Here is a 64291-nt window from a genome sequence, read left to right on the forward strand (position 1 = left end):
ATTCTACCCCATGAAATCAGCTAACACCAGCCAGCTGGTTCAGGGCTCCCAGCCTGCCTGCATCATGCTCTGACCCCAGGTAAGAGCGCAGGCAGTACAGGGCAGCACCATACCAGGGGCTCAGTCAGCTGCAGCTTTTCAGCCACAGTCCCAGCTGTGCTGAGATATTCATTTATTCCAGGGAAAGACTGATACTGGGAAAGTGCTTTTTACCTCTCAGTGAGGTATACGTATTGCAGCCTGTTGCTAAATGCTGAGTTTCTCAGCAGTAATAACCAGAATGTGCTTTTGGGGTGTCAAGCTGCTGGCCCAGCCCGTGCCTCCCCCCTGCCCTCCTCTCTCCCTGGCACTTGCCTGATTCTCAAGAGCTGCTTCGGGTAGCTAAATTGGCAGAGGTTTGTTTGCCCTAGCTTTTAGCTGAGAGGCATGAGAGGGAATGTGGGACAGAACTTCCTCTTAAGTGGGTTTCTCTGTATACAGGTTGTAGTTTCAGGCACTTGTTTTTCTGTGCAACTCTGACATAAAGAGTCTGCTTTTCCTTCTGAAGGCAGTGCCTCAGGTTAGACTCCTTGTGATGATCTTACAAGTATTCCTGTGACTCATTCACTGCATCTCAGCTGCTGCTTTCTACCCCACTGATCTTCCATTGTATTTTTTTTATACCTGTATCTTGTTGGTAATACTTTTCCAATTCAAAAACTTCCTTTTCAAAACCTTCCCTACTTCCAAAGACCAGCTTTGCTCCTCTGGCCTTAGTGTCCTAACTGTTCTCTATCAACCCCTTTATTTTTCTTTTTCCTTTCTCTGCCTGGTTAAACTGCTTGAGGTTTTGAGTTGGTCTGTGAAGCTATGGGAGAAGTAATTGCTTTTTTAGAAACATTTCAGAGGTGTGGGTGACTAGCAGTGGTGCTTTCCTGCTCCTACGTATGCTACAGAAGCTCACTCCAGGCATGATTTATAACTTGTGAGAGGATATATTGCCTAGGAAGGAGGCAGAGTCGGTAACTATAACATGGTGTTCAAGTGCTTGGTTTTGTGCGTGCATCCGTTGTACTGGGATACAATGAATTACTTGTCTCTGATATGATAAACTGTTATTGCAGATTTAAAAGTGCTTCATAATGTGCTAGGCATAGTAGAGACAGAACAAGTCTCCCTGAAGGCTATATTAATATTCATCACAGAGCTAATAGCATTACAACACTCCAAAACAGACATAATATAGAGAGAAGGAGCTTTGTGGGGGTTGAATCTGAGGACTATGAGCTAAAAGTAGCTGCTGCACTTTTGGAGCTGGAGTGTGTTGGCAGCAGGAGCAGCAGCATTTCTTTCCTTGTAGCCATTAAAAGGCAGGTGAAATATAGCATTGCAAAGCTTTATATTTTGAGCTCCATAAATCCAGTTGGAAGAGGTACCCGATGTCTTGGCACCAGCTCTAGGCAACCTGTAGTGGAGGCCACAGGAACTGCAGCACTGTGCCCAACCTGGCAGTGATCGGGAGCACTGTGCAGGGCATCTCTGTGAAATGCTTCCCGGGGTCCACATCTCCCACGTTAAATGAAATCTTGTGTAATGAAACCATTGCTCTGTTAAAAAGAAAGCTGTTTGCTCTGTTGGTGCAACTTTGACTTGGTGCAGCATTCTTGATATTAACAAGTGGTTTATTCTTAGCAGCGCTCTCGCAAAGGAGGCAGTCGTATTTTACAGGCAGAAGGCAGCTAAAATGGAGCAATGTGTTCCTCGAAAAACTGTGTCATTAGAATAAAAAAAGGGAGTGACTCCACACCAGCGACTGGAGTAGGAGCTCCTGGCTGATTTCCAACCCATTTGGTACTTTGGCTGTTGTGCTGGTTAGTACTTTCAGGCTTTTTTTTCTTTTGGCAGTGTACCCAGATGCCGTATGTTTCTTCTTTTCATTCAAGTCCCCCCAGTTAGTCCTCACTGGATCTTATGCAGAGCTTCTGTGGGGGGTATGAACGAGCTCTGCGCAGCAGAAGATGAGGGCACTCTGTTTCTTTAGGGCTGGACCCCACTGCCTGTCTGATTCAGCTCCAAGGCAATTTCTGAGGGCAAGTTGAAGTAGGCTGATAGTGAGAAACTCCCAATTAATCACTAAATGAATTCAGTGCCTTACTCTTCAAGCATTTTCTCACTGTCTAGTTGCAAAATACCTTCTATCCTGCACTGTTTATAGGTATTGCTCATATGTATATATTTTTTTCCCAAATGTGATACTACAATGAATTTAGTTAAGCCCCAACTTCAACTCCTAAGAGTACATTTCAGTCTTAATGAAATGGCACCTGATTACATTGGCTTAGTAAGGTAGCTTTTGTTGTCTTGGACTCTTTGCATTTCACACATTCTCAGTATTGTGATTTATCACCATTTTGTAATTGAAAATGTGGGGTTCCAAATTGGCTTTTGTGTGCCTTGACCTGTTTAGCACCATCTCTGCTGTATTTATTAATTTTAAATTGGTTTAATGTAAAAAGTAGGTGTTCCATTTCATGTTTGTTTTGTGTACTCTCTTCAGTGTAGTGAAATTTAGAGAGAGGAGTCAGAGATCACCTAATAATAGCTGTAAGTTTTATGAACAGGGCCATAAACACTGTGCTTTCTTACACCACTGCAGGTGGGTTAATTAGTTCTGCTCCTCTGTGCCAAAGGAATGGAGTGCTAGGTGGCAATCAGTGCTGTTCTGATGTGCTCCTGACTCGAGGGAATAAAGCTTTTGAATGATTGGTTTGGGGGTTGTTTATTTTTTAAAGCAAAAAATTGTCAAGGCTGAGTCTTTTGTGAGGTGTATGTCTACTCAGGTGTGGCTATTAAGATCTGTCTCTTGAGTGGAATGGGTCTGAGTGTAATGTGAACGAGCAACTGTACTTTGAATCAAAAATCTTCACAATCAATTACCAGAACTAAATAAAAGGAAAATGATTAAAATGTCTGGAATATCAATAAGAAGATGATGTGGTTATGGATTATTCCATTTGTAGATTCTATGGTGCTCGGATGAAGGAAATACAATCTTCTTAATTTGTGCTTTAATAATGTTTTTAAAGGGAAGACTTAGAAACGGAATGGGGACAATGTGTGCGAATTACATTTGAATACTCTTTGCTGTAGTGTCTGCTGGTGATGAGGAGGCCTTGGACCATAGAAATCACTGCAGCAGAAGTTCCCTCCCATGTTGCCGGCCTCCGTCTGTGGCCAGTGTCAGTTGTGGCATAGCAGAGCAGCTGTGTTTAGTTTGGGGCTCAAGTTTGTGTCTCTGTGAAAGCGAGTGCCAGTGTTGGTGTGGAAATTCCACCAGAAAAACAAATGTTCATATATCTAACGAGTTCCCTTGGAAATCGCAGTCACTTACGTAAGTAGTGTTTGTTTAGGTTTTCCCCTCATGTAACCCAAGAGAAGCACGGCCCTAATCCTGCCAGATATGGTAACAGCACATGGTGGAAAGCTTGCAGAGGATTCTGTTGATGGATCCCTTAATATGCTACTTTATTGCCCCTTCAGAGCGCACAGTATTTGCTGGATTTAATTATCTTGCCTCATCTATGCTCCAAGGAATCTCTTTAGACCAGTGTGGGTGCTGTGTTTTAAACCAGTGGTGACTTTGATGCATCCAGTTTTGGAGACTGATGGGTTGGTGTCATTTTGTTGCTTTTTTCCTCTTTTTTTTCAATATAGACATTGTCTACCTGCATGATAAATGCAGCCACAAAAGAGGTGTCTTTGTGTTAAATCTGTGTTGTATGACATAAAACATTAAAGCTATTAGAAACAGATAAGCAACTTGATACGAAGCTCTTGCATGCACAGAGAACAGCTTTGGCTGATGAATTTGAGGGGTGAGAATTATAAAGATGCAACAATTACAAAGGCTCAAAGGGATTTTAAATTAGGGTTGCTATCTTCTTAAAATTCATTCAATCTGATGTAAAGGGAAGATTTTGGAGGGTGAAGATAACAAATAGCAAGCCTCTAATTTTAAAATTGATTATTTGCAAAATGAATTATACTTCAAAGTACACTATTCTACAAATAACAGCATGGTTGTGGTATTGTTGTCTCGTGTGTTTTCTTTGCAGAGCCAGAAGAAACTTGTGTGCGCATACTCCTTCTCAAACCCTAATCTTAATTTGAATGGGTTGCTTGTCAGTAAGGATTATAATATGTTGTAGGCATATCACTTTATGAAGAATTCAGGTAGTGAGGAATAAAACTGCATTGCTGGGGAAACAGTGGAGAAATAGACAAGAGGTGTAGGGACTGAATCACTTTTGTGAAAACTGTTGTAATGGAGTTTAAAAGAAAAAAAACTAAGTGCTGTGTGAGAAGCAGCTGAAAATTTCAGTGGAGGAGAAACTGTTTCTAGTGCTGTTGTTACACATGTGTGTTTGCCATCTATTTGCTTTGTCATCTACTAGCACGGGCTAATGTTTCTAATTGAAATACCCATTTTCTATGAAGGCTGATTTCCTTTTTTGGGTTTCCTTAGAGCTGTAGCATTACTGTGCTGGGGAACAGCTGGAAACAAAGCCCTGACCTGATAAATGTGAGTTCTTTCTTCTGGTATAGCTCAAACAACCAAACCTGAGTGTTCCTGGCTGCAAGTTTATCTCATCCCATCTCAGCGTTGCCTGAAATGGTTTGTGATGTGCCTACCTCACGTGAGCAGAACTGTGAGTGCCAGGAAGGTATAACCAGTACTTCTGATGCTCCAAGGTCCTTATAAATCCTGAAATCCATTTGAATCCATTTGTTACTTGTGTTTTGATACTATTGAGTTGCACTGCCATTCTCTGATACTCTGTGTTCCTTAACAGCTGTGTCTTCAATAGACACTGGGTGCTATTCCTGAGGTTTCAAAGAATGCTTTCTATTTCCTGCCTAGTAGTCTTCCCAAATGATATGTGTAGCTGAGCTGCCTGTATTCGGTGCATGGAGCTGTCCCCACAAAAAATCTCTGCACCTTAAATGGAGAAATACTAAAAATAGTTGCACTCCTCAAAAGGAGAGGAAAAACAAATCAGACTTTTCTTCACTGCTGTGGTCTGTTCTGTAGCCTGGTTTTGATGAAGTAGTTTTTATGGCAAAATCTTACATTCCACTTCAGTATTCTTCTTCATGCTTTTATCCATGATTTGCAGTTTATCACATCCTTGCCAGACTCTTACTCCCTAAAACTTCCTGCTCTGTGGTGTTGTTTGTAGCTTTCTCTCATCTTGTGTTCCTGGGTTGACTTAGAGTTTAGACTTCCTGGTCATTTTATGTTTCATCTCCTGGGCACTAGTTTATTTTTCTTCCTCTCTTTCCTAATTCCATTTCAGCACTTCTTACCTGATCTTCCTCTCCTTCCCATGTTCTGGCAGAGTCCTTGAAAGCTGTATTTTCAGCCCTGGTTTTTTTTTTTTTACTTCTTTGAAGTCTCAGGGTGAAATGTACAATTTTCACTCTCTGTTCTCTCTGAGCTGAGATGTCAGTGTGCATGGCCAAGACTCCATCTATCACTTTTACTGTTATAATTTCCTTGACTGACAGTCTATATGCCTGAGGGCTAAATTTTGCAACACCATGTCACACACATCCATTTCCTTGCACTAGGCATGTCTTGTCCTTTCAGTAGTGGTGTTTCCAAGCCAGTTAATGAATATTCCTGCTTTTAAAAATAATTTCTCCATTCTAATACTTTCTCCATTCCGTTCCCAGCCATTTTTGCACTGTTTTCCAGGTGTGTTTTTAATACTGAGTTAATCTTTCTCATGAAGCTGCTTCTGAGACTGTCAGCCTTGGGCCTTCACTCAAATCTAGCTCATGTCTTCTCTGTGGCACTGTCCTGCTTTCCCTGCTGGGGAGGGAGTCCTAGATTTACACTGCCTAGTTCTCATGTCTCCCCTCTTGAAGGAGAGGCACTACTTGAACAAAAGTCACGTTGGTTTGGTCAATTTTCTAGTTTTATTCAAGTGAGTTGTGGTCTGTGATGATGTGGGATGAGCATGCTGCCCTTCAGAGGAGCTGAACATGATTTACAGATCAAGGCCTGATACAGCAATAGGTGCAAACAGCAATGAAATAGAATAAAAAGCCTCTGGAAAACATCTTCAGACATTTTGCTGTTGTCTGTCAGCTTTGTGCAGTAGCCCTTCACTGTTGTAAGAACATCTGTTTATTGAGCTCTGATTTATTCCTTTGCTGCAAGAATTGTTACTCACTGCCTGGCTAGATTCACTCAACCAGTTTATCACTTAGTAATACAAACTGTGAAACACAGTCAGGGTCTGGGGAACTTGAGCTAAATTTGGTATTTGTAATGCCAAGCGAATAAATACTTTGTTTTGAAGCTATTTGAAAAGTTCTCTGCATAAAAGGCAATGTGTCTGTATGGTGGATCCAGCTGCTTTGCGTCCAGCAGTTCTCACATGGGAACCTAGTGAGGAACTGTCTCACAGTGCTGTGACACTTTGTGGGTTTCTGTTCATGTCCTGCATAGGCTCATCCACTCTGAGCAGCGTTCTACTCACTTGGTGAAGTTGTGGGCCCACAGTTAGCTGAACAAATATTTCCCTGCAGAATCCATGGGTGCTTCCCCAGCACGCAGCGGTTGTGCTCAAGTGCAGTATGGAAAAGGAAAGAAAGCAAAGAAGAACAATGCATGACGTGTGTGAAACAGAAACAAGCATAGCCTAAAATCTGCCTGTTTTGCATGGTGTCTTAATAGAAGGCAATTGTTCCTTGCAAAGCCTCTGCTCTCTTAGCCTCCTTATTCTTTTGCAGGAATGTCAGCCCACTCTGAAGCAGGCTTGGCTGCTTGCACAGAAGAGCTTTTGATTAAATCATCTGCGTTCAGAAATGAGCATGAGTTGTTAGATAAAACCTTGTTTTAAAACTCTGTCCAATGCTATCTTTTAGTTGTATCTCCAAATAGCTTGGTAGCATTTGACGAGCTTTGAGGAGAGGTAAGCATGCAGTGATGTATTTGCGGTGTTTCAGAAAAACTGTGTTTACCCAGCCAGGCCTAGGTAGCTTCAGTGAACTTCTCACATCTGGACAAGCTGCAGTTCTTCTGGCCAGATGTGTGCCTCCCTCTTGCAGATCCCTGTTACAGGGGTCAGTATCCCTCCCTGTTGCCTCCAGCATCTTCCAGTAGCTTTGCTGAGGTTTTGTCATTGTGATTCATACAATCTAATGCAAGCCAAGTGAATTCACTAGATTGGGCCCCAGTCATTTCAGAACAGATGGGCACAAATGAGGTATTACATGGTTGAAGACGATGGAAGTATCCAGCTAAATGTTTAATGATACAAAATATTGAAAACTCACTCCCCCTTAGACAGTAAAATAGGAGGATGAGAAAGCTTCCTAGTGACATTTAATTGTAATGTGAGCAGCTTTGGGATGTGAAGAGCAAATGCTTTGTGGTTTATGTAGTATGATAAAAGCTCCATAACAAGTGCAGGACTTCATTCCCAATCTGGGAATGAATCCTGCCATATCTTTCCACAAGGGTGGAGATCTTTTGTACATAGAGAAGATAAAATCCTCTGCCTGCAATGCAGACATGCAAGCAGTTCCCTGGGAGCTGCTAGGGATTTGAAATCAATGATCACAGGACCGTGTCTTTCTCTTTCATATCATTCCCCAGTTGTACCAGTTTAGGCTTTCCCTTCTTAACAAGTACTACACTGTGAGAAGAAAGCACTTCATGTTTAACTTATTGGCTCTTAAAGCAAAAAAACATGTAATTGTAATTGGATAGCTTTGGAAAGACATCAGCATGGATTAATAAGGTGGCCTCTGTCCTCTTGATAGCAAATATGAACATTTCCTCTTGAAATGCTTCTTGCTGAAATGGTACCTCGTTTCTATATTTACATACCAACTGATTTCCTTTGCAGCTTTCAAAGTAAGGAATTAACTGTCCAGAAGTAAAACTTTCCCTTCAAATTCCAAATCCTTTCTTACTTGGTCCAGTTGCCTGGTGGCCTGTCCCTGATTTGGGTGTAGGACCTGGCCTCTAGAATGAGGTTTAGTGGGTGCAGCTGTTACATATGACTGCTAAGCTGCAGCTGGGTTGGAGTTTTTAAATGAGAGCAGTGGTGTCTTGGCAGAAATGGAGTAATGGTTCCCAAGTAGGATTTGGAAAATGTAGATCAGATGGGGTATTTTGATTTATTTCTATCTTGTGTGCTAGTGTTATTGTCAGTAATAACAAACAACTGTATTATCAAGTGTTTCTTTCTGTTTGTAATCTTATGAATGAATAATATGAACACTTCTGCTCTCTGTCTTTTTGTTGAGCCATCTCTCTGGCTGATGAAGATATGGCAATACTTGGCAAATAAAGAGCAGTCTGGAGAAATCCTTTCTGAAAAGGCAAGCCCTCAGCTCCACAGAGTCAGGAGTGTAACTGTGAGTTGGTAACAAGTTTAAAAATAAATCTCATTACATAAATGTTTAAAACACTGTATTGGGTTAACAGTTTTGAGTATGGGTAGTAAATGTAATAGGCCTGCTCATGGTCTCGCTTAAGTAGGTACTTCTTATAACTACTTCTCTTCCCACTTAATGCAAAAGGTTAAGTATTTCAACCTCTTCAGTATCTTAAAAGTTTCAAAATGCTGCTGTGATTGCAAGCTATCCTAGGAGGAATTTGAAACCATCTAGTGTTTTCTAACCTGCTTTTGTGGAGGCAAGGCTGCTTTTCATGTATTCCTTCAAAGCTGACGAGTGGTCCTGAAGTGCAGTGGAAGGCAGGCTTCAAACAGGAGAGCAAATTGAGCCTCCAAGTTGTGCCTGCCCTCAAGTTGTAATGGTGTTCTGTGAAGCCCTCTGACCTCTGCGCCTTCCTTCTCATAGCAGCACAGCGAGCACTGGGAGCCTGGTTGTGGCCTGGTGGTATGGGAGACTTCAGAGGTGTTTTTTGGATCTCCTTAGGTGAACTAAAAGTTCACAGAAGTAACAGGGTAGCTATTCCTTAGCAGTTTTTAGAAAGGGTTACGTAGTCAATCAAGAAGCAAACATTCTTTCCCAGTGAGCCATTAGAGACCAACTTTTTATCCCATTTAGTAACTTGTGTGTCTCAGCTCATGCTGAGATATTGCTCCAGGTCTTAATTCGACAGTGGTGTTCTTTTCTTTGTGAAAAGTGTCGAGGTGAAATTAGAAAATGAAAGATCATGAGGGAGTCTTACTACAGGCTTGCGCACTGGATTGTAATTGTCATCAGTGGACAAGAAGCAGTGTTGAAATAGAAATGTTATGTGAGCAAGTGCTCGCACCCCTCCTGCTTGGGTGAAACTAAATGTGGGCTCCCTCCACTTGGCTGAAATTGTCTTTTAAAAATAGTTTTCAAAGTTGGAGAAGTGCAAATATGTGTGGGGCTCCCTGCCTTGGGATGGGGGAATGGCTGTTCCTCACAGTTGCCTCAATACTCCTGGGCAGCTTATGGCAATCCTAATGGATTTGCCTCAGCACTTTCATATGACCCAGAAGGTTGCATTACTTAATCTTTGTGGGTTTAATTTTTTCTACAGGGGAAATATGTTTAATTTTTTTTCGTGATTTGGATTGCATGGAATTCTTGGCACGAACCAGGGAACAGGCTGAGCCATACTGTAACATGGGAGCTTTTATGAGGATCACATGCAGATCTCCTTTGCAAGGGGAGTTCCAGATCCCAGCGCCTGTTAGTTCCCTCTGTGTGCTCTCGATTTGTGCTGCAGGATAGCAGTGGGGATGCTGAGCACCCAGCTCCTCTTACATCTCCTGAGGAAAGCAATTTGTGCTGCTGTGGCTTGGCTGGTTCTCTAATTTAACAAGAGGAAAGTAGGGTGAGCTCACAGCAAGGTCCTACAGCGCCTACAGCATCTCGTGTGCCATTTTCTTTTGTGGTCAGGTAGGTTAGGAGAGCTGGCCAGGATTTGGTCAGGCAGCTTGATTTGGAACATTTAAGTTGTTTGTTAGTGCTTTACTGTATGCTGTGATTGGTCTTTGTGTACAACAGTAAGAGGAACAGGTGATGAAACACTCTTGTGTCAAAGAAATACTGCACATTTTCCCCCGTTGTGAGGTTCACCATATGAATTTGTATGCAACAAATCTTTTTATCCTTATCTTTCAAACTCTTAGCTTTCTTTATAGGTTTCTAGCATGTGATGGTCAATGGTTACTACTTTTCTTCCAGAGAATTTGTCTGAACTGAGAAATTAATAGCCAGTTTCAGATTGCAAAGAGGCAATTCGCAGTTAAATGTACTGTATCCCTTAAAGAATTCAAAATATTCTCAGTTTAACTTCTTCCACAGATTTGTATAGGAGGGGACAAGCCCTGTTACTGCTTTCAATGTCAATTACAGAGTTCTGGAGTCATGGGTATATCTAGGTCAGTAGAAACAAGCAGACATTGGGTGCTGCTGGTGTCCAGCGTGGGAGATGGAAGGATTTTAATCCTGTCTGAAAATGTGCAGTGTGCTTTGTGCAGCAGGGGCAGGGGACTGAGGAGAATTAATTTGGCACAGTAGCTGGACAGCACTGTGCAATCTATTGACACTTTTGCAAATAGGAAGGCCAATAATGAGACTGTTAACACAGGCCCCATAAATCACTGCTCCATTGCCATGGTCTTGGGCCTTCAGCTTGAGAGTAGCCACCCTGAGCCTGTCCCACCTGCTATGGCAAAAATAAATGCTGCAGTGAGGCCGGCTGCTCCTGCTGGGAGTTGTGTGATGCACCCATAGTGTGGAAATGCATGGAGGATCTCCACTGCCCAGCAGCTTAAAGGCAGTCTGACTGTTCACTACACCAAGGCACCTCGGTGCTGCTGTGCAGCTGTGTTAATTGTGCCCATTGGGATAGGTTTTTATCTATTTGTTTTAACCAATGAGTGGCTAATTATTTACAACAGAAGAGGCTCTTCTACTAAAGTCCTGTAAGTCTTACTATTTTGGAAGAAAATTTAAATCTTTTTTTTATTTATTTAATGTTTTTGACAGGAACCTCTATGTGGAACTTTTAGAAAAGTTGGGCCTGCTTTAATTACACGTGTTGAGGTAAACATGCAGTTTTCCTTTACTTTGTACAAGCAGCATGATAAATATAGTCCGTTTTAATTTGCCTGTCCTGATTAATGACATTTCAGCTTTTCATTTACAAATCACTAGGGCATAGCATGTTGAGTTGTTGGAATAATTGTGCCTTTCAGGAGAAAGGAATAAATGGAAAGAGAATAGCTCTCTAAGACTGTTATTATGCAAAGACTGTGGGAAGCAACATTGCTATTATAGTCTTTTTTGGCGCTTCTATTATATAAATGCTCGGTTTTCTTGAATTTGTTGCATGTGGAATAATCTGACACATTAATGCTGAGTGAGAGCTGGACCGCCCCGAGATACCTCAGCCAGGAGAGGGGTCGTCTCCTGGGGTATGGATATTCCTCTCTGAAATACAAAGGGTCACCGAGTTTGGGGTGTGTCCCATGCAGGGCACACGTCTGCCACAGTGGGTGTTCCAGCCACAGGCAGGCCCCACTGTCCGTGCTGCTGCAACCCTGCACAGTGTTTTCTCCACTGCTCACAGCCTTCTGAGGCCAGCGTGCTCCAAGACAGAAAGTTCTGCTCTAAGTCACATACTCTATTTTTTTCCTGTCCGACATCACGTGTAAGGAAGCAATTAAGACTTTGGGCAATTAACTGTCAATTAAAGCGTGGATCTTTCTAAATTACTTCCGAGTAACTGGGAGTTCAGTTCATTGAGATGAGAAATTCAGCGAGTAAGATCAGGGTTTCATCTGGAGGGGGTTTTGTTTCTGGAGTGACCAGCTTCTGCAGGATCAAATCAGTGCTGTGGATGCTGCCAGGCATACGTTTAAACCATCACTCCAACCTCATCATCGGTAATTGCTGTGATCAATATGCAATTATTGCTAGTAAAACAAGTTCCTAATTAACTTGGTGAATCAAATACATGTCCAGGTTTATTTCCTTCTCTATTAAATGAGATGAGGGTTTTAAAAGATATTTACTTTTTCTATAATGTACTGAAACAAATTGTTTATCCTAATATGAAATGATGCGCTCTGCATCTTGTCTATGTATATAGCTAGCTCTTTTTATTGAGAAGACATGTAATGTGTTGTTGGTTTTGTTGGTTTTTTTCCCCCATATTGCTTTGTGGGCAGACTGAAGTACAAAAAGTTGTGGACGTTCTCCCTGAGACATCTTGGGTCCAATAGCTTGTTGCCCATGGATTTCCAAGGCTTGTGTTGTTATTATTTCAGTGAACTTGCTGCAGGGGGAGGACAGCAGCGACAGTGCTGGGGATGGAAGCAGCTGCTGCTGTGTGCTCCTCCTCCTCTATTGTGCTGCTCTCAGCTGGCCTTGGCAGCTCAGTCCTGGCCCTGAAGGACGAGGCTGACAATAGGGGATTAGCCTGGCCTCTGTTGATTTAGGGTTCGGTAATTGGCAGGTGTAAAGATATCTGTGAGTTATGAATGGAAAACACTCCCTTGGTAGCCTTTATGAATATGGATGTGTAAAGTATTGTACCAACGAAAGTAAATTGTGCTGAAAAATGGAGCAGTGGCAACAATGCTATTAAGAGAAAATGATATGGGCTTTACCCTTTCTGAGAAGTGCCCCCTAGCAGTATCATCTGTCCAGATTTGCAGACTGCGCAGCCTAACATTTAAAAGGCACTTCAATATTCCTAAACTGAGGAATTATTCATAGCATAATGTACACATGAACTATTTTTAGAAAGTGCGAGCTAGAGACCCTATTCATTTTACATTTACTTGGGGATTTAGGCTGTGTTTTATTATGTATTGTGGAGTGATTTCTCTTAAAATGTCTTCTCTGCTTGGAGAAGGAGGAATGTAGGAAGTTCTGTGCCTGCCTGCTGTTTTCTAACCGTACATTATTGCCTGTTGTAAGCATAAACATCATCCCTGCAAACAGATACTTAGCAGAACTCTGCCTTGAACCAATTCCCTGTACTTTCCCCTGTATAATGAGCACATCGAACACAAAATGCTGCAAATGCCTGAGCATCCTTCACTCCTGGTGAAACATACACTTAATTCATGTTTATTTTATCAGTAAAGACTCGTTAAACTTTCATTCAGAAATACAGCAGGTAGAAGGATGCAATCTGCTCTGCAGGCAGTGATCTGCCTGAGGGTGCAGCAGTGCTGGGCAGCTGTGCCAGCAGCCACCAGTGCTCAGAGATGCAACCTGCCTTGCAGCAGTGCTTCTCCAAGGGAGCTTTTCTTTTTATTGTTATTGTTTATTTTTATTTAACCTAAGAGGGAGGTTTGAGGCAAATTGCCCTCTGCTTCTCCAGAGTGTCCTTGCTGCTGAGGATGCAGAGCTCATCTCCTCTGCCTGTCAGCTTTTCTCAGCCTGCCTTTAAACGTGACTGAGGAGAAACCCAAGCAAAACTCAGAAAAGATTTGGTGGAAAAAAAAATATATTATTTCAGGTACTTTGTAAGTAGCTTCAGAGGAATCACCCTGAGTGTTTGCCACGTGCCTTTTGCATTAATATTTATCTTGGAGCAGCTGAGAAGGCAGAGAGGGAGAGGCTTTTGGTATCGGTCTGTTAGTCTGGAGGTGAGACAGCAGCACACATGAAAGCAGTTGCTGACAATGCAGAATAGTAAGAGATAGGGAACTGTATTTTCATGCTCTCTGGGGAAGCACTTCTGTTCACGACTTTTGCCACAGCAGAGGTGATGAGGAGGAGGCTTTGGCTCAGTCTTGTGACCATTCATATTTGGGTGGGGTGAGAAAAAGCGTTTTGCAACTTTCGAGCACTGAATGTGTGTCTGAAGCCTAACCCTGCATGGAATTTGGAGAAGAATTTGTCTCTGGAAATAGCTCGTAACTCATTGCTAGGGTAGCAGCTGCCAGAGATGGATGTCATGGTTAATTCTGCAGCTAGGGCTGCTTCATTGGTGGCTCTTCCTGTGTGTATACAGAGAGCAAACTTTTCTGATATGCACTGAGCAGAACTGACTCCCAGAATAAAGCAGAAATTCTTCTCCTCTTCAGCTCCCGCATCCTGGTAACAAATCTGGGCAGTGTCCAAGGATTATCTGTTCTAAGTGGGTGCCCTCCTTATGCTCTGAGAGGAGAACTACTTCCAATTCTTGTTTCCAGTGGAGATCTGTCACAAAGTTTCCTGCCAGTCGGAAATACATCTCACATTCCCAAGTGAGCTGTAAAGTATGGGTGAAGATACAGCTACAAAACAGTATTAAAGGTGCTTTTGGGAGGTGCTCCCATAAAGCAGGGCTTTCATGCATGTTTGACTGGGAGCTGTGTGTTGTCAAATTGATGGTGAGGGATGAGGTACTCTGCTGAGTGTACTGATATATGAGAATCTGTACCAGCGTGTTTCTAAGGTGGAGCTGCTGGAGAACCGGGGCAGCAGAGCGTCACTGAAACTTAAAATTCAAGGGAGTGCCTTGACAATCCCATGTATCACTGAACCCATTGTATCCTCTTGGTTTTGGTTTTTAATTACTGCTTTGCTTTCCCCATTCATTCTTTGTGGGTGTCTCGGGAGGGACTGCGGTGCTGCACAAGTACTACAGATGAGCAGAGTAAGCTGATCTTTGACCTCCTGTGGCAGTACGATTAAGATTCGTGCAATGTGCTGCCTGACCAGGCAGAACCTGGTCAAAATGTATGAATTTTATGTTAGCATAAGTTTACCTTTGCCTTGAGCCATCCTGTCCCCTAACTGGTAGTAATGGTGAGCCAGGCACACACCTCCTTTTACCACTTGCTCACATCTTCCTCTCTGCCCTTCCCAAGCAGAGAGGCTTTCTGGCTTTTCAACCTCCCTATGCTCCCTGGCTGAAGGCTTATTTGCCTCCACACCCTTTCAGATTTACTCTCCTAGAAGAGAGACCAAAGCTTAGTCCATCCATTTCTCCCAGTGCTTGGCAAGCAACAGAGCTACTCTGAGCCCTTCGTTTATTCTCTTCATGAGTGCTGTCCTGTCCTGTGTCCCCTGCCTGGCTCCTGGGAGCAGAAGGGGAACAAAAATTCCTGCATGGATGCAATCTGTGGCAGCTGACAGTTTAAAACTCAGCTGAGTACATATTCAGCACAAATCTGCCCTTGGGTAGTATTAATAGCATGATTTTATATTCGTATTAATCAGCCTGACAATTTCCTCTTAAGGACAGCTTCCCCCCGGGATGGGAGCTGCACATCAGCGCACTTCACGTGCAGAGGTAGGAGGAAATTATATAGAGTTTCTGAAGTTTGTAAAATGCAGCTTAAAGAAGTGATGCTTTTCTTTGCTCTTGGCAATTTGTCAGCTCAGCGCTGTCAGCAATTACACTGGTACTTGTCACTAAAAACGCCAGTGGCTTGTCTCTGTAGTCATGACTGGAACCCATCTGAAACAGGTCTGTGCTGCTGAAGTGCTTTTTGTGACAAAAGCAGCTCCAAGTCTGCAAATAGTGAGGTTGGGCAGGGTGCTGGGAGACCAGCTGAGCCTGGAGTTCTGCATGAGCGCATCTTCAGATCTGGAGCAACTTTCATCTCAGAACTATTTCTCTGAAACCCAGCACGATGTTGACACTTGGTGTTTAGACTCCTTGAAGTGTGCCTTTCAAGTTGGTCAGCCCACGTGTAAGGCATGAAGCGTGTACAAGTTCCTGTACCACTTGTCCTCATTGAACTAGCTGGATTGTGTTAAGGTACAAAACATACCTCACTTTTCTTTGCATCACTTTTTCCAGGTAGAAATCCATTTGCTAAGGCTGGTGCTTAAAAAGTGTCCCTTTGTCTAATAAAGTTGTAAGAGGATGTAGCTCCAAGCAGCACACCTTGGGATAATGTAAGCTTCTGCTTGCAGCCTCATTTAGAAGTCTGGTTTGTAAAAGCTGATCAGGGTAATAGGAAACATGTCTGCACGCTGCCTATATCACTGTGGGGAGAGGGCTGCACTTTGCTTAAGTAACCAGTAATGTTTTCTGACCTACAGCTTGGGATGGTGAACTCAGTGTACTCTTAAGTGTAAGAACTGAGATGAAACTGATTTCATTTATATGCGTGTCTTGAATACTGAGATTATAAAACCCGAGGCCAGGCTTGCACTGATAAGGAACCCATTAAAGTGCATCATATTAATGTGGATTTATTATACACAAGCTTTGCAATGTTTATATTCTGTGTACTGAGTTCAGTAACTGCTTAAGCCTGTTTTTGCATTAGTGGTGTTGGTTGTCTATTTGCACAGCACAACTGGTGTAGATTAAAGCCTATCAGCACACCGTGGCCACTTCAGAGACATGTACAGAGCAACATAAGCACTGATAGTACATACATCATCAAAAAGCTGGACTAATACAGCACAGAAGATTGTCCCTCTCCAGGTGATACTACGGGCAGCATTTAAGAATGAATATTATTCTTGGGATAACAAATCATGTCTCTGTGCTATTTCCAGGCTTCAGATTTGCATCAGCCTGCACTGACGCAGAACATCGTGTCTCCTGAAAGCACAGCAGCTCCCACCCACTGCTTACCCAAACAAATCATCTCCTTCTTAGTACTCCTGTTGTGTCAGAAACAACAAAGAGAACTGTTCAGGTTTCTTATAAGAAAAAAAGGGAAGTCATGTTCCTATATTTCCCTTTCTGGAACTGGCTTTGCTTCATTTATCTTCAAACAATTTTTTCTCTGATTTGACTTTTTAAAGAGATAACAGCTTTTGGAAGGTAAATTTTGTTGTAAAGTGTATAAAACAAGAGCCTGTGTAGCTTACCTAGTGTCATATTTATGGTGTATACTATTTAGTTACATGGTACTCTAAGTATAGAAAGTGTGCTTATATTTTACAGTATTTTTTCTATACTGCTGTCATTTAAAGTGCTTCCAGTACTACCAAGTGTTGGGGGAGGTTTCTCACAGAGAGGGCGGTGGATGCCCCATCCCTGAAGGTGTTCAGGGCTGAGCTGGATGAAGCCCTGGGCAGCCTGATCTAGTACTTGATTTAGCAGCCCTGCCCGTGGCAGTGGGGTTGGAACTGGATGACCTTTGAGGTCCCTTCCAATTCAAGCCACTCTATGATTGCCTTAGATTGACAGCTCTGAACAAATTCTGTCATTGAAGGTTGGTGGGCAACATGATTTCTGGTTCTGTTCCATGGTCATTCTAACACAAGTGCCAGATCCTCCTTAGCACAGGAGGCCAATAGCTGATGCTTATGCAGCACCTGTTATGCTAAGTTAAAACAAAGAAACTTTGCTGTCCTATAATTATTTTTTATGAATATTAAATAGAGATAATATATTAAGTTAGCATCTACAGAAGGATTAAGGACTAGGCTGGAATAATGAGCCAGACACAGCAAACCCATTTTTAGTACAGTAGGACTGTTTCAGTAGGCTGATTTCATAGTCAGCATCAATCCTGCTGCCCTGCTATTTTCAGGTTTCACATTTGGAATTTCCCAGTTAATAGCAGCATGGAATTATTGTCTGATTTGTAGAGTTACAGAATCTTTTGAGTTGGAAAGGACCCTTGAATGCCATTCAGACCAACTCCATTGCAGTGAACAGGAACACCCACAGCTCCAGCAGGTGCTGAGAGCTCCATCCAATCTAACTTTGAGTATCTCTAGGGATGGGGCATCCACTGTCTCTCTGGGCAACTTGTGCCAGTGCTTCGCTTTGCACTGTGCTCTATATACTGGGTTAGGGGCCCTTTGGTCAATGTAACTTACCTCTCCTTGCTTGGGGAAGTTCTGCACTTTGGTATATATCAGATGTCTTTCATTCTGGAGCTGGAATTTCAACTTGTGACATTTTAAAGAGAAACAAGATTTCCTGAACTCTTTGGGTGTAATAGGTTTCGGCATGGTGACCGTGCCATAGCTGCTTTAGCCTTTCTGCCCTTCTCAGGCTGTGTTCCTATGTCATGACCTGGGAGTTTCAGCCCCAGAGGTGGGAGCTTTCACAGATGTCTAACTTTAAGTCCCTGCTGCCTGGAGGTGTAAGCTGCCCACTGGGCAATGCCTTCTTGGTGCCTGTGGGTAGAGTTCCCTCCCACCACCTGCCATGTGGCCTTGTTGTCATGCTTTACAAGCAATCCAGGAGCTCCATCCTCACATTGCTTTGGAAATTTCGGAGCAGAACCATCCTTGCTTGTACAGCAACATTTCCAAATAGGGTTTCAGAAGGGCAGACCACAGTCTCACCCATTCCTGTGACGTGCAGATTGCTTTCACATGAGTAATGGGGGGTGATGGTGTGGCTGGGAGGCAATTGGAGTTTCTGTAGCATGAAGGATTTCTAAAGTAGAAATGAATCTTCCTGGCTTTCTTAAAAACCATGCAGCTGCTGTTCCATCACAGAGCTGCAGGTAGCCATGAAATCTCTGTGCCATCAGAACGTGGCAGAGATTCAGGCAGCCAGCAGGTTGTGAATGCAGTGGGCTTCTGATAAAGCTGTTTTTCTAAACTGTGTCATGAACTCCAGTTTTTAAACCTTTGCTTTGAAGTACTCCAGAGAGGCAGCACCGTATTTTAGAGCTTCGTGTTCAACCACCTTGTGCGGTGACTACCGACAACAACACCTGATTCTGTATTCATGAGTGGTTTTTCCTTCCCATCAGAAGCAAGAATTACATCTGAAATTCAAATCTTAAGTCTATTATGGCATCTTTTAGTTCTGTGCTGAGATATTTTTTTTTTCCTTCTGAAATGTATTCATTCAATGTTTATACTGGGGTAAAATTAGGGAGAGAAATCTGACATGTGAGCCGTATGCCAGCAGCAATTTGGCCACTTCAACTTCTGGAAAGTAAAATAAAATAACCTTGTGATAACGATTCTATGCATTGTACAGCATATGTTCTGTGAGCTGTACAACTGTGAGGAGGTGTGTGCACTCACAAACACAGCAAGCATAGGAAAAACCTCATTCATCCACTCTTTGCTTTCACAGATTGACAGAGCATATTGGGTAGGAAAGGACCCCCAGGGCACACTGCATGCTAAGGGTTAGGAACTGTGGGCTGCTGCAGCCTTGAAAGAACATTCTGTAGGTTATAATGTCAAAAGTTCAGAATGCTGAAGTTTTTAATCCATGTAGTTTGTAGTACACTTCCCCTAACGTCCATTTTCTGTGCTGTTCCTGAAGTTAGCACTAGCTTTAGATTTCATTTGCATCTTTCCTTTTTTTGTGCTGGTGGTTTAAGGAACAATGTAATGCTAATTCAGCATTAACAGCAGGAAAATTTTCATCTAATTAAATTAAAATACATAGCTGTGATTTCGTCTTTAATTCTGTGCTCCTGAAGGAAGCCTGTAGGGTTTCTGATCTGTTCAAGCAAGAGGAAAACCTCCTCCCTTGGCTGCTTAGACCAAGCTCCTCTGCTCTTCACTTCTGTCCTGTGTCACCAGGCTCTCCTGCTCTGTGGTCCCCTCCATGGATTAAAAACTGCACCCTGAATACAAACCTCTCATGCAGGTGTCAAACTTTCTGCCATGGCACAAGTCACTGTCTATTTCCTTATGCTGATTGTGGTTCACCCTTGAAAGTGGTCAAACCATTAGTGCCAACCTTTGCCTGTAGTATGTCATGTCTTGTGCTAAGCAGCTTGTATTTTAATTTCCCTAATTTTAGTGATTTAGCTTCTGTACCCACTGGTACAGAAAGCTACTTGTTGGTTAGATGTAAACAACAGTTATGCTGCCATTGTTTCCCTTTTAGAGTAACTCATATTTAATGGAGTGGAGAAGAAATAATAAAACTGTTTGGCGGTCTGTCTCCTGGAAACAGAAGAAGGTGTAATTGCTTTTTAGTACATTAGTGCTATCATTCCTGTCATTAGCCAGGAGCCCAAGCTGAGCTGTGTATGACATGACCAAAATCTGTGCTTGGGGAACCAAAGATGCAGCTGTGCTGCACTCTGAAATCTCTGTGGGTACCACCCTGATGTTCTCTCTCAAGATCTCAATCTTCTGACTCAGAGCATGACTTCCAAGAACTCACCATTAAATAACTATTTCATTTAGGCAAGTCTGGATTTCTAATAAATTGGAAATCCTTTTTATGCAGTCAGGTCATTAAATTTTAACTTCTCCAGGCCCTTTCTAGAAGGACTTTAAGCAGAATTTTTCCTTTGCTTGGATAAATTACATTTCTGTAGCTGCTGTGGGTTGTGGTGTATTTAAGAATGATGTTACATGGATTAACCTCTAAACTTTCTAGTCTTAAAAATACCTCAAAACCCCAAACACAAAGCAGACAGAAGGGTTTTTTTTTTGGTGTTTTATAGCTACACTTTGGGTATAATGTACTTCATTTGTCATCTTCTGTAATTATTTTTCCAATGCTGCATCTTCTACAGGGACAATATGTGAATTTCAATAAGCTGTGAAAGCTGTTCATGAAGGGAATAACAATTTAGGCATGTGGAGGTAGTTACTTGCACTCATTTATTTTTAAATAGAAGTTTCCTTTTCTTTCTTATTTTTCTCCTTTATTATTAATAGTGCTGTAACTTTCCCCAAAACATTGCTGTGTTGAATGTGAGCTCTGCAGGCAGCAATTTCTTTCAATTAGGCTGAATTAGCTAAAATGGGTTAAAGCAACAAGGAAGCAACTGGGGCTGCTAACCTGAGCTAAAAGCCAGAGTCCTTCTGCTCACACGCACTGTGACTGAAAGAAAACCAAATGCTTTTCCAGTGCAGGGAACTGTAAGTAAGTGAAGAGCCTGCATGCTCACAAATGCTGGTGGGGCTTCATTCTCTGAGTACTGCCTCTTGGGGGTAATTTTCTTCTGTGTCTCCTGTTTGATCATTTCCCATTCAGTGTGCCATCACTGCGCAGGTTACATTTGTGCGTTCCCTGAAGCTTTTTGCTGTAAGACTTTGGAAACAGCCTCTACCCGAGATCTTCTCATAATTACTTTTAGTTTTGCTCTGTTCTGCCTGCAACTGAAAGGACTTGATGGCTTTTACACAGCAAGAAAGGCTGTTGCAGAAGGCCAAGGTTCTGTGCTAGCCAACAAGATCTTTCCTTTCCAGCTTCACCTCCTCCTTGTGCTGCCAACTGAAAGGCCGTGCTGTGCAGAGCTCTGCTCCTGGCATTGTGGATCTGGCTGTGCCTTAATGTCCCTGTGCTGCTGCTGAGCTGTGGCTCATGCATCGCCTTCCAATTATCTTTGATGGTTATTGCAGCCAGGCAAGGAAACCAGCAGTGCCTTCGCCTGTTTTGTTGATTTGGTGACCTTTGGAACTGCACCCAGTGGCTTTTTCTTCACTTAGAACTCCTATCCTTTTATCAGATCTTTTTTTCCTTTCTCCTTTTCTTTCCTAGTGCGGTGCCTTATTTTTCAGCTGCCAGCAGCTGTTTGAAGTGTCCCTACCCCTTGAATCCTTCCTGTTAGTGAGACAACTGTATCTTAACATCTGCTGATCTTCTGGTATATCTACATTCACGTATGCATACTCCTCTTCAGATCTCAGCTCTCTGGCTCTTTATTTAGGAGAAATGCAACAATTCTTGGATTAGCACAGCCTGCTGAACATCACATTTCTGATGGGCTCTGCTGTTCGTGTCCTGCCTGACAGACGAGCCCTGCTCAGCAGCCATAAGCCTGGTGACTGCCCTGCATGACCACACATGTTCCATGCAGGTGTGTGCCCTATGCAGCGCATGGCTGGGGCACTCCCTCCCCCACCTAGTCATTTCCCACTGAGATTCTGTGAAAGAAAACTCTGATTTCTTCTTACACTGCCCACTGCGTAAGGAACATTTTGCCAATCTCACGTGGCTAAGCTGCATTCCTTGCTTTCAGGGCTGTTGGGCATTTTTGCTTTTCTGCTTCTTCGCGTTACCTTCTAAGTATTTAAAGCTGTGTTGAGAAGAAAATAAGGACAACTTGTACTGCTTTTCATTTGATGACCTGATTTTCTTTTACACTGTTTTCATCTCATGCTGTGGACTGGACATTCTCAGGGTGTGACAGAGAAATGCAGTTAAGAAATATGCTAAATACATGCTAACTGTATTCTGCACGTATTCAATAGAATAGCATCTTGAAATCGTACCAGGCTGCACTCCAGTGTCTCAAGTCCAGGCCTTCTTGGCCAAAATGAGCACTGGCAGCAATGATGAAGTTTGCAGTGTTATAAATGTGCTGCTGTTTAAATACAGGAATATGAAGACTTCCTGAGAACTGCCAGGACCCTTCCCAGGGCATGTTATTGTTATTAGAGAGAAGTCTTCATTATGGGAAATATGAGTTCAGCATCAGGGGAAATGAAGCTGAGAAGAATGCTTCCTAGGGCTTACAGAGATGATGTAATGTGAGGGGCAATAGTGATAACGTGGGCTTTATTGACATGGAGCTTTCAGCAGTTGCATCATAAGAAAAGATAATGAAGAACTTATTACTGCAGAATGAAATTAGCACAAAATTGATATTCACAACTGCTCTCTTAAAGAAAACGTGAAATGCTTAAAGTGCTTTCAGAGAGGAACAAATGTAATGGGGGATTCTGTCAGTTCAGCTCAGGTGTGGCTCTGTAGATTTCTGCTGTGATGTTGTGTTTCTGGTGGGAAGCTGGTAACAGGTGGACAGCATCATGGCTTCCATCAGCAAGCCACGTTTTGTCTTATTCATCTGATTTCTCACTTCTTACACAGCTTCAGCCATCCCATCCACTGAAGGTGCTCCTGATAAATTCACTTAGCTCAGGTTAAGCTTGTCTGAGCAGGAGGAGCTCATCCCTGCCAACCCTGCCTGTGTCTGCTGCCCTCGCCCACACCCGGCTCTGTGATCCTGCAGCTCTGCAGGATTTGGATTAGTTGCGTATCAGGTTGCCTGCAGACTAAAAGTCTCATGTTGGTTTTTCATCCTTTTCCTGTCTTGTGTCAACACCACGTGTTTTTTGGAGTAAGTAGTGCATATTCCATTAACTGTCTCCCAAGACAGGAAGACCACAGATGTTGGGGAGACTGAATAGCTACCGAGGGTGTGTTTGGGACCAGGAAGGTTTTCCTTGGTCAGCTGTTGAATGCTCCTCCAGCTTCTACTCTGGCAGCTGCCTGAGAAGCGTGTGTTTTGAACATCACACACTGCTGGTTGTTCCAGGACATGGTAAATCCATTTTCAGACACAAAATGTACAAACATCCTGTTCATTTCTGCTTTGAGCTCCATTCCCAAGGCAAGACTCTTAAGATAATGCTAAAAGGGGTACATCAAAGGGAAACACTGTAAAATGTTTCCACTCATCTAAGGTAAACCTATGAACAAAGCCCTGGACAGAATGTTGGTACTGAGAGTGTTTTGTGTTCCTTCCTTGCTGACAATAAATCTGTAGCTTTAGGGACTTTCAAAATCTATTTATAAAGTATTTTCTCTTCAACAATTTAAATGGGGTGGGTTTTTTCCTGATTTATGAATGATCCTTAAGGAAGAATGATGAGCTGCTTTCTCTTCCTGCACTTTACTACAGTGAGGTTGGTTTCCCTTTACTGAGAGTGAGGAATAAGTCAAACATCTTTTTCTGTTTCAACCGTTTCTTCGTAAATGGCCATGATCATCATCCCTTCAACACGCGAGGTTTTCTGATTACACCCACACTTTTAGCAGGAAGTTTTGGTGCCAGTGGTCCTGCCTGCAGCCAGGAGAGGTGGGCCAGCCATCCAGCTCTGAGCCAGCTTCATGTGATGCCACAGAGCATTTAGGTGCACCATGATATTCCATTTCTAAATCCAGGCTGATTCTTTGAAGTTTCCGTGGGAAACACTTTAGGGGAAGATTTTGTTTGCTTTCCTTATGGCTCTTCAAGGTGCTGTATTTTATTAAAAATTAAAGATGCCAAATCTGACATATATTTTTTTTATGTTAAACGCCTTTAATGAAGAGGAGAACAGTCACAGAACTGCTGGAGAGCCAACTGCTAACGATGAAATTTACCCTGAATTCTGTCGTATTTCTACCTCAAGTCGTTTCTAGATGAATATTTCATCACTTAGGTAGAGCTGCATGGAAATTATTTTATTAGGTCCCTTTCAAAGTTGAAGTAAGTGTTAGTCCTTCTAAGAAGAAATGATCTGCCTGTTATTTTGGCAGCACTTGGTAAATGAAGAACAGAACATGGGTTTCTCTTGTAATTGATTTTGTTACAGAAAGTACGTGATGTTAAAGCAAGGAGACTCATTATTTGAATGAATGAGTTTCTAACTTAAAAACCAAGTGAAAGCAGGAGTATTTCTTGATCACCTAATTATGGAAGTATTCTAGCAGCTTTCTTGCTTGACAATGCATTTTATTTTATGGAATGCTTGAGGTCTATCACAGTGCCTAGGCAATGCTGGAAGGTAAAGGCTATAATTCTTGAAGAATCAAGGAATTTAAGGGGAATAAAGCTAGATGCTGTAGAAAAGTCTGCCAAACAACAGAGTTGGGGAGGAAAAAAGGTGGGAAAGCTGCACAAAGAGGCCAAGAGCAATGGCATGGCAATGAGAAATAAAAATAGCAGGATAAAGATCACAGCATTACAAAGAATGGGCCTGTAGTTCAAAGAATGGGCCTGTAGAAAAGCTTGAACGTGACCAAAATAACCTTCATGGAAGAGAAATTCAAGATATTCACATAGAGGCTCTCCGGACACCTAGCTGTGGTTATTGGTGATGAAGGATTTCCTTGTGAAACAGTTTTTTATCCAGTGGAATAAGAGCAAGACAATTCCCTTTAGTTCCTTTATTATTTTAGTTGTTAGGATTAAAGATTTCCTGTTATTTTATGGCAACATCACTCATCAGTGATGTCACTTTCAGGCAGTTTAATCCATAGTTCCTTAAAAATATAATCTATCTTAATTACACCTAATGACAGCATTCACTATAAAATGCTGTATTTGAATTCATTTATGCCTTTTAATTTTTATGCTTTTTAATTTTTCTTATTTCCCAGATGGAGTTTATTACAAAGTTTTGGAAAATGGTTAAAAAAAAAAAAAGCAACAATTTAAGTGTCAGGAAATGTCTGACATTTCTTGTGATTACTTAAGCTTTGCTCTCATGAATTTGATTTACCAGTTCATTAAAATGCTCATTTTGATATGGTTGCATCCAGTTGTAAGGGGCAGGGCTTTATGGATGTCAGAAATTGGGAAGGTTGGCAGCAGCTCTGTTTTTTCTTGGGCTCTTTGTTGACATGCCTTGTTCTGTCATTTTGGAGAGCCTCGTTTAGTTCGTCAGATTGATTTGCTCTCAAATTCATGCATTTTCATTCCAGAATATCTCGTTTTTTGCATGTAATATTTGCAGCTCTTTCAGGCGAGTATCGGTATTTATTTTGCAGATTAAAAATAGCCAAGATTTAATCAGAAGACCAAGCAAGGCAAACTCAGCTGGTCTGAACTCCTGAGCTGGCACACACTGAGGATGTGTTGGCTCTGTGCTTGGGAGCTTGCTGCCCTGCCTTCATCTGCAGGTTTCTTCCCAAGTGAAGCCCAGCTCAGAGCTCATTCCCAGCTAGTGACCTGATACCAAGAGCTGGGGGTTTGCTGCGGTCAGCTCCAGAAATTAGTGCTCCTACTTCAAACCTTTGATTTGCCTTCTCCTCGGGGAAGCTGGGAAAGGAGTTGTATACAGGTGTGGGCTCTGGGTTGGTCCTTGCATGCCCATCTCGCCACGAGGCAGTGCGGCAATCTGTGCTGAGCATTGAGAAGCATGGTGTGGCAGTGCTTGGGTAGTTAGGTTGTGCTCTGGTTCCTCACGGTTGTTCTAGCTCCTCCACCAAAGCAGCGTTATCTCTTAAATTTCTCCTTTCTGTCTCAAGCTTTTTGGAGGCTGGGCCTCACTTCTGATTCCTCCTTTCACCCAAAGCAATCTCATTTCTCTTTGGCTGCACCATCCCAGCCTACTGCCTCTCAAAGTGGTTTCTTTGTGGCTGCCAGGTTTTACCCCCTGTGCTTCCTGTTGGCATTTCACAACCCCACCATTCCCAGATGTGGTTTGATCCCTTTTTGCTCACTGTTGGCACACTGCTTCCAGCCGTGCTCAGAGCACAGTGATTCTCACAGATTTTGTGTTTGCCTCTGTGTCTCAGTGTCAGTCACCCATGAGCAGCCCACTTTAGGAGCACAAAGCTCTGACTCCAGCAGCTTCCTGCTCAAAATGATTAGCTCACTTTTTTGTCCTAATCTAATGAGACACTCCAAGTAGCATTTTTTTCTGTGTTGCTCTTCTGCTTAGATCTCACCACAGTTCATCCCATCTGTACGTGCTTCTGCTCAAAACAAAGCCTTTCATGCCATTACCTATAACTTTGCTGCCCTGCCCTACAAAAAGGAGCACGTTACCTGGGTGGGTTCAAAGCAGGCTGCAGTTACCTGGGAGGGCTCAAGTGTGGCTCAGCCATTGAGTGCAGGAGGCAGAGCCAAGGCAAAGGTCTGCGTGAGGGATGCTGACATTTTGGCTTCTGGGGAAGAGGAGTGTTTCTGGGAGACCATTAAAAGCTGTGCTGACACCATGCTATCTTACAGCACTGTGTGAATCTCCCTAGGTAAATGCTGAAGCTATCTGACTTCTATTTTAGTTCAGAAGGCTCTAGAGAGTCAAGGGAGATTGGCAAGTTGTCAGCATGAAGCTTACAGCCAGTTTAGTGTTTGAGTGAGACTCAGCCGTGCTCCTTACCTTGGACAAGCATTTTGAGTGGAAAATAACAGGTGGGATGGGAGTAACTCTGTGAAAAGGATCCAGATGGAATAATTAGCAGCAGGGAAAAAAGAGAGTAGTGCCGTTCGAGCAGGCAAGATCTCAAGCAGGGATTCGTGCCAGAGGTGTAACGTTGCTGACAGCCCTGTGGATGGATGGAGTGCCTGGAGATGTCCTGGTGGGCATCTCAGCCCTGCTGCCTTCATTCAGAGACACCCCACCCAAAGCTTGGCTGCTGCATTCATCTCTGTTTTCTTTCACATCATCTGCATGTTTTGAAATCTTACCTTGAAATACATCGTGCCTCCCAGCAAATCTGTTTCTGCTGTGTAATCTGCATACAGTTTCCTTGCCTTAAGCCATATCAGATAAAGTGCATGCTTGGATGTAGGGTTTAAGTATTGGTTTAATATGTATTGGAATGTATTGGTTTAATACCAGTGCTGTTCAGGGGAGGAAGCTGTCTGTTTTACAAGGAGGGAGAAGTGTGACAGCATGGAATTGCACTGCAGGAACAGTGGGACCCAGAACAGCCCAGGACCAGGCAGCACTCTAACACACAGCTTGTGCCCTGTCCCAGAGAGCCCATGGGTATGTAAGTGCCACGCTCAGAGCTATTATGTCATCCTTGGGCTTGTGGCATGGCAAAAACCAGAGCGGAGAATGATGTGTGTGCAGCAGAGTGCATGGATAAAGAGGGGTAGTGGGAAATTCAGGAGTGCTCTGTGCTGGGGAGGAAATACTGAAGTTAGGGCACAGCACCTGCTGTAAAATCAGAGCATATCAAGGCCTTGGCAAGGAGACTGAGAGCCTGAGAGTTTGGGGTAAAAACAATGAGATAACAGCAGAAACTTATAAATCAAACGCTGAGTGAAAGATTTGCTACCAGCCCTTTTTGCTGAGAAAATAATCTCCATCTCTCCAACTTCCAATGCCGTGCCTCAGAGGCTGGCAGCTCACTGAATCAGAAACACGGGTAATTTATTCACAAGAGGCAGGTACTGCGTGGGGCTGAGAAAGGGAAGGCTGTGAGATAAGCCACTTGTTAGCTTGTTAATCTGCTTGGCGGGGAACTGCCACATTACACTTTGCTGTTGCTCTTGATAAAAATCAGAGCAATAGTATTCTTCTCACGAGATGCATTGTGTGCTGGAGGACTGGAAGGAGAGCTGCAGGATGATGAATGCTTCATGGGGTAAAGGATGCGTAGCTGTTCCTGGGCGGATGATGGCAGGATGCACGTAAAGCTCCTTGCAAGACAACTTCACTGCAAGCGGGCAAGTTGCAGACCTGTTTTTCTTTAGAAACATTGGCTTAGGTTTATTTAATTTCTGCTTCAATTCCTGGAAGTGAAAGGTTTGAATATACTTGGGGAGCCTCCAAAACAGTGAGTGTTGTTACATAAGTTGCCACGCTCTGTACTGCTGATAAAAGGGATGGGCTTTTTGTCGTCTCGAGGCTCGCCGTGAAATCTGGAAACGTCAGGCTGTGTCACTTTAATACACAAACATGCTGAGCAATACAAAAGGCTCCAAATCAAAGCTGTGCTGTTATCTCTTCAGACCAGGAGCTTTCTCAAGGAGGTTCTAATGCAGGAGCAGAATAACTTCCAGTTGTGCCTTTGAAGTTTTTTTTTAGTGTGATATCGTGGACATTTAATCCGTGCTGTGGCTGCTCTTAAAAGTAGTGAGAAATTGCAAAGTGAAGCAGTAACCAAAAGGCACTGCTTGAACATTTCATTGCTCTTGCTCCATGGTGTATGCTGTCTGGATTTTGGTGTGATGGTAAACCTAGTGATGACTGCAATTTCAAGTCCGATGCTTTTGAAATGACTGAGGTTAGGTGCAGATGATGTATGCAGGTATAAAAACTTCTGTAGCAGTGACTGCAGCACTTGCTTTCATGTAATTCTAAGGCTGAGAGTGTGTGTGTGTGTATGTGACTGTGACCAATGGAGACCCAGTGTGTCTCCTGCAGAGCCCTCGGATCCCAGCAGTGTTTTTCAGTCGCACTGAAAAGTCAGCGAGTTGTGAAGTTTTCTTTCCCCTTAGGTAAATTCATTATTATTCATAATTAAAGTTGCTTTGAAATTGTTTTACTCTTGTTTGAGCTTTTTTTTGCCCATGTGTATTTGCTTCTTGGGGATGTTTTGTTGCTGTTCTCGCTCAGCAGCAGCCTTCCATTCTTGTGACTAGAAGGGGCTTTGCTGAAACACTCCAGCTCCAGCAGCTGCCTGTTGGGCTGAGTAGTGCCATTGCTCATCCCTCACCTCAATCCCCAGTGATGGCAACAGCCCGATGTCAGTTTGACCTGCTTAGTTAGAAAGTCCCCTTGTCCTGTTGAGCTAGAGGAACAGTTACTATGTGCTATCATACTTTAAGTTGTGTTTCACAAAGCTGCCCTTTAAACTAACTTTTATTTCCCTTGCTTGGGTTTCATCTTTCCTCTTCCTGACTTCATTTCTCATTACTCTACTCCCAGTAATTAGCATCATTTATTCTTTTTTCCTACATCTGCCTCTTTCCCTGCATTTTCCATATGCTTCCAGGCTTTTGGACTCAGTGAGCCCAGGAGTGCTGATCACACAGCCAGGACAACTTTTTTGTTCTTCAACTGCATGCACCTTTAGAGAGAAGAAATAACAGCATCCAGGCACTTGTGTTTATCTTAGCTGGGGGCCTGATTTACGCCCTTGCTTCTCTCAAGGATGATCCTTTCGAGGTTTGTGTGGTGAAATGGCACTACAAGATGAATGTGCATTGGGAACCTTATTTATAGATTGCAGTTGGCTGCTCTTCTATTTAATGGAGTTCCCATTTCTGAGCTCGTGTCACTTAATTAAGTGTTTTATGTAACTTCTCACTGCTTATTCTTTCCACTCTGGAACATTTGTGTTCTCATACTGAAGGGGGCATTTGAATTTTCGTGCATTTGGTAAGTCCATAACTTGGGAGACAAAACTGCAAATGAAATGGAAGGATCCCAGGTTGGAGACACTTCCTGTAGCAGCGTGGGTTGGGTGGAGGTGCTGCTGAAGCCATCCTTTTTCTCACCCTTTACGCATCTCACAACATTTTCTCCTATTTCTCCTCATTTTAGGAGAAGGGGCTGTGGTCCAATTTCTTTGTCAGTTAAGAGGTGGGGACACATCCGTCCACCCTTGCTGTAATGCCTGGCCTGGCTTTCTCTGGCTGGACACTGTTTTCCATTAACAGTTCCATATTCAACCGCTGCAGTCAGATCTTACTTTCCTATTCATACATTTAGGAACACAGTGCACTTTCTGAGGGTGTGTTGTGCCATAATCTTGTGTTTCAACTCCATAGCACCCACGTGATGGGCAAAAGCAATCCTTCTCCTGGCAGCCTGTTATTACACCAGCACACGTGGAGGGCAGACAAAAGTCTGTTCTATTCTGGAATGGTGTTGGATTAGTTTTACACAAACTGTGAATGCAGCACTTTCCTGGCTGGCTCCGTGCTCATTATTTGCAACATGGGTCAATACAGTGGCCTTTTCAGATCTGAAGCAAGGAGAGAAACTAAGCAAAAGAACCATAATTGCATTTAAACGGAGCTCATTGAGTCTCGAAGTCATTATCTTCACAAATTTCAATTTCTATATACATGGCTAAAGGAAAATGTCATCGGGTGCCCGTGGTAAATCGTTTAAAGAACGACGTGGACACATTTTCCCCATTAACTGTTTGTGGGCACTGTTTGTCACAGCTTTTGAGAAAGCAGTGGGGCCCAGTGAGCGGGGCTGGAACAAATTGTGGTGTTGTCATCTATTCATTAATCTCTCGGGTTGCTCCAAGCAAATGGTGCAGCCGCAGAGCTTGGATTAACCCTTAGGCTCTGCAGCTTCAAATACAGTTTTTCCACAGTGGAGTCATTAATCTCATTTCTTATCTCTTTCTCATTGCAGCATTGGATGTAGCGTGGGGCTAATTATAAATGTGGTTCTTAATACGGAATTTTTATAAGGTCACTCGGGAGAAACAGAGACCTAAATGAAAGCCTGAGAATTTAGGCATATCCAGTGTAGTGAAAGATCTGTCAGGGCTGGATTTGGCTGCTGGGCATTGTGGCCAGAGCTCCTGCTCCAGTGCAGAAGTGCAGGACTGGCTGCCTGCTCTGCAGCAGTGCCTGTGCACCAGCTCTCCAGGGGTGAGCAGATTGTTTCTGACTACAGGCAGCAAGTGAGCAGTACTTTATGTGCTGATGCTTCTCACTTACTTGAAAATTCTTGTCCGTTTTCTTAAGCTTTGTGAAGTTTTGAGTTAGTATTGGAATAGTATGCAGAGATGTTTCAGGAGTGCTGGAGTTGGTGCTGTGAAAAGGAGCAGTGGGAGCCCTGCAGCTACTCTGGCTTTGGGGGCAAACACACCCAAGGTAGCAGCGTGGTGACCAGCATGTGGCTGATCCTGTGCTTCTCAAACCTTTCCTCTCCATTTATAGACTGCATTAAAAGCAATCTCTGTAAATTTGCTTCTTAGCATGGCCAATACCTATCCACAGTCAGAAAGCGAATGCAGAGCAGAGGGATTTGCATGTATTTTGTGCTGCAGCCTAAACCCTGAGGAGTGCCTCTCTGACAGGCATCTGTGCACCTGGCTTTCTGTGTGAGAGCCTGTAAGTACAGAACAGCTCCACGTGAGCCATCTGCACTAACTGCTGCAGCTACACCTGACTGGTCAGGACCAGAGTGAGCACTGGTCCTGAGGTCCCAGGCAGCATCCCCCTGAGCATCCTTCACTCTGTGCAGCCAGTCAGCAGCTGGCAGGGAGGACTCGAGCTGCAGTGCTACGGTTCTGCACTGGGTATGGCAAGAAATGCATGTTCCCTGATGCACACAAGGTATCTGTGTGCTCACCTCTCTGCCCTGCACCTGGCAGCATGCCTCACTCATGGTACCCTGCTGGGGGGCACTGAGGTACTGCCAAGCTGAAGCTGGTTGAACTGAGGAGTCCCAAATGTGACGTCTACAGTGGGGAAAGCGACGTTTTGTTCCTTGATTTTGTTCTGTAGTTCGATTGAATTGTGTAGACGAATTTATTTATTTATTTTAGAGTAAGAATCTTAAATAGATAATAAATTTCAGACCAGATGGTATTGGATTTGGGTAAAATGATAAGTGAGTAAAAATAGAATCTTCTCAGTCTCCTGCGTAATGAACCAATTCTAAGAGTGTTCCAGCCCAGGCTGAATCTTTCTAATCCTTGTGATGATTTCTGCTTGGCAGAAAGTGATGTCTTTAAATCAGGAGAGACCGTTTAGACTGAAATATTCCACTCCGCTCACTCTCCCCTCACTTGGAGACGTAGAATAACATCAAAGAAAGAAGAAAGCTTCTTGCTACTTAATTGTGCCTAATAGGCCATAAATACACTTTTCACCAAATGTAAGTAACAGAATGGAAGGCTTTGGGTAAAAACCTGATTCTCTGTCAACCTTCTTACATCCTACTGCCATTTGCAAAAGCATCTACACAGAAATACACAGAAATACCTGTAAGAAATCCTTGGAGTAGTTGTAAGGCATTTAGGTAGCTGGATCAGTGCAAGGTTACAGTCACAGAGCTTTAAACGTCATATTCTCAGGGGCTGCACAATGCTGCATCTGTTCTGGTGGGCTTTCCCTTCCTTCTCTGCTGAGCTTGATGAGTTCAGTCAAACACAAAAATGCAGTTTTCTTCTGTATCAAAGCAATAGTTTGCCTTACAGTTTCAACGCTCTCGTAAAATTAGTTGTTTTAATGATATTTCAGCCTTTATTATCAGTGTTGTCTCTGTGTTTCTGTTGCTTCTAGTTTTGTATTTGGTGATCACTTCTGACATCACTTGTAGTTCAGGACCCAGATTTTTCTGCACTGTGAAGTGGTACTGAACAAGTGTTTTCATCCACTTTGAAACCTTTGTCTTTCCTAATTCATTATTTGGTTACTCCTTCGTTAGCACTGATAGCCATTATCAGTGGATTTGGGTTAAACCTTGACATTCGTACTTCATTTTTAATAATTAATATCAATTTCTTTGTTCCATTAGCTAAGAAATGCTGTTGGTAAGGGCAGATGTCAGTCTTGTGTGCCAAACAGTAATGCCTCTTAAGGCCAAGTGGACATGGAAGTCGTAATTATCATTTATCTCTGTGTGTCTTCCAGGACTTTTGAAATTGACAATAAGCCTTTACAATAAGCTTCAGTTTCTTATTAGTTAAAACTACCTGGAGCATTATAAAATTACAGCTTTGTCTGTGGTAATTTTCAGTTTAATTTACCTACTAATCTTAATTCTTCCCCTAAAAGGAACATGAATGATAATTGGCTTCCCAGCACAATTAGGATTCGGAATTTGTATCCGTGCATGTGCAATTTAAGTGCTAATGCATTTCCTTTTATTAGGGTAGTAACTTTGCTGATTCTCATTATTCTTAATGTATTTACTAAACTTTTTTTTTGTGGTTTTTCTTTTCTTTTTGGTGTATATATGCAGAGGGACATGTATTCTGACTTGATCTATTTGCTGCTTGGAATACTTCCAAATCAACACAGCGTGTATTAAAGAGATTAATATATTATTGTATTATATATATGTATATTATAATAAACTTAGGCTACATGATCAGCTTCATGACAGTTATGAGTACACATTGTTGAGTAGGTATGTGTGTTCATAAGGAAAGCCCTCCTGGCTCTTGTACAATTGGGATGTAATAACTGTACTAAAGATTGGGAAAGTGATAAATAATGAAGCTCAACTGAAAATTCAGAGTAGTTGGATACATTTGCTTGGTGAAAGCACACACAGGGCGTGCATTTCAGTACGGTAGGTTGTAAGGCTGTAGAGCTAATGTTGCAGAAGGCTGAGGGAGTGCCTGCTTTGAGGATGAGATCTTATGGCAACGGAGAGCAAGAAATGTTCTGCAAATGGGTGGTGAAGGAGTGGTTTGGTGTCACGCTGCAGGACGGTGTGGTCCCAGGCTGTGTCAGTACCACTAAGGGCAGAGCTAACAAAGGGGAACCAGGAGTGCTTGAAAAGATTAGGAAGCCTGCACAATAACCTGACAACTAATAATGTGCCATTCAATGAGCACATATATTTAGGTTATCAATGAGAAGATAATGGGGTGATTTGATCAATTTGCATGTATTTACATGAGAAAAAGGAAGGTAGGTGAGCAGACATTTTACTTGATTCAGTGTTGGGAAGTCATAGATAATAGTAGATTCAGACTGGAAATAATGTGAACATTTTCTTTGGTATGTGAAATTATCCTCTAACAGTAAGGATAATTAACTTCCAAGGGCAATAGAAGATTGTCTGTCTCTGTTTTAGAGTAGAAAATGTTTCAAAGTGGCTTATTCAAGCAATGAGAAGGAAGTTCTATGGTCCTTCTGCTTCAGGATGTCAGACAAGATAATCATAACGCTCCCTCTTGATTTGATAAAATTAATCTTTTAATTAGATGCCCAGATTCCGAAGCAATCCTTGTAACTCTGCCAACTACAGTGCCATCTCCAACAGGTCAGTCTCTCTGCACTTAGTTTCTTTCCTTGTCTGTAGAATGAGTGACTGCCTGGCTATTTTATATGCACCACTTTGGGGTAATTTTAATTAATTAAAATTATTTGTTCAAAAATGAATTATTCAAGTATTTTGCTGTCCCTTCCCTAAGTGGAAGGTGGAAATGGTGGTTTTGCCTTTACTCTCACGTCTTCTGGTCCGTGTCCTGGGATAATGAGCCCCATGCCAGCATTCAAGTGTGTGCTCGATGCACGGGAATGCATTCTTATGTAACTAATGGTGGGGGGAGTGGGAGGCGAAGCACAGCGTGTAATTTTTACATTACAAATTTTGTTGACTTACTTGCTTCTCATTCCAGGACATTTAAATAAGTCTATTTAACAAGTGAGTGACAAGCCCTGTCTTAGGGAAGAAACTCAAATACATAATGTAAAGCCATAAATCATCATCATTTATCATTTTTATCTTTATTCCTTCTGTTTGGTGATGTGGCTGTTTGGAGGGCTTGCAGCCATAAATCACATATAGGCTGTGTCAAAGGAGATCAAGCTCTCTCTGTGTTCAAAGCACAAAATCAGAGGAAGCTCCACGACAGATTGCCTTTGCTTTCCATTTCACGGGCACCAGTTCTCACTGGGCAATTCATTATCTTCTACAGACGAAGCAGCTGTGGATTACTGTAATTATAGATTAAATATATCTCTGAATGCTAATCTGAACTTTATACATCTCCTTGGAATCAGGTTAATTTTCTCATGATTATACAGCCTCTGATTGACTAAAGATGTTTGTGAGGCTAATATTTTTCCTGCAATGGGAATAAATTGTGCATGGATTGCAAAGTACCAGCGGTGTTCTTAGTGTTGTTGAAAGCCCTCAGGGAGCATTCCTGGGTCCTGAAAACATCTCCAACGTCACGCTTTTGCTACCAGCCTTGTTTAAATTCTTGGCTTGGCTTTCCTCAGATACCTACTGATCAAACTATTGGCTTGAGTAGCTATTTTTTTTTTGGGGGGGGGGAGTCACTTTTTACTAGATATAGTGGGTAGTAGGCTAAGCACGCTGAAGGTTTGTATGGGAAAACTCAGCTAATGAGTTTATTTTGGTTTGTTTGTTCTTTAAATAGTTGTTCTTTAAATAGTCCCTTGCTGTAGAGGGCAAAATGTTCATCGCAGTGCCATTGGTAGACCTTGGGTTATCCTCTTGAGAGTAGATTGTTTTGCTATCATGTTTTCCTTCTGAATAACTATTAATAGTCTCATGTCCTTTGTCCAAGGGGTTTTGCCATAGCAAAATTCCACCGACTTCAGGGGAATTATTTGTGGTTCCTGCTGATGAAGGAGCAGCATTGGCATGGGGAAAGCTCTCAGCAAGGCAGGGATCCATAGAGTGCTCCTAACCATTTTCATTGTACACTCAGCACCCGATAGAGCAGTGAGACATCCAGAAACACCTATTTAAAGGCTCAGGGCTGTGCAGCTTGATTTGTAACTATGGTGAAGTGGGAATTAATGTGCTGGTGGAGCTCTCTTGGTTGGCCCTGGCAGCAGGGGCAGCTCTGTGCCAGAGGGCCGTGCTCGCAGGTACATTTACTTAGGGGCCTTCATTTACTCGAGGTGTTGTTTCTTGATCCTAGCAATCTGAGTTTATATATATAAACATTTATTTAAAGCATATTTTTGTAGTGTACTTTTTTGAAATAAACAGGAAACTGCTACAAACAAATCACTGATGGACTGGAATACATCTCTTGTCAGCAACCTCACTTTTTTATCGTGCTATTGTAAGATATCCTGCAAGTGAAGGGCACTGTACATTGTATAATGAGTTGTTCTCAGGTGGGTTTTGTTTATCACTTTGGTTTAAGATAATAGCCCAGAAGCACTCGTAGAAAAGTATCCTAAGGAGATCTGCTCTAAAATGTGGAATGTGAAATCTCAAGTGGGATCGTGGCACATTTCCAGCAGTACCTCTGGTGGAGTCCTTCAGCTGCTCCCCAGTCTGATGGGATCTGAGTTACTGCATCCCCACACACCCCGAGAGCAGCACTGTGCTGCCTGTGCCTCACAGTTCTTGCTGCTTTCTCCTAACAGAGATCATTTGATTTTTTTTTTTATTCTGTTTTTAGTCCCTGAAGTTAAACTGCCTACTCTGTAATTCCACTTCTCTTCCTTTATACTATTTTAAAAGTAGCCCCTGCTTTGCCCTTTCCAAACAGTGTCTTGCTGTCCTCTGTGAATTTGCAGAGGCAGAAGTTGTTTAAGGAGCTGTTTCAGTCAGCTGCCTACAGCTGAACTAATTTCATCTGGCCCAGCCAGCTGGAAAACCCTGATCTTTATGAGCACTTCCTAACGCATTCTTCCCCTGTTCTGTCTGGAGATTTTGGTTACCTTCCTCTGATATAAATTGCCACTTGAATGCAGGAAGGTAAGGGCAGTCCTACTGCCGCCAAAATGAGACTGCAAACACTTCAGCTTTTATGGCATCATCTGTCAAAAGCTTTTCTACTCTGCTGAACCGTAGGCAGATGTTTGCCTGTCTTTTTCTCATTACAAATGGTCTTGCAGAAACTTTTCTTGCCACCTTTGCCAGCTTTAAGGCATTTTTTTCCTCCAGTCTCCACTTGTTTCTCTGCTCATCGTTACGTTAAGGTCAGACATCTGTAGTTTCCCTCCTGTCCCTGTAAATCCCTGCAGCCTGTGAGCTCTCAGTCAAGGAAGTCCTCATCTTCCATTCTTTGCACTGGAGATCTGTGTTACAGCTCACAGCTGTTCCAACCCCTCACCTTCTCCAGCTGCTCTATGTGCACTTGTGCTCATCTTCCCACGCTGTTGTCTGCAGCACTTCTTTCTCACAGGGCTGTGGGCCTGCTTAGCATTTGCTAAGGGCATCTGCTCATCCACTGAGGATGTACTTCAGCGGACAGAAATGCACAGGATCAAGAGCTCGCTTTGATGGAAGCCTGGATTTTTGGTGGGAGCCAACAGTCATGATTCTGCAACTCTGTGATTCTCAAGTTATTTCACTGTTGGTAGGTGTGGAAGACAACAGATTACAATTGTAGAATGAGATGCCCTAAAGGCAATTGGTGTAAATGCCGAGGAGTTGGCATCCATGTTGTCATTGCTTTACAGCTCTGTATCTAGCTGTGCCGTGGAAGGCAGACATCTCAACATTTATTGACGGTTCCTTTCAAATCCATACTCAGATCAGTCTCAGCCCCATGAGCCATCCTTCAAGGGTTGGGGCTGGGCCAGCTAGCTGAGCTCCAGGCTGGCTGTACCCTGCTTGTAAGAGTAATGCTTCAGTAGGTAAGCAATTGCTGCACTTGTGTTTGGAAGTGCCTCGCCCTTGTGCATGTGTCCCTTCTAGGTCAGGAGTGCTGCTGGGAATGACTTCAAGCACTCAGTGCAACAGCAACCCCTGAGGGATGGCAGGAGGTATGTGAGCATCTCAGGAAGAGGCACTTGGGCAGCGTTTCTCCATGGATTTGGGGTGTCCTGATGTCAGTGATGAAGGTGTCCTCGTGCTGCAGGCGCCTCACTGGGGCTGCCTCCATACAGCCAGCACCTTTGGTCCCAGTTGTGTTCCCATCTGTTCCCATCCATCCATCTCTGGGCTTTGCTCGGGTTGTGAGATCTCTGGGTCAGCAGTGATAGTTCTTTCTGTGCATTCACAGCCACTGGTGTGTGTGAATTTGCTCAGATGGTGCAGGAAAATGAATGTGCATGAACTCCTCTCCTGCTTTCTGCTCTTCGGAATTGCTGCAGTGGGGGAGCACAAAAATCCCCCCTGCAGAGTGAAAGCTCTTCTCAAAGCAAACATTAAATATAAATGCCTGAATGTAGACTAAATGATTAGTGTACGGTGTGTCTTTTGGCCTCCCCTTGGAAGAAAGCAGCTGTTAAATTGTAACACTAAATATGTTGTAGCCATACAGAGACTCCCTTTGGTTTTTGTGGAGTAATTTCATTCGTCTCACATGGCTTCGCCTGCAGAGAAACTGAACACAACTTCAGTGATATTTTAAGGCTGTAATCTAATCAGCAATTGACTCTGGAAAACTAAATATAGACCCAGGAGAGTGTGCTGCTGAGCAGGGGTAAGCTGTGGGCACTCCCAGGCCTGGAGCAGTGTCGCGTTTATCATTTTTTCTCTTCTGTCCTGAGTTTGGCCTGGAGCACAGGACAGCAGCCTTTGTGACCCATTTCTTTTCTAGCCCTGTGCATGTACCGGTGATGGAAAGAAATCAAACAGAAGCACTGTGCCAGAAAGAGGGATTTTCCTTTCCCATGGGAGTGCAGTGCTCTCAGGGGAGAGGACGTTGTGCTCCAGCAGCAGGGGGCTGTGAGTGTTGGTGCCTCGTCCCGCTCGGCCGCAGCAGCGATGCTGGCAGGTGGGCACCTGTCCAGAGGCAGATGCTCTTCTCATTTACTGTACATTTTCTGCATCTCGCTCTGTAACGTTGGTACAACCATGCCACCTTGTGTTAATTTGTTTTCTTACGGTCTGAATTTTTTGGTTTGTGTGACGATGAAGAATTTTCTGTGGATGTGTAACACATCTGCAGCCTCCCTGTCCAGAGCTGGTTGTGTACTAATAGCAGGTGAAGAGATTCCATTCACTCACTTGATACTTCAAAAATAAAAGCATTGTATGTTGTAGTTAGTAATGCTGTGGGCATACATGAAGCTTTCCAAAAGAGAAAGTGCTCATTAAACCTTTCTTCATTTCTTTCCCACATAGTCGGCCGCGGAGTATGTGAAGTCTCGCCTGCCCGAAGTCCTGAAACAGCATCTTCAGGACTATGAGAAGGACAAGGAGAACAGTGTGATGTCCTACCAAACCATCCTGGAGCAGCAGATTTTATCCATTGATCGGGAAATGCTGGAAAAACTGACTGTATCCTACGACGAAGCAGGTATGTCTTTGCTTCCTTCTACATCACGGTGTACAGAAAGCAAGTGGCTCGCTTCCACTCTTTGGAGGGACTGTGAAGCTGAAGTGTTTTTGTCACATGGATGTCTTGCCCGTTGCTGAATTCTTCTTCACAACTGTCTAGTTTTTGAGCTTGCTTAGCTAGGAGTGGCCTGGGTGGTCACAGAATCTGATTTTTGAATGTGTCGTGATGGATGTGGGTAGACAAAAATAGAGAATGTCAGAGGCACTTTATTAGCACAGCTGCAGGGTTCTGATTGTGTCGTGACAGCCTGGATTTCAGGGGGATTGTAATTATAGTTGTAATTCTAGCTAGTGCTTTTTAGCAGCATTTAGTTTGAAGATAGTTAGAAGCGTCCTAGCTTTGGGGTCCTTCAGCTTTGGGATCACTATCAGTATCTTTGATCTCAAATGCTCAAGCAACTTAAAATGCCATGTGCAGGGTGCTTGCAGGGCTGTGAGCTGTAGTAACTTGAAGCAATTACAATGCTCTATTAATTCATCAGCCCCTTTCACACACTCACCCAGTAAATAACGCCTGATTCTCCCAAGCTGCTTTCATCTCAGAAGCTCTCAAGCAACTTTGCAGTGCCTTTTGCAGACTGTACGTGCCATGTGCTCAAGGAGCTGGGCATCAGTGGAGTTGTTGAAGGACAGCACAGTTAATCCAAGGGCCCAGGGTGTATTTTTTCATTGTGTACCTCCAGTTTTTAATGATGCTTGGAAAATAAGCTTTTTAAAGTTGTTGCTTTCTGTTCCTTCTGCTTACATTTTAACAGGGAATTTACTAGTCCAATGAACAGCACAGATCCTTTGCTGTCACACTGATTTGGTCACTATATCTCTGCAGTCAGTTTGATTGATTGAAGTTTGTTAGGGAGGCAAAAAACAGTGGGGAAAATTACCAGCCCCTATCAGGAGGAAAAGATAGCATTTTTCTACATTGAAAACTGCACGTTTGTATGGAGGAAATAAAGACTCAGCTGCTCCAAACATACACTTGGAGATTTGTATCCTGCCATAAAGCAATCATGTAGAAATGCAAAGCTGTGTAAATATGCATTTCAGTAAAGACTCAGCATTCAAAACTGAGAGAGGATGCAGCTCAATGTCAATTAGAAGCCAGAATCTGAGTCTGCTGATCAGCTATAGATACCTCTAGCAGCTAAAACACCAAGAGGGCAGAGGCCATCAGTCTGACTATGTTCACTCCAGACACAGGAACGATGCTTCCTGCTCTTGAAGGATGGTCTGCTTGTGATCTGAGCACAGAGAAGGTGCTGCTCGAGGCCATTGCAGCAGGTGTTAATGATTCCAAGCTCTCGAGCTGTTCAGCTCTAGAGCTGTGTCCAAGCTCTAGGACCAGTTGTGCTGTTGATGTATTTTATTAGTGTTTTTCCCTATCAAAGACAATTCAATGAGCAGATGAAGCTTCTGGCAGTAAATACAAAGAGTGGAAAGCCATCTTTAAAATCAACATAGCAAAATACAAGTGATTATTGTGCAAGGGACAAACACAGTTTTGTCTGACAGGAGCTGATGTGAGCCATCAGCAAAACCCATCGTGGTCGCTCAGGGTGTGGGTGAGTCCTGGCAGCACTGCTGGCCAGGATGCTTGGCTTGGTGGTGGCACCCAGAGCCCTGCTTGGGCTTTGCTCCAGCCATCTTCAGAGTGATTCTGAAGTCCTCTCTTCTCAGGAGAGCATCCCCCTCCCCCTCTTTTCTTCCATCAGAGTGTCCTTTGAAGGAAAATTGGTGGATATTGTACTTAAATGCTGCACTTATAGGTGCACTGGAGGGAAAAGCACTTGTCAAAATGGGTCTAAGCTAATTTTTATGGTTAGGTATCCTAACTCCATCATTTTGTAGCCTGCAAATGCTTTTGTGTATGTGTGTGTAGAACTCTGCTACATCCATTTGCCGGATTAAAACAGCACAGCCATGCATGTTAATTTGGCTTCTGTAGCACAGCATGCAAATATTAATAAAGTGGAGCTTCGATGGACTCAGTGTTCTAATGCCCCTTTTTGTAAATCTTCCCTGTAAGGAAATCATTTTATCGAAACCACCAAATAAAGGGAGCTCATCTAAAAATAGGCAACTGCTGACAGGATACTTGGTGAAGTTTGACTAAGAAAGATTTGTACGATGAAAGCAGGCCAAACGTGGCAGATGGATACAAATCCTCGCGTAATCTTTAAATCCCTCCGTTTAAAAAGTGGCATTCTTGAGTAGCTACGGCTGGGTTAATTTTGTGCAAGAATATTTTCTCTGCTGAAAATTTACCAGCTGCTAATCCTGTTCCTTCCATCTGCAACACCTTAATGTCTGGGCTGGGCTGGTCAGTGACTGCTCTGCACAAATGGATGTTTAGGGCACTGAAAGGCACTTTGGTGTTGATCTGTATCGACTGAGTTTCATTACTGAGTGACAGAAGAGATGAATTTCATTTTTCCCTGCCATGAAGCTGTGGTGAGAACTATTGATTGAGGCCAGTAGTCAGCTCCAAAAATGCCTCCTCAGCCAGTGGATCCCAGTGCATCCCATGTTTCCACACAAAGCAGGTGGCCACTGCTCCATGCACCATCCCCAAGGGGACCCAGAGCTCATCCCTGCACTGCCAGTATCCGAGGGCTGTGCTGTGCTTCACCCTGTGCTGAGGAACTACATCCTCACCATGGTTTTGTGGCCTAGGGTAAACCCAAAGGAGATGGAGCATGGTGCTGCTGCAGGGCTGGGACTGACTCAGGGCTCAGGAGGGAGCCACAGAGGGGCAGGAAGAGCCCACCCAAAGCGAGCCCATGCTGGCACAGCCTTCCTGGTCATGGGGAGCTTAGGTTTCAGTGCTTTGGTCCTATTTTCCTCCTCCAACCCACTTTCAGTGCTGCTGAGTAACTGAAATTGCTTGTAATAGTGGGTTTATTTCCTTAAAGTGTATTTTTATGCTAGCAAATCACGTCCCAAATTGCCTGGATGCTCCAATCTTAGCAACAAAATTTATTTGCTGCTGAGATAATCTGTCCATTAGCACTGTGACACATTGCAGCCTGTCCCTGGGTGAGGTGAGGTTTGTGCTCTGCCTCCACCAAACATGCCCACGTGTTGTGCTCCGCTAAGAGTCACGCAGTGTATCGCTGTCCTCTCCCCGCATGGTTTAGCAGGTAATGAATGGATAATGAATGAAATGGACTCCTCTTACTCAGCCTGCATCTCTGTGCCTTACAGAACACCATTTTTTTTCCTGTAGCTGCAGTTGTGAGAAGCAGCTCCAGGCACAAATGCAGAATTCAGGCTTTGGGTCTTGCTGCAGCGAGCTATGTATCCTGTAAGGGATGATAATTACCTTGTTGGAGAAAGTCCTTTCTTCCCTCTGAAAAAAAAAAAGGATCTTTATCAGGTAATGTCATCATGATTCTATATCACAGCAAAACTGAAGGAAGTTAACTTTGCTGTCGATGTTCGTCGCAAGGCAGCTCATGCACAGGAGTAAGCTGTTAAAATTGCAGGAAGAAATCCATTTGGGTTGCTGTTGCTACCTTCCTTTTTAAGAAAAAGGTCTTAGAATGCTGGGAGTGTGCTTCTGCCACACGTGTGGCTGGTCCCCTCTACACAGGGAGCAGCCTTTGGGGAAATGCAGCACCCAGGCTCAGCAGTGGTGACTCAATGGAGCTCCAGCTCTTGCCCTGAGCGGAGCAGGGAGCATTCCTCGCCCTGTCTCACTGCAGCCCTCCCTGGGGTCAGGGTTTGGGCGTGCTGTGCTGCCAGGCATCCTTCATCTCACCACACACAGCATGACAACTTGCAGTGACACTGAGATGGGCTGAGCTTCAGAAAGGATTGAGCATCGTGGTTGGAGCGCTGCAGGAGGGATTTACAGGGTGGGGAGGGAGGGCGTGCAGGCACCAAGCACAATGAACACAAGTGTTACAAAGGCATTGGATTGCACAGAATTTCCAAGGACAAAAAGGAGAGGGCAGTAAAGAAGCTCCTGGGAAGAGAAATGCCAGGTGCCTTTCCTTGAAGAAAGGGCACGTGCAGGCAGAGGGTGTCTGTATGGAAAAACATTTTGATTATCTCAAGAGATGGAACAGGACAGGGTTTCTGTGTGCTGTCGTGAGCACTGTTTGCCAGCGCTGTAGCAATCCAGTGAGCTTATTTTCCCATTTGTTGCAAACACATTGACACAGCAGACGTGTGACTAACATTGCTCGAGTCTGCCAGGACCACGGTTACTGCTGCTCCAGAGGATTATTTCTGACAGACTCTGAAGCTCTGCGGCCTGGAGTCCACTGCTATTGTTTTTTTTTCTTTTTCTCTTTTTCTCTGAGTGCTCAGGCACTGGGATGGGCTGCACAGGGAGGTGGTGGAGTCACTGTCCCTGGCAGTGTTGAAGAGGTGTCTGGATGAGGAGATATGGTTTAGCAGCTTGTGGTAGCAATGGGAATGGGTGGAGTGGATGATCTTGTAGGTCCTTTCCAACCCTGTGATTCTATGATTCTGTTCTATAGGATTGCATGGGCTGGACTTTCCTGTAGGGAGAGCACGTGTCAGACTCATTTGGTGTAAGTTTGTGGTGAACTCCTTTTGAAAACCTTTAGCTTCAGCTGACATGTGCTGATGCTGGAGGTGCTTGCTGTTGGTACTGCAGACCGTTTCCTCAACATCAGATGCATGTGTTGCATGGTGAGACAGATACCCACACACATTTATGGTTTAGTTTTTGTTTTTATTTATTAAGAAATGTCAGAGACAGCACTTGAAGACATCAGGCTGCTGGAAATCCAGTGTGTGCTGAGAGGACGTCAGTCGCAGGCCCCTGGAGGAAAGGCATGCAGCTAACAGAGCTTTGTCACCTGCTGATGGGGGCAGAGAGAGAAGCATGGAGGCCAAGTTAGTTCTGCCTACAAACCTGGCAGACCCTTTGGAGTTCCTTATTAAATTTTCCTGCATCGTTACCCAAACAGCATCGCTGTAGCGGGACACAGCAGCATACAATCAGTAGCAGCTAGACCTTTGCAAACCCCCTCACTGCACTTGCAATTACAAGATCTCTGAGTTGAAATGGATCTCTTCAGCCTCGCTGCTCCTACTATTGCCATATAACGTGCAAAAACAACCAATATTTAGGTTCTTTTGAAAACATTTCAGTGGGAGGATCACTGAGAAGAAAATGTATTGTAATAATGTCGGGCAGAAGCACCTGCACACAGATTTATATGATCTGAGGGTGTTGCTCAGTTTCAGATCACTTCTACTCCTGTCTGCATCTTTATGTCATGTCCTTGGGCTCTTACTTGCAGCATTGTTCAGCTTGTGCTAATCCCTGCTTTGCATGCACAACTGCATTGCACGTTGCCACAATCCATCACTGTTAGCCTTTTTCATTATTTCCCAGTGTCTGAATTATACATGGTTGCGTGTAGGAGGAGAAAGGAGCAGGAGGAAAAGAAAGCTTTCTGTTCTCAAGCATAGCTCTCTTAAAAACCCCATCCATAATCTGTAACAACCCATTAAGGTAAAGAAGTTGGCCATAAACAAGTGTAACACCTTTCTAATAGAGGCAGTTGCTGACTTCTGGCAATCTCTGTGCTTTTTGCTTGCTCTGCTTGCATGCTCCCTGTGCAGCAGCACTGGCTGCAGCTGCTGTTGGGTGTCTTTGGAAGCTGTGTGTCCATCTGGGTCTGTCCACCAGTGCGGTGTGCTGAAAATTGCTTCTGTGTATGAGAAGGCACGACGAAAAGAGAAACAGCTGGAGGGAACTTTTGGCCTGGAAGATGATTAGCTTCTAAGTTTGATTAACTTGGGGAGGGGAACAGTCACCAGCTTGAGAGCACTGGTCTGTCCTGACAGCAGAGTGTGGAAGATGAAATAGAGCTTTTGTTAAATGCTAGTGGGGGGTAGAAGAGAGATGGCTTCTAAACTACTTGGGAGGGGAGAGTTAGCAAACAGCCCCATACGGACAGGACACAGATACAACCCACTGTAGGGAACACCAGTGCTGAGGGGACCTGAGGGCGTGCCTGCACAGCATGCACCTCACAGGGAGCTGCAGGGAAAAAGGAGCTGGGGACAATTCCAGAGATGAGATTAGACTGATTTTCTACAATGAGCACTTCAGCTTGGTCCAAACTGCCTATCACAAGCCCTGTTTGTGTGGAATTAATGTAGCTTTTAGCCCTCTGGGGTTTAATGCTTTTTGGCCAAACATGAAGAGGCAGAGTTGGCCTCTCCAAAGATATGCTCACAGTCCTCGTTATTGAGGTCGTTATCCTGCCAATTTTCTTGTTTCCCCATGCAGTGGAGGTGAAACCGAGCGTGCCGGGCAATCCCATGCTGAGTGCATTGGTTAGAGGAGCTGAGGCAGCATGTATCCTGCTCCCCCACTGCAGCAGCTCCAGGTGTTTTCAGTGGTGGCACGGAGCAGGCTGTGCTGCCCTGTGGGGTGCTGGGTATGGGATCAGTATCTGTAAGGTAAACTGGCTGGCCTTCAGCTGAGAGAAGAGGCCCCTCTGGGACACAGAAGCAGGTCAGGAGGTCTGTGTGGAAGCACTGGTGATGTCTGTGTTTGCAGATGAGATTTCTTAGGAGTAAAGCCTGTGGAGAGGAAGTCAAAGACTGTCAGAGCTGTGCAAACCCAAGAGAAGAGAGATGATGATGTCTTCAGAGACCGTGCTGGGAGAGAGATGTTTGTGATTAGAGAAGCAAAGGTGAAAACTAGGAAAGAAGTATCTCATCTACTGAGAAGCGCTGAGCTGGCTGTGCTGGAGGCAGATAAGAGCAATGGGAAGAGATGGCTGTCTCTGCTTCAGTTTGAAAATGTTCAGATCTTGGCAGAAGCAGTTTCGGTGGTGAGCCTGAGGCAGAGGCTGTGCTGGAGGAGAGAACATAGAGCGGAGCTGGAGGGAAGGAACACCCCAGGCAACGGCTATGAACAGCAGGTTCAGTGAGCTCACGGGTGGAAAAGAAAAGGAAGTGGTGGCCATACAACACATGAAGGTCAATGACGTTGTTTTTAGAAAGGGGTGTTACTAAGGCAAGCTGGTGTTGCAAAAGGAGCCTTTATTTTTCCTTTCTTCTGTCTCCTGATAGATTCTTTTTCCCTTTTTTTTTTTTTCTCACTTCTGTATAACTTCCTTCTCCTCATTTTGATAAAGCAGGTACCTAGTGTAGCTAATGCAGCCCTGGCTTCTGTAAGGCACCTTGGGTGATTCTAAAATACATCACCACTAATCCTTACCTGGCTCAGAAAGAAAACAACGAAGAAAGCAAACCGAATACACACCATAGCTCTGCAGGCTTTCCATTTCCTGGTGCTTTCCTTCTGTAACTGCTCAGCAGGGCTTTATTCAGGCAGCTGCACCGAGGGACCAATAAAACACGTGTTCTCCATTTTGGACCCTTTGTGTTGGGAATTTTCCATTGTGCAATTGCATTAAATCTGAGGCGACTGACAAGCGCGCAGTGGTTTCTGACTCTGAGCAAGGTTATACGACTGAAATAAAAATAGATGGAGAAGAAAACAAAGTGAGAGAAGTTTGCTTTCCCATGCCGTGGCAGGGAGCACTGCGAGGTCAGGAGCTGAGGCAGTGCACACTGCATCCAGCACTCCGGGATGATCTTCTGCTTTGGTTCTCATCCTCAAATGCTGAATTCCACTCTGTTCTCCCCTCCAGGGCTCTGTACCCACACGTGGTGCTGCCTCCCACAAACCCACGGTGCTGCTGTCCCTGCATGTGGCAGCCAGGTTCTGCTATTTACCTGCACTCTTTCTGCTTTCATCTTAATACTGCAGCTCTTCAAGCACTTACTCTTGCAACTTTAATTAGCCTCGAAGCGCAGGGTCTGTCAGACCGTCTTTGGCTCTGTGCACAGCTCCCATTGCAGCCAGTGGCCCTGTGCAAAAAGAAAGCAGAGGGCAACAGTTCAGCACTAATTCAGTGCTTTGAAACCACAGAAGAGGTGCTTTGCTGGGCAGAATCCCATCATCCAAGGCAGTAACAGGAGTAATAGTAGCCATAAACAAGGCCTATACCTCTCAGTACTCAGAGTGAGTGCAGGTGCCTCACCTGCCACCCTGCTGGCCTTAGAGCAGGGCTGTTTGGGGGGTGCATTGGGCTCTGAGTGCCCCTAGCTCTGCTGCTGGCAGAGAAGAGCTGGGGAAGTAACACCGTGCAGAGGAGCAGCACTGCCCCAGCCTTCCCACAGCCTTGGGAGTACCTGCTGTGCCTCCAGAGCAGGCCCCTGGTTTGGCAGGGCACTCTGTGTTACATGGGTGGTCGGGTTGCTCTGTTGTGACATGAGCCACGTGCAGCTAGCAGGTTTTATTAGGGACAAATGGGAAACTATCCATTGAGGTCTGCAATGTGTGTCAGTGAGTGCACAGAATGAGAGAGATATCTATGTGCCTGTTCTGTGAAAATGTATTTTTAGTTTAAAGCTGTGCTAGGCAGACCATTAAGATATAAATAAATCTCTAAAAACAAACTGTTTATTACTGGGTATTATATTTATTCCAGTCATTGGATATCCAACTGCTGGCATGGGAAATGCAAAGCATAGTTTTAAATTCTACTTTTGGACAGCAACACACGAGGTGCAGCTTTGAGAATTTGGATTTAAGGGCACAGAACGTAGACCTGAGCCCTACCGAGACTCCTCAGGAGCAAAACCAGTGGTTAGGGCAGTGCCATTAGTGGGATGTGGCAGCTCTGCTGCTGGCATCCTCGCTGAGCTTCTCTCCGCTGTTATTCATCTGGAGAACATTTTCCTGCCAATTGTGTGCTCCTAGCTGAATTTGAGACCGATGAGTTGGAGATGTTGAGCTTCAGCAGTGCTCAGCCACCTGCTAGTCTGCGCAGGAGCAATCAGAGTGCTGAGATAAGTGCTCAGTGTAAGAATCTGACCAAATTATAGTAAGAGAGCGAGCAGGGGAGGAGTCGGTGTAATCCCAAGTGATAAGGGAGGAAATCTAATAGACTTACATGTCCTTAGATGAGAGCTGTCGGATTTGATGACGGCCTCTTTCATGGCAGTGATAGAGTGGAAGATGCTTCCTTGGATACCAGTATAGCTGCTGATCCATACGGCCACAGGCAGCCACTGGAGAGAACCTGCTGTGTAACTGCAGATCCTTCTACCCTGTGTATTTGTTTTTGCTACCCTTCCCCTTCTGTCTTTCCCCAGGTACGACGTGTTTGATCGCGTTGCTGTCAGATAAAGAGCTCACTGTGGCCAACGTTGGTGACTCGCGGGGCGTGCTGTGCGACAAGGACGGGAACGCCATCCCCCTGTCACACGACCACAAGCCCTACCAGCTGAAAGAGAGGAAGAGGATTAAAAGAGCTGGTGAGTTATAACGTTCTTGCTTTGGATTACTGCCCACATAATGGCTGTTAATGAGCGCAAACACATACACTGCAGCAGGGGGTACAGGGAAGGAACGTTAGAAACAGTAACCATACACAAATAAATCTTTGTAGCTTTCTTAACTTGTCGTTTGAGACCTCCTGGGCCAGAAGTTGCCTTTGGTACATCAGGTTTAATGTCTGATTCTCCACAAATTTGTCAAAACCTCGTTTGAAACCGTTTCTGTTTTGGTTCCCAGAGCGGCCTGCAGCAGCAAATTATTCGATGACGAAGAAGTTGCTTGTGTTAACCTCTAGAGATGCATTGTTTCTCTGCCTCAAGTTCTTCACCTGTAAAGTGAAAAGAATACTTTTTTACCCTGAGTGCAAGACATCTTTAAAGCCTGCAGATAATCAGTGGGCTCACGCTGTATAAATGCCTGAACACGGCAAACACTCACCTTCTGCTGCTTGCTTTTCCCTCTGAGGAAGCAGAACAGCAGCACAATTCTTTCTGCTGCTCACAAAGTTACATAAGTTCCTCAAAGGGGAGCAGAAAGTACACAGACCTTGAGAAGAAGGGATAGGAAAATTCTGGTCTTGCTTTGCTTCATTCAGTGATGTACGTGGGGATGTACTGATAGCACCTGGAGATGTTTCATTCAGTTCAGCTTCCTAAGGCCTCCTTTAACATCTTCATCCAGGTGCTTTGTACAATTGTCCATTTAGAGATTAGTGTGGAAGGGAGACTTTATAACACAGTAACTTGAAAAACAAACTGGATTTTTGCAGCAATTTCCAACTTTGGAAGGATTAATTTTAATAAGTTAATGCTATAATTTCCTACAGCTAAACAAGAAGTGTTCCAGCTACTGTAGTAATTTAATGAATGTACTGACCTGTTACTTATTACCCCATTGTATTGTCATGCTTGTTATGGCTTTGCAGTATGTTAACAAGTAGAATGCAGATTATACTGCTGCTGGATGCTTTGAATTTTGGAACATCACTTCAGGTTGGAATATGTATACATAGCTGAGGTTAAGAAAATATCCTTCAGACGTGTCTGATGTATTCACTGTGAGGAAATGAATTCCATTCCTCTTTTTCCCATTTCCTACGACTATATACAAAGTTTTCCCTCCCCAGAAACCAGAAATATTCCTTTGTCAGCCCAGCATGACTCACAAGTTAAGCAGCTCTCACACTTGAGCCCACAGAAGCCAGCACACAGATTTCTCCTGAGCATTCCTGTAGTGCAGTGCAAGGTTACTGACACCAATGCTTGCAGCCAGTACCAAAGGAAGGCCTCTAGCTGAGAGAGCAGGGCCTTTGCTTTTTTACAGACCTTGCATTACCTGCTCAACAGAATGCTTATGTACTTAGCAGCATGACTCACAGGTCCTGGTCAAAGCTGCCCACTGAGACACAGTGAGACAGAAAAATGCACATCTTTCTGCAGGAGACACGAGAAATACCCTGACTGTGTGGGGTCCTGAGCTGTAGATACAGTACTCACTTACGTAGGAGCCTTGGAACAAGCACTGTCTTGGCTTGTGAAGAAACACTCAGTTGTAGCAGCACAAGGTGACTGTCACTGATAGAAACTGTATTCACCTTGAATGCACTCCTTGGAGCTGAGCTCCCTGCATGCACAATGTTTGTGAGGCTGCCAAAGAGCTTCAATTTCCTTAATGCCTTTTCTTCTCCGGTGACAGCTAGAACTGCAGAACGTTTGCTGTTTCGTGAGGATCTCTAAGTACTCTGTATGGATGACTTTATAAAACAAAACACTGCAAGTGCCAACAGACACTCCAGCAAACCTCAGAAACTCGTGCCACTGACAGGCTCAGCTGCCACTTGACAGCAGCTCTGGAAAGTCATTTTGCATGTATAAGCACTACCTGCAAAGTCTAGTGTAAGCATGCTGCAAACAGTTAGCAGCATCAGCTATCTCCTGTGTGAGTACGGTAATGGATGTCAGCACTGCTTTCCTATGTTTGTATAACATGTACTTAAAACTGCTCCTTCTCAATGCTATTTTGCTTCCTGTCATACATGTGATGACTGTGAGGTACTGTAGTTCTAAACACTCATGAAAAAGGTGCTGGGAAACGGATGGCTGAGCAACATGCAACTGAGATGCCCGCACATCATAGAGCAGCAGTGGGACAAGGCTCACTTGAGTGCATGGCTGAAGTGGAGCTGTGATAGGGCACGGTGCAAAGCTGAGTACATTCTGATTACTATGAAGAGCAAATGCTTTTCTAAGAACGCCAAAGTGGACAGCTTGCAGATGTGAAGACAACAGCTCATCTAATTTGGTTCCATGTTTCAATGCTCCGCGTTAGGCATTTTGCAAATTATTTGTCCTCAAGTGGCTCTGACTTTTGATTCATGTTAGAGGTGAGGAAATGCAGCTACTCATCAGTGCAGGCAGCGGCACACAGATCCATGCACACACAAAACTGAAGGTGCTTCAATTCTGCTGTGACCTTGAGGCACTGCATGGTTCTGTCTCCTAGCACAGGCTGGGTGCTGGCCAGGTGCTGGCTCTACCAGTCCCTGACTTCACTGCAAGATGTGTCTTCCTGTGAGCAGTTCCTAAGTGCTGTAAGAGGTTTTCAAGTAGAAGGAGCCCTAATCCTGGTGATGGTAAGCTCGGTCAGATCCCACAGCACGTATTTGGAATAATGCTTGATGATGGGTTTGCTCACAGCATTGTTTTGGTGTTTTTTGGCACACCTCACGCAGGGCAGTTTGCTAGAAGAGCATTAGCTGGAAGGCACAATCCAACTCTTCTTTGCAGCACTGTGATATTTCATGAAGACGTCTGCTTTTTGAGATGTGTAACGTTTGTATCCCTCAGGGCACCGCAGTGTGAATTTTTGAGTGGATGTGGCAGGCAGTCAGAGACAGTGTTAACGGTGTTGGTGTTTCTCTCCAGGTGGATTTATCAGCTTTAATGGCTCCTGGCGTGTTCAGGGGATCCTGGCCATGTCCCGCTCGTTAGGAGATTACCCTCTGAAGAACCTGAATGTTGTCATTCCTGACCCTGATATTCTCAGCTTTGACCTGGACAAACTGCAGCCAGAGTTCATGATCCTGGCGTCTGATGGTCTGTGGGATGCCTTCAGCAATGAGGAAGCCGTCCGATTCATCAAGGAACGCTTGGATGAACCACACTTTGGAGCAAAGAGTATAGTTCTACAGTCCTTTTACAGAGGATGTCCCGACAATATCACAGTGATGGTGGTGAAGTTCAGGAATAGCAGCAAAACAGAAGAACAGTAATTACCGGAGGTTCTTTGCCTCGCTGAACTTAAAACAAACTCTTACATTCTAAACATAGTGGAAAGCTCTAGTAAATCCCATTAAGATTCCACACAGGAAGAACAGGTTCCTCTGGGCTTCGTTCTTTGCTTAACAAAAGGAGCAATACCACAAATACATTTTGTGCGATGATAAGAATTAAGTTTCTTTGCAAGCACCCGTCTCCCGTGCCCTTGCTGCTCCTTGGAAGCTAACTGTCATCTTTCCATTCAGAATTTCCTTTAAAAACCCCATGTATGCCTTCCATTTCTCACGTCTCCTTTGTGACAGAGGCTCGTTCGGATGCGCAGCAGGGTCAGAGCAGTGCTGCTGCCCTGTGCTGTGAGCTGTAGGGATGATGTTGCTTTTTCACTTGTAGATGTGACTTTTCAGAACAATGCTCTAACGTTTCTCATCTCTTGTTTAATCTGCAGCGATTAGGTTGCGTTGGAAAAGGTTTGTAATTGTTGGTCTGTTGTTGATGTGAAGGAGGGAGAGGAGCTGACTGCTATCACAGAACTGGCTCTCACACTTTGTTTTTCCCACCCTCAATTACATAAATCCTCACCAAGCATGAGGTCAGCTGCAGCTGCTGAGTTACCTGAGACAGGTTTGTTCAGCATTCCCATAACAGCATTTATTCTATGCCACGTTGTAATGTTAAGCTCCATCAAAATACTCCAAAGTCTGTCACCTTCTCTATCAAAGAAGTGTCTCTTTCATGATGGAATGAGTGCCATTCACTGAGGCTCTCCTTCCTGTTAGGTTCTTGGCATGGACTTTTCATCTTCAAGTAAGAAAACAATGCAAGATAAAATTAACTTCATTAGTGACTGCTTGTAAGGCTAATCAATGCAGAGTGTTCTGTAGAGCTGCCTAGATGGAAGCCATGCCTACAAAGAGACTTTGTACCACCGCAGATTAACTCATGGTTCTAATCCAGGGGAAGACCACTTCAGAACTGGATTTTGCTGTAGCGTATCAATGCCAGACAGTGTAATTGCACAGTTCAGCTGAAAGCTTGTGGGAAACCTAGGTAAAAATATTTTTGCATTTATCAATATTGAATTATACTTTGGAATCTGTGACTATTGTCAAAGCTGTACAGCTGATAACATAGCTGGCAGATGTACAAAAGACAGATGAAAAACTGTCTTTTTCTTATCACCCACCGAGAGTGTTCTCTGAGAAAGGGGCTTGCTGGTCTCAGATACTGTGATGTGTTGTGGTTGTGTCGAGCAGGTATGATATCTCTCAAGACAGAAATGAAAGAACACAAATTCTGCTTTCCACCCAAGAAAGAATTCTCATCTTAGTCTTTTCAGTGTGATTTCTAGATGATCTCCTCCCTAACAAACTTCCTTTCTTTAGTTTGTTTGGGGATAGTCACAGATCTTCACTGGATGTGTTGCCACTGACAGTGCTCTTCCAGTTGTGTACACGTCTTTGCTGCCTTTTCTCCTTCAAAACTGTGAGTAGAATTTTTTGGCTCTGAGTAATAGTTAATGCATGCCAGTGAGAAGCAGAAGCGTGGAAGTGTCCCGCGTGCTCTGAAAGCCCCCTGCACTGCCCCTGTCCAGAGAATGGAAGGTTCCAGATGTTTTTAATCGCTTGATCAGGGCAGGCATTTGGGAAGTTGGAAGCAGAATGGTCAGCTCTGAGAAACAAATGACAGACAATGCCACTTCAGGCTGCCAGTAAACCTCTCTGTACTTGAGTTATCAAGCATTGCTGAGGGATTCCAGACCTCGTCTGGAGCACGGCCAGCACTCTGGTTGCTCTAGAGCTTCGGATAGATGGGAAATGTGTGTTCTCAGAGTCTGGCAGCTGCCCTGAGGAAGCTGTGGAAGGGTGGCACACTCCAGGAGTAAAGCTGTTGATATTTCTTAACTTTTGTTATTTTTAACTAGTTTAGTGGGCGTGGTGGTGGTGATGGGTTGATGGTGGGACTAGATGATCCTAGGGGTCTTTTCCTACCTTTAATGAGTCTACTATTTATACTTGGAGCTACTTTAGGTTTAAGAAGATGAAGGTCTAATGAAGATGACAGGCTTTTTGCAGTCTTCCTCACATGCAGGTGCCTACCCATGTTTCCCATTAGAGGTCTTGTAAGGGGCTTGCTAATCTGGTTCTAGCTTTCCAATCATGCTGATTTGTCCCATAAAGCTGTTGGGTGACAGGATTAGCTAACATACATACTGCCGTGCATCCTGAAAGGTCCTCCACTGCCCTCATATATCCCACCTATCCTTTCACTACATCTGGAAAGAAATGTGCCCCCAGTGTCAGAGCTGTGCAGCAGAACGAGGTCCAGCATTGGAGAGGCAGTGGTTAGCACACACCATCACCCGGTGCTGATTTCCTGCCCACAGAAGGGATGCAGGTTTTGGTTGGAGTGCTCACGGACATCTCAGAGCTCCCCAGTTCTTGTGTTACATGTTTGTGGAGAAGGACAGAGCAGGTCCCTCAGTGGCGTGTGCTCATCAAGCAGGAGCATCTAGCAGAAAACTGATGCATTAAACTGCACAGTCACAGAGCATCTTTACGTGCTCCCGTCTGAATGCCTTGTGGTGGTTAGCCAACCTACCCTGTACGTAAAGAGCTTACTGCTCCTGCAACTAACTCCTGGGATGAGATGCTGCCGCGTCGTGCATCATTTGGCTGATGCCCTCTACGGGCTTAGAAAGGTTTCTCCTTCCAGCAGCGCAGGGCTCGGTGTGGCAGGGGGAATCCTGCCGAGCTGTGGTCTCGCAGCTCCGCCCAGCGGCAGCCGCAGCACGGAGCGGATCGCGTGGTGAGGCACAGCAGCACTGACATCTCATCGGGCACAGCATTTGAAAGGATCCTGTTCCTCTGATTAGAGAGTTCAGATAAAATAAATGGCGTCTGACATAATGAAGTATTGTCATTGTCACTATCATCGCTCCACTGTAAAAAAAAAACCTCATTCAGGTCAGTGGGATTAATGTGGCCTGGAAAATTAATGTGCTGCGTAGCAACTGTGACAAGGCTGGAGGTAAACAGCACTCAGAGACAGGAACTGTCCCAACAGATGTCACCCGAGGTGATCCCTGTATTGTTAAAGGTTTATTTTACCCGAGGACAACTAAGTCCCAGAGCCCCAGAACAGCACGTGAACAAACTGCACTATGAAAAATTTCCTCCTATGAGTTGCAGGTTTAAACTGATGGCAGCTAAGAATCATGTAACTGCACTCCGAAGGGAGTAACTGCTTCAAGAAAGTCTATGACTTTTAGAAAGCCAGTGTACAAACGGGTGGGGGTGTTCTGTTTGCTTTTTACAAGGTAATGTTTCTTTAGAATAAGGACTCACACATAACCAAGAAACAAACCATCTGCCTTGCTTCATTTTAACTCTGCTTTCCCTCTGACACGGAGCACTTGCACTTGGATATGGCAGACACGTGAGGAACTCAGTGTCACAGTGTGTGATTAACCTCCAATCAGTTCCTAGTTTGAATTTAAAAGAAATGGGATAGATGTACCTTACTTTATTGCACATCCAGGCGTTGAGCTCCTCACAATGAACTTGCACTGAAGTGTTTTATAGTAACTAGACAACAGATGTTCCAAACTCAGCCATCTTCATGCTGAACTGGCAGTAGGGAATAATACCTCTGAAGCTGCAGCTTCATGGCTTACACTGAACGTTATTCACATGCACACAACACTTTGAACCACTTTGACCTATGAATTCAAACCTGAAACAATAAATAGAATTCGTACTGTACACTGTAAACTCCTTTTGCTGTTCACCCAGAAGCAGTTTCCAAACGTCTTTGTCTAATGGATCAATAATTCTCCCCTTTTTCAAGACATGCCCTGCAGTTTTTGTATTAAAAAGCAATTCCTTGGAATTCTATTTGAATGTGGTTGAGACACTTGCGTGCGTAAGAATCTTAGGATTTGGAAAAGTTCAACCTGTAATTTATGCTTCATTTTCAGTAAAACAGTCCAAGCAGATGCTATGAGATTTGCACCCACCACTGGCTTAAATTCTCACGTTAGTTCACAATGTTTTTACCCCTTGCAGGGCAGCTCACACTGGGCTCTGTCCCAATATGAGCTTCAAGCAGCACACGGTTGTAGTTAAGCACTGTTACAGTCTTTTAAGCAATAATAAGGTTGGGTTCAAACACAAGCTGGATCCAGAAATGAGTTTTTACCAAAAAAAAATCGACTAGGGATTCAGTAATACATTACAGTGCCACTTTCTTGCAGAATTGATGTCATTTTAAGTTAGAGTTTCAGGTAGCATAAACAGATGGCTGTTAGAAAGCACGTTTGTGAGAGCAGAAGTGCTGCACACCACGATGGGCGTTATCATTCTGGGATGTAACATGCTCCCTGGGTGACACTCACACTTCGACTGCAGTGCTGTGCAGCTATTTCTCCATGACATCATTCTGCCCTCCCAGCACGAGTGCTGTCTGCTCTCCCTTCCCAGCTGCTGAATGTTCCATAGTCTTTCATAATCACATTTTTTTTGGAGGAGCAATACAAACTGTACTGTGGTGTCAGCGTTTTTGTGAGAAATCATGTACTCCCAAACATGTAACACAGCAGGCTTAAAAGCAAAAAAAAAAAAAAAAAAAAAAAAAAAAGGTTATTTTATTTCGTTGGATAAGCAATCAAGGAACAAGTATAACATTCCTCACAGAGCTGAGCACAGTGCTACAATCAACCAATGGATCACAAACCCGGAGCAGCAGCTGCAGTTTCCTCTGCTTCAGGAACCAGCTAGCATTCTCTCCTCAGTTGTGCAATACTGTATCTTCAGCTATTAGTATAACAACAGCAACAACAAAAAAATCTATTTTTGAAACGCTTTGACCTTCTTGGCAAACATTCTTAGAACACTGAAATCTGAAATATTGTCTAGACGATATTCTCTCCAAGGCATCATTTTTGTATTAAAAATAATAATAATAATCATGTCCAATAATTCCATCATAAAACCACGCACAGTTAGGGAAGAGACAGAAATAGTCAATAGCGACCATTATCACAATGGAACATCAGTGAAACCTCAGTCTGGGTACTGGAGGTTTCTGCACCTCTTCTAATTTGTCTCTAAGAGACTACCTGAAAGACAGCCAAATGTAAATACGTCATGACACGTTAGCTATAGAACAAAAAGTGGCAGTGCTCTGTCATTCTAGATGTACAGGATGTAACTGTAGTATCTTCACCGTGTAGTAGACGTGTCTAGGATAACTGTGTTAATGCAACTGCAAATTCTGTATTGCTGTCAATTCAAAGTGTAAACTACTGAAACCTTGGCCTTGCTGATATGAATAAAGTGGTTAAAATACCCATCTTTACAGATACAGCCACGTTTGTCTTCTTTAAGACCTAAGAAGCCTAGAATCTCATTTTTGTTTTCATCCATTTGAATCTTTCCCTGTGTAGCTACAATAATGGTATTTAAGTGAGAAGATGTCAAGCTCCTCCCAGAAGGAGGGCAGAGGTGATCCGTTTAAATAAGAAGCTGCTGTTCAGAGAACAAATACTTGAGAGTGGCAAAGGATTATGCAGTTCACAAAAGGACCAAAAGAAACGTGGTTAGACAGTCATTGGAGAAGCGTCTTCCCAGCTCTTCTTCACAGAAACATTATTCCTCATGAATTCCAGGAGATTTGGGCAGATATCCCGTGCTTACAGCAGAGTGCACAGAGAAGGGTCAAAGACAGTCTAGTGCACCCCAAAGTGCTTTGTGAATTCCTAAATAAAGGTGCTGGGAATGTCAGTGGATCCCAGAGGATGCTGCACCGCTGCCTTTCAGGCAGTGTCACCTCAACCCCTGGTTCTGTTCCGCGTTGCCCTGTACTTCAGTTCAACATTTTCACACTGGAATTCAAAGTTTTAAGTGCTGCAAGTTCACATTTCTACACATCTTGGTACAGAATCAAAGGCAAGTAATTGAAGTGGAGGATGACAAATCCTTCCAGAACCTGATCATTTCACTTGGCATAATGCCGTGCACAGCAATCAAGCGTCTATACTTACAGATATCAAAATTAATTTTATCAATTAAGAATTGTTGATTATCTTCTGGAATACTGATGTTCACCTTAAGTATATTTAAGCAAATTCCGACATAAACATCCTCAAATTTTATCGGTTTGATATGACCCATCAGTTCATAAATCCTCAGAGCCAGTTTTCCATCCAGTACATACCCCATTCCACTGCAGTACGGAGGATAAAGCCTGAATGGGTATTCGTTGTAAGAAATGTATGTCTTATGGTAAAGGCCCCTATGGGCATAGTTACCTATAAGGGGATAACCTGTAAAAAGACTTTCCGAGGAGTTGAACTTCAGAAGAAACTTCACTAAGTTACCAGTGTTGATGAAGACGTCGGTATCCGTCTTCATGATGAACCTAGCATTGGAACAGAACTCAGCCACCCATCGGAATGCCATGACTGTTTTCAAAGTAAGATTGTTGTAAGTGTCCATAAAATCCTGGCGGATTATGTCACCATAGAGTACAATTTCATCTTCCACCGAGAGTGCTGCAGGATTGTCTTCTGTTTCTGTTTCCTGACCCAGTAAGAACAGCGTTAGAACTCGATGTCCCCACCAGAAGCTGTTAGATCCCCACGTTATCCTTATGGCTTGCCTTGACTTCACGTCCTTAGGTCTCGAAGACACCAAGATGACCAGAAATGGATTTATGTCTTTGCATTTCAAGTGTTGACGCGATGTGAAGAGGTAGGCTTGCCTGTAAACCGGTTCATACTCATAGAAATACATGCTGTTTGCATGCTCAATCACAGTGTTGGAAGAAAAAGTCATGTACCACACTGTTACAACGGAAAATATGAGAAGAAAGAAGAAGATCCATTTTAATGGGATCATATACATGACATGAACTGGAACCGGGCAGTAACTGATTTACAGAAGTATGTCAGCAGCCTTCAAAATCTGTACCACAAGTTCTGAAGGACGTCTGTTACTGAAAAAGAAATGAAAAAGCAGTATTCAGAATGCTACTGTTCAAGCAGTTCCTTTTTCTTAGTGTGTCAGCTACAGTGTGCCATAATGACAAAGACAAACACAAGGGTCACTATCCCAGCTGTTACGTGGAGCATCCTACGCACCATGAATCAATGCTGTATCCCACAAGAGAGCACAAGCAGAACCTGAGCAGGAAGAGAACATTTCAGTGAACAAGATGAAAAGCATCTAACTTAAGTTAGACAGACTCTGGTATTTGATTTTATATAAATAACATTTCTCAGGGTTTGTTCAATCTAAAGTAAAATATATCAATGTTTGGTCGGTTCTTGACAGTCTAAAGGGAAAAAAAAATTATCTGGTGAAGATTTCTTTACAGAAAAGCCTGATTCCACATCGGACCAATGCCTGATCCGATAAGCCATGAGAAATCTGAGAAACACTGAGACCATCTCTGCAGGTCCCCTGCAAAACACAGCGTTAAAGGTACTGTATCCTTTCTATGACACAGCAAGCACTGTTTGCTGCAACCAGGAGTCCTTCTGTGGAGCTGCAAGAGCTCACATCAGGTTCCCACAAGCCCCGCAGAACTGCTGGGCCTCCCGAAACCTCCTCACCATCTTACTCATCGAAACACCAACGCTGAGCTGCCTTCACCCTTTTTTGGAAATACAGCAGCTAGCACAGAGGCAGAGCGTGCAGATGCAGAAGCGAGAGAACAGGATGTGTGATCAGAAATGAGTGGCTGCAGACTGCTGGTAGAAGAGGGCAAAGGAGCAGAAAGCCTGCGCTGGGTGTGTGCCAGCAGCACCGTCAGCTCAACACACAATGGCCAATGATGCACAAAGCGTTTCTGTGCATGTAGGATCACGTTCCCTACGTGATATGCTAACCTGGCCACAAGTTAGCACAGGTTCACCAAGATAAGGGTTTTGTAATGGTCACGGGGTAGGCACTGCGCTCCCTGAAATGTCAGACGGCTGTTTCCACAGTGCCAAGAACCACTGACACAGGCAGGCAGCTTTCAGCAGCAGAACTCTGCCTTCAAACCCACGCAGGAACCAGAAGAAGGGCAAATTAAAGGGGAATCCACAGCGGCTGGCAGAAAGCTGCCCTCCTGCTCTTACATCAGACTCTCAAATGAAAGCCGAGGGGCTCGAGAGCTCGAGGTCAGGGCAACACCTGTTCCCAAAGTCACAGCTCGCTGCAAAGACCCCACCAAGCTGCAGTTACCTCCATGTGCTGTCCCCGGGCTTACCAGCAACAGCACCTGGAGGGGTTTTATTATCTTTTCCCGCAGGACACCCGGCTGCGTACAACACTGCTGCTTCCAGGCCCATCCCGGAGCAGCTTTTCCCAGCTCCTCTCGCTGCCCTTTCTTTACCACCGCGGCAAACCTTTTGCGACCACCGACACCCAGCATCCGCCACACCTGGAGAGGAAACGTGCCGAAATCGCGAGAAAAGTCAAACCGCTCACACTACGCAGAGCACAAAGCCGTCAGCCCGCGCGCCCGCGGAACTCCCCGCGCTGCAGCGCCGCGGGCACAGCTCCCGGCCCCGCCCGGCCCAGCGCACGGAGCGCGCTCCCCTCGGCCGCTCCCCGTCCCCTCAGCGCCCCGCGGCCGCCTCCCGCCCGCCGTTACCGCGCCGCCGCTCCTCCGCCCGTCCCGCTCGCTGCGCGCGGCCCCGAGCACACGCGTGGGGCGCAGCGGGGCGGAGCGGAGCGGCCCGCCTCCCCCGGGGAGCGCGCCCCACGCCCGCGTCGCGAGCGGCACCGCGGCGCTGCGGGTCCCGGAGGAGGAAAGAGCATCTTTTTAGGCGCTTTCTGAAGCAAAAGCGAGCACGCTGACCCTTAGGAGGTCATCCAGATATAAGACAAAGGAGTACGGGCGCACTCAGCACGCACCGGGCTGCCCCGACACAGATCCACCCGCTGCCAAAAAAAAAACGGAGACTCAACACGGCTCAGACAACGCGAGACTGAATTTTCAGCTTCCTCTCTTTTTTGATCTATAGCTTGGAACACTTGTTCAGAAAAAATCACCTTCTGATTCAGACTCAGGTATTTCCCCCTTCCTCGTTCCTTTCTTAAAGGAAATCAGCATGGTATCAGCGAGCAGCAAGGCACGAGCTAATGAATTTCAGGTAGCTGAACTCCACTGGCGACCAGATCGTGAGATCTGTGCTGAGTCTGCACCACACAGCGTGCAGTTGGACTCGTTCACACAAACATAACTCACCCAGTTTGTAATCAAACGGAGCGCTTCATGCAGGAAGAATAACCTACTGAGTCAAAGGTGCCAGCTCCAGAGCGCAGCACGTTTTTGAATGCTGTGCTAATATCACTTGATTGAGTCCATGTGTACCTGCCTACACAGGCTTCCATCACAAACCACTCGAGATTAATATAGTGCTGGGAGATGAGATACACTGCTGAATCGGGAGCCCGTCACCTCATGGACTGATAAGCGTGGACAAACCTATAGGGTTTTCCTTCCTTGCTGGCTGTGTTGTAAGGTTTCTTCTCCAAAAGAGACACGGTAATACAGTGATGGCTCTGTGGCACTGAAACAGTGGCAGACAGGTGGTGGATCTGTGGGCTGTGGGGTTGGGGTGTATAACCAGACCACTGCACTTCAACGTAAGAAGAGTTCCCGTGTTTGAGAGGATGGTCAAGTGAGTATGGTTTGAACATGTACAGACACTGTAACCTTTGGGCTCTGTGACCCATTGGTACGTTACTCACTGCCGTTCCACCCACGGGCTTGGCACTGAACATTACACCTTCATAAATACTGTTTGCATATTATCAACTCGATAAAAGGCAGAATGTATTTGTACAGAGCTTTTACTGACTTTTCATAGCACGAAGCAGCTGCTTCCACTTCCTTTTCCTTATTCTTTGTGCTCCATCTGACGGAGGAAGAAAGAAGACTTACTGATAAAAACTGGCCTCACAGAAGACAGCAAATTCCTCCTTGGAAAGTTTAATACAGAAACCACGGCACAGATGGGCCTGCAGAGCACCAAGCACTCCAAAGTAAAACAAGCTAATATCCTGATGTTAGGACTCGATTCTGCAGGGAAATCTACACTGTTGTACAAGTTCAAGTCTGATGAAGCTTTTCTAACAATTCCAACAATTGGCTTTAATGTCGATATGATCGAAACTGGGAAAGGTTTTACGCTGATTTTTTGGGATGTTGGAGGACAACAGAAAATGAGACAGAGTTGGTGCAATTTCCTGGAAGATGCAGAAGGACTCCTGTATGTTGTGGACAGCTCTGATAAGCAGCGTCTAGAGGAATCAAAGAGAGAATTTGAACTGCTTCTAAAGAATGAATCCATAAAAAACGTGCCAGTCGTCGTGCTAGCAAACAAGCAGGATTTGCCCGGAGCTTTAAATGCAGAGGAAATAACCAGGAGGTTCCACGTGAAGAAGCACTGCTGTGACAGGAACTGGTACGTACAGCCCTGCTGTGCTACCACGGGAGAAGGTCTGTCAGAAGCCCTCCAAAGGCTGACTGCGTTTGCCAAGCACTACAGCAGATGCAAGGAGATCTCCGTGAGCTTGAAGGAAAATGGAAAACGTTGAGAATGTCAATCGTCAGATTTTGGTGAATGTGACGCGGGACGTTTTGGCGGACAGATTAAAATCTTTGACTCCGGAGAACTCTTCGAAGTAAATAAATATTTATAAAGTGCTTTGACAGTGTTAAATGATACTCGTGTACCTCCAGATGCTTCAGATACACCGCTGCGCATCATCGGAGGCGCCGTACTCGGGGTAACTCAGCTCGGAAGTGTTGAGTGGTAGAAAAGGCAGAGTCGACCACTTGGATTTTTGCAAAGAAAATAGGTGAGCAGTGCTTAATCCATTCCCCGTGGTTAGCGGTCTCCATGCACCCCTCCGTCCCTCTGCTGTCCGTGTCTGCCTTAGCAGGGAGCAGTGCAGGCTGTGTGTGGGGATGCCGGTGGGCAGGCAGGGGAAGGAGGACGTGCTGCTGGTCAGCTTCTAGAAATCGGGATGGATCCCGTCCTGCCTCTACCAAAGGCAGCTTAGATTTTCTTACTGAGAAAACTAGTTCTGATTAAATTGGACATCAGAAGTGCAACTAAGTGCTAATCCTATTACTGCAGTTTGGGAGGGGGGAAAGAATTGAATGAAATTGTTGTGGAGATTTCCTGATTCATGAAGAAGTGAATTAGTATTCTGAATGCCATTAAAGCAACGATGGATTGTTAACTAGAAGACTAATTGAACTGCATCAACCGTGAAAACAGTTTAAATGCTAAGATGGAAAAGTTAATAGAGCCTGTTCTTTCACAAGGAAGAGAAAAGAGACCATCCATGTGTCGGTTATGCAGTCCCAGAACATCTGACCCATCTATTTTTGCCTTCATGAGTGATGTGTGCACAGACAGGATGCTCAAGGGCTTGCTTACACACTTGGATTTCTTTTCCCCTGCATTGATCATAATCCCTGAGCATGGGCAAGTCATTCAGTCACTCTGTGCCTCAGCAGCCCCTGGGCCAAATGAGCTCTGAAAGCTGTGGCAAAGGTCAGCACGAGTGCCTCGTCTGCCATAAGCCTGCATTTCATTTCTACTAATAAACACACAGGGGCTCCAAGTCACAGAAGGGTGAGGAAGCAAGTAAGGCACCCAGCTGTACCCGATTGTGTCATGCATGTATTATTCAAAGACAAGAAGTCATCAGGTGAATTCGCTGTAATAGCCAACAAAGGGAGCTTTCTCGGCAGAAGATGTTATTAATACCGACAGTAATTACTGTGGGCTGAATCCTGAGTCATGTTGAGCATACATTTCTAAAAGGAGAGCGAGGTTTTGCACTCGTCATTGCCCGGTCTGCTGATTTACACTCAGCACAAAATACCTTCTGGCACAGAAAGTGCTGTTGAGAAATGTGCGAGCATGGAAATGCTAGTTTTGTCAACGGAACAATTCAATGTGAAAAATGTAACGTTTCAGATCAATAAATGTATAAACAGTTGTATGACTGCGATGTGTATTTAATTCTCCCAGCTTCATCTGGGGAGGTGTCTGTTACACATCAGCATCTAGTTTGTTGGCCTTAGGACTTCCTCTGAGAGAAATACTCAGAGATTTAACGAGTGCACCACGGGCTCAGCAGAAAGGAGCAAGATCTGAAGGGAGCAAAGCACCGTGTGATAGGCGGGTTGATACAGATACAGCAGTCACCTCTCCGGGTTATCAGATGAAATGCTGCCCATGCTGATGGGGAGAAAATCTTTCACACTGCACTTCCAAGGAAATAAGACTTTCACGTTCACTTAATATCAAATAATTTTGTAATTTCTTTTTTTTTTTTTTTTTCTGAGGGCTTTTTTTATTTCCTCAGCTGTTTTATCTGCCCATGGAGACTATTTCCCCTGGATAATTTTGAAGCCTTAAAACAAATATCAATCAAGCTGGACATAGAGGGGGATTCTCAAAGGAATT

The 64291-nt window shown here is 44.2% G+C and overlaps 3 protein-coding genes across 3 annotated transcripts; 2 read left to right on the forward strand and 1 right to left on the reverse strand.

The window, feature by feature from the left end:
- The first annotated feature begins 38977 nt into the window (after window positions 1-38977).
- Window positions 38978-52310, forward strand: PPM1L (protein phosphatase, Mg2+/Mn2+ dependent 1L). The gene is made up of 3 exons (XM_065747908.1): window positions 38978-39148; window positions 48349-48510; window positions 51457-52310. The coding sequence occupies exons 1-3, from the start codon at window positions 39061-39063 to the stop codon at window positions 51801-51803; spliced, it is 597 nt and encodes a 198-aa protein (XP_065603980.1). The 5' UTR covers window positions 38978-39060; the 3' UTR covers window positions 51804-52310.
- A 5366-nt stretch (window positions 52311-57676) lies between these two features.
- B3GALNT1 (beta-1,3-N-acetylgalactosaminyltransferase 1 (Globoside blood group)) lies at window positions 57677-58935 on the reverse strand. Its single transcript, XM_065748347.1, has one exon. The coding sequence runs from the start codon at window positions 58710-58712 to the stop codon at window positions 57750-57752; it is 963 nt and encodes a 320-aa protein (XP_065604419.1). The 5' UTR covers window positions 58713-58935; the 3' UTR covers window positions 57677-57749.
- A 2529-nt stretch (window positions 58936-61464) lies between these two features.
- Window positions 61465-62666, forward strand: ARL14 (ADP ribosylation factor like GTPase 14). Its single transcript, XM_065747964.1, has one exon. It carries the CDS (start codon window positions 61818-61820, stop codon window positions 62400-62402), a length of 585 nt encoding a protein of 194 aa, XP_065604036.1. The 5' UTR covers window positions 61465-61817; the 3' UTR covers window positions 62403-62666.
- The last annotated feature ends 1625 nt before the right edge of the window (window positions 62667-64291 follow it).

This window comes from Cyrtonyx montezumae, unplaced genomic scaffold (genome assembly GCF_038088225.1).
Source record: "Cyrtonyx montezumae isolate F1298 unplaced genomic scaffold, pur_monq_1.0 scaffold_5, whole genome shotgun sequence".
In the NCBI taxonomy this organism is placed as follows: Eukaryota; Metazoa; Chordata; class Aves; order Galliformes; family Odontophoridae; genus Cyrtonyx; species Cyrtonyx montezumae.

Coding starts and splice junctions, on each gene's coding strand:
- B3GALNT1 (XM_065748347.1), bottom strand. CDS start 58,712: ATGTATATGATCCCATTAAAATGGATCTTCTTCTTTCTTCTCATATTT.
- ARL14 (XM_065747964.1), top strand. CDS start 61,818: ATGGGCCTGCAGAGCACCAAGCACTCCAAAGTAAAACAAGCTAATATC.
- PPM1L (XM_065747908.1), top strand. CDS start 39,061: ATGTCCTACCAAACCATCCTGGAGCAGCAGATTTTATCCATTGATCGG. Junction 39,149..48,348: donor TGTATCCTACGACGAAGCAG/GTATGTCTTTGC, acceptor GTCTTTCCCCAG/GTACGACGTGTTTGATCGCG. Junction 48,511..51,456: donor GAAGAGGATTAAAAGAGCTG/GTGAGTTATAAC, acceptor GTTTCTCTCCAG/GTGGATTTATCAGCTTTAAT.